Genomic DNA, 72089 nt, shown 5'->3' with positions numbered 1-72089 from the left:
AGTATTCAGTCAGGGTTTGAATACCTCCAAGGATGGAGACTCCTTAACCTATCTTGGCAACTTGTCCTAGAGTCAGATCACTGTGATCACTGTAAAAAAAAAAAAAAAAAGAAAAAAATTTCTTGTATTTCAATTTGAATCTACTGCCTCTTGTCCTTTGGCTGAGTGCTGATGAGAACAATTTGGCTTCATATTCTTTACTACCCCCATCAGACTGATCAGATCACCCTCAACCTTCCCTTTTCAGACTTAACACCTACTCTCTCACCTGCCCCTCATACACCAGACAATCCTCATGACGTGTTGCTCGGTTCACTCCACCACATCTATCTCATGCTGCCAAGTCAAGAGCTGGACCCAGCACACCATAGCTGAGCAGAGCAGGAGGATCACTGCCCTCAGCCTGCTGGTGTTGCTCTTGGTCTTTGCTGTGAAGGCACATTGCCGGCTCAGGTCAACACCAGAACCTCACCTGCTCTATTCCACAAAGCTGCTTTGTAGTCTAGCTGACAACCATGGATCACCACAAAATGATTCATTTTCTCTATATGTCCTTTTACTTCCCTCTCTTTTGTGTATCACCTGGGTTCTTGAGATGTCCACTCTGAAATAAAAAGCTGTCTATCTTCTTCTCACCAGTCCTTGCAGCCATGTGTCATTCCTGGTCAACTTCTAAGCAGGGCTGTAATTTGTAACAGAGTTAATTCTTTAGGTATTCATTTTCTCAAAATATTAATCACAATTCTTGCTTTGATATATTTTTGAGAAGACTGAGAACTCATTGCCAAATCCCCATCTTAAGAAGGCTGCTCATGCACCACTGCACACACTGCAGGGTTATATTGCATGATATATGACATGCTTTTAAAAAGAACATGGACATCTTGCCTTCTTTCCTTTCCCAGTCATAAAAACTCCAGTACATATTTTATGTACAGATGTTTTCCCACAAGCAATTATATCAAGAACTTCCACATCTAATAACATGGTACAGAATAGAAAGAAAATCCCTGGAAGCATAAAAAAATAACTACATTCTTAGCTGAAAACAAGCTTCCCCATCTTGGGGATTATTTTTTAACTGATCTGGGGACACTCATGATGATGGTGTACAGTTCAATTGTTCCCTCTTTGCTATGAGAACCTTTGGGATAATTCTATTACTATCCATTTTCCATTGACCCAGTATCTCATGGCTACAGTTTTTGGTTCCATGCTATCACCAGTATCTTCCAGGGAAGAAACCCACACATTTATAAATTTTTTCCAAAATCATGAAGAGCAATATCTATAAAAGGGTCTCAAGTCCATAGAAACGCAATATGCAGCCTGGAATTTGATTAATCACACAAAAAGGTGACTTTCTTGACATCATGGCAGTGTATCCCATAAATAAAACAAGGCTACATTATCATATGCATTATAGTCTGAAAAAAAAATCACTTATTAGACACTAGTAGCAGAAATGAAAAATAAGACTTCAGAAATTTCATTCTAGTGCAGGTGGCAGAATTATTTACTGCCCCTGGTTCATGTCAATCCTAGGTTCCTTAAATTCACATGGAGGGAATATTCCTTTCCAGAAGAGAAGAGAAAATTACTTCAAAGGAAATATGTAATAGATGGCTACAGGGTGTGAGGGTAGGTAAACAATTTGCCCACTACTCAAATGCAATGCAAATTGTGAGACAATTCCACAAGAAAAGCTTACATTTTACATGTTTTCTTAAATAATTTCATCTTTTATTTCTTTTAAAATGTTAAATAATTTGACCCCCCCTTTCAGAAAAACCTAATTTCCATTTAAGTTCTACAAATACTAATTTATTTTTCCTCAAAATTTGTCTCTGCACTCAATGCAGGATGATTTTCCTGTCTTCATGCTTGTTGCTAAATTCCCCATATTTTGCATGAGGTATTCAATACCAAGAATTCTGTGGCAAGTTTCTGCTGCAGAAATAAGAGGTTAAGGAACTTATGTAACCTTCAATCTTTTAAATGGATCCCCACATTTGTGGGGAAACAAAATCCAGCAGAAGTGCTTTGCAAACATTGCCTAAGCCAGGAAGCACACTTTATTGCTAAGTACAAAACATATAACACTAGCATGAGTCTAAAGGGTATCAACAACTTGAAACCAGCCCCTCAGAATTTAGCTCACAAAGTAATTTTCCACACAGTAAATTAGCCTACAAGTTCACCTAACAAAAATACAGAGAAAGATGATTTTCTGGAAGAGTCAGGTGCTTCTCTATTTGTGATATGGAAGTTCTGTTAATTTATGTTGTCTGTAGGAAGTTGAAGTTCAGACAGACAGAACAACTTTTCAGGGTATCTTTGACAGGAAAATTACTTTTCTAAGAAGTATCTATGCACAATTACCAGGTGGGAAAGAGTAAAATAGTCAACAATTTTTGATGACTATAAAAGTCTACAGAATGAACATCAATTTCACTGTAGTGAAAGAGACACCAAGGAATTGATGTCAGCCCTAGCTTCCCCTTTCATCCTAACTCAGAATTTTATATTGTTGTATAAAGATCCTTTTGTTGACAGCTGAACTGAAAATGAAGAGTCAAAGGAGTAACAAATGATGTCTATCTAGTTAGTTTAAAGTACTGGACTTCTTCAGGTACAAAGGAGAAATTTATGATGCAGGTCAGTATCCAAATTGCACTGTTGGCAGGGAGAGGATAGATTTGGATAAAGTCTTGGCTGCTTCATACTCAAAGCAGAATTACAGCAGGGACTAAAATAAACCTTCCCTCAGAGGTTACAGGACTTCAGTGCTGCAAATGTAATCAGCCCAAAACAGTACTCTGTCTTAATTTCTTAGTTTAAATATCTTCAACTTTGAAATGGAGGATGTTTTTTGTTTGCTTTTTTTTCTTTCAAGTGAAAAACCTTTTTAAGTTTGTGGTACTCAATGGTCTTTAGCAAAACACTTAATACGTATTTCATATAATTTCTATTTCTGTGGAAAATTCTTCTGGTCAACAGCTCTTCCTAAGATATCTTCAAATTATAAGTCTTTTGGGTCCTCATCTACTATTAATAAAAAGACAATTACACAGCTTTATATCTAAGATCTTATAAAAACATTTGTATCTAAGATTTGGGTCCCCCCTCTAAAAAGTAACTCTCCAAAGGGAATCACCAATGAGAGGGTGATGCCCACAGAAGGCACTAATAAGTCCATTAACATTTCATATTTTAATGAGGTATCTGTGGAGAATCATAAAGCCTCTAAAAATTTGTGTAGCATAAAGAGTGGTGAAACAGTAAGTAGCTATGATGAAAGGTCAGTCACAATATGAAATATGGTAAGAGTCACAGCACTCTGCAGGTCAGGTGGGAGCCCACATCTACACACCCAGTCCCTCATTAGGCTTCTGTAATTAGTGCTTGGGACATGCTGATGCAACTAAATTACATAGTGCAACCTCAGCTAGCACCAGCAGTAGCTAGTCAGTGTAGTATGCATTCTCAATAGTTCCAGTCTGTTAAAAAGGGATTTTATTGCTGACAAACATGAAGCAGCCCTTAGAAAAATTACACTGTGCCTGTACAATCAAAGGGCTGCCGTGGAGTGGAGGCTGTCACACAAAGATGTAAACCATTCATCATGGCAGAAGTCCCAGCCCAGTGCTATGATCAGGGAGCCCAAGAAATTTTGGGTTGTGTGAAGAGAAACATGGACAGCAAACGTAGGGAGGGAATTGTACTGCTGTCTGCAATGTTTGTGTGGGGTTTACATGTCAATGTTTGGATGTCACAGGGCTGCAAGGGAGAATATTCCAGGAGAATGGTGAATTCTGTGTCCTTCTGTATATGCACATAGGCTGAGATTGGTTTCTGATAAACATGCCTTAGGCATATCCGCCATATGCTTCAGTGAAACCAAAGCTATAAGGCCAAATATGAAGAAAGGTTTGTACTGCAGAGATCAATTTGAATGATATAACAGTCAATTTTGATCTTAAAATAAATTCTAAGAAATTTCAAAGTGGATTAATATTAGGCCAAGCAGAAGACCTGCAAAATGCCTTTCCTTGGCAAGATGGAGAAAACTCACAGAATTTCTATGACATCCAGAAATATATAAAAGAAATAATGCTACATTTAGTGTGAGCCTCAGCAGAGTAGGTATTAAAATGTAAAAATTCTGGGATTGCCAACTTCGTTTTCAGAAAAACATTAAAAATTACATTAATATTTCTCTCAAAGTTTATAAGTGAGGAAGAATGAATGCAGGAAGGAAATTACTCTCAGTGGGAGAAAATTATTTGAATTTTACTAGGTTGAAAGGAATCAGGAGTGCTGTATGAATTAAGCATAATATAATTCTACAGCCTGAAAGAAATACCCTAATAATAAATTTACAAGTTAAAAAGCCAGTTAAGGGTTAACAAGATCAAGACCTATGCTAGCAGTGGTAGTGAGATGTTTGTTCCAACCTGATCAACAAGCAAACCTGAAATCATCAGCAAAATTTCAAGGCTGCTTTTGAAGAAATCAAAGGGAATTCTGCTATGCTACTCAGCAAGATCTCTTTTTTTCTTTCTTCTTGAACACCCTCCCCAGTATTTTTCCATGTGTAATTCAAAGACTCAACTCACCACATTCCTGAACAACATTAATATCCCTGTAACTGAGGTTCTCCATTACATAATAGAAAAGCCTTCACCACAAGCCTTTTGCATACTGCTTACCTAATTTTTGACCTGTAACCTTGCAATTGTTTTAGTGGTGAACATGAGTTTAACCTGCATGCTAACCCAGTTGTGTGAAATGAAGAACTGGCATTGGGTGGCGTAACCCTGGATTGAAGTTTTCCAATTGTATACTTCAAACAGGAATTTAAACAAACAGGACTGTGTAGCTACATAAAACCACCTGTAGAGCTGAACAGATTTATTTTCCTACTATTAGTTCCATATACAGAAGGAATTCATTACAGAAAGAGTCAGGAAGAGATTGTGTCTTCTGGTGTTCCATACCAGCTATAACTACAGACATCCTAGGAGAACTGAAATGTTGCATTAATTCTGAAGGGGAGTAAGAAAGCATGAAAAGGTAGAGCATCTTAGAAATTTAAGGGAAAGTACAACCTGGTGTCTGTTGAAACCAGCTGCTCCTTTCTCAGCGTGTCCTTCAAATTTCTTTTTTTAATAAACTATTCACAAGGCAAAACAAGCATTGTTAGCCAAAACTCACTCCTATCCTCAAGTATTAGACAGTGCACAATAACTTTATGGATGCAAAGGCTGCACATAATCATGTTTATTTTTTAGGTGCCATTCAGCTGATACTTTTTTTCCCTATTGGGAATCCAAACCTGTTTAGAACCTGTTTACTGTTTAATCAACCCTCTTTCTCACTGGCCACATGCTGTCCTTTACATTTACATTTGGTTCTGGTAAAAACCTTCATCCCCACAAGACATTTGATCTTTAAGAAATGACTGGAGAGAGTATGACTTTCACAGAACCAAAATTCCCAAAAGCCTTTACATCAGAAAATATACAAGATGATGTTCTGGGTGTATGAATAATGAGCCTTGGGAGACACCATGATTATCTGATGTATAAACATTAGTTTGAAGACTTTTGCTATAAAGCAATACAGAAATGATTCTGTAGGAAGCAGTGCAAAAAAATCTTTTATTGAAACTATCAAGAGCAGGTAGGGGGTAGGAGAGGGAAAGAGAATTGCCACTCAGTACACTTTCTGTGCAACCTTTTCTCCCACAGTTGTAAAAGTGTTAGGCTGGGAGCCATGTGGTGTAGTAGAAAAGCTAGAAGAGCACTGGTGAACAACTGTTTTTAAAAAAAAAACAAACCTAAGAAAACAACCAAGAGCAGTTGTGGTTCAAACACATGACTTCTCCACTGATTGACAGTAACTCATGGGAAGAGTATAATAGCTGAGAATGAAGGAATTATGTGGCACTACTCATCTCTTTGCCCATTTATATGCACTCAAGGGAACAGAAGCACAAAACCGCAAAATTCTAACCTTTTAAAAAAATTGTATTTCTATAAAGAAGTATTTCCCACATTGGTATTGCTGCTGTCTTTTTCCAATATTATGTCTGATTCCCTTTTTTGCAACTGGGTTTTCAGTTCAGGCTTACCAGGTATGGATGCGCAAGCATTGCCTGCTAAAAACAAGAAGCACGAGGGCTGTCCCAGAATTTGGGAATTTTATTTGATCAATAGCTTTTGCTACTGGAGGATACACCCAACCCCTGTCTGAGTCAGATCTGTTTGGTGGCTGATAATGCCCTGAGGAAAGATGCGATAATCTAAAAAACACCGACTAAAAAATTTGATGGGGGGGGGGGGGGGGGGGAAGACAGTACTTACTAGGAAAATAAACTACCAGCAAAGTAATGGTTACCATTAAAATAAAAATTCTCTTGCATGAATTACGTTAGAGAAGACTGCTAGTACACTTACAAATGTACCTATGCTTACAAACATTGAGATCCATCTGCAGGCAAATGCCATTTTTATCCCTTGAAACTATTTCCATATTTATTGCAAGCTTTACTTTGTAAAAGAAAGTTGACAGATGTACTTTGTTGATAACTTCATTAAAGCACACCCAAACAGAATAATTAACAGCTTCTCTGGTCTCCTTCAACTGTATTAACAATCATGGTTGATAAAAGATCTGTTCCCATCAAAGAAAGAACAGATTTTCCCCTGAGAAGATTCCATTAATGCCCAGCAACTGTTGATTGTACTGTGAAGAATGATGTACTTGAGCAGTGTAAAAATACATCTGCTGTGGAAATCTTCTGATATTGTTAACAAAAAAGCTGTTTATAATAGTAAATATGCAATAAAACACTAAAAAGATGTTGCTGTGCTTTCTCCGTTTGCTTCAAATAAAGTTTTCAAGCAAACAGTAAACTGTATCTACTACAAACTACTCTTATACCTCTTGCCTCCTCTATTTCACAGAAAAATAGATAAAATATAGTTATAATTAATGTCTGCATAAAGTAGACTAGAAAACACATTTTTATACCAAAGCAAGTTAACTGCCTGTAGCCCACAAGCTAATGTGGGCTACTTTATTTTTTATTTACTAATAAAAAATAAAATTAAATACTACTGCAATTCATAAGAATTAAAATGTATGGTATTAAATCATATTTTATTGGTAGCTGAAGTGTTTTCCTCTGAAGCTTTTTAAATCTACCTGATTATAGAAAGTACTATGGAACTTTAGCCATTTAACATTTCTGCTACTAGACATATCTTAGAACAAGATGGCAGGAGGATGCTTATAAGAGAACTCGGTCCACAGGTGATCTTGGAGAAATAAAAAAAAAAAAAAAGGACTTTGTCTTCTCAAAGGAAACAAACAGTATAAACTTTGTAAGGATAACCTTGAGAATATAAAGAAAATCAAGCTTCATCTCAAAAACAGAGAGCAGTTTTAGTTCATCAGTTTTCAAAGGCATATCTGTATTTATATCAGATGAATCAGGACAGTAACTTCTTTGTACACATCAACTTACACTTCAAACCTGACCGTATAACTCAGGGTTTTTTTTTTGTCACCAGCACGTTCTGAGGAGGACAGCAGCGCTGATGAGCAGTGACAGCTGTACAACACATACTCCTCTAGTTTCTGGAGCCATGGCACAGGCTCCACAGGAAGTCCATTCTATATACTCACACAGGAGCACAGGGGAGCAGCTTCCTCAGCCTCTGTGCTGCCCTGTGCCTGTCTCCCCAGCTCCCAGGGAAAGGAGGCAGCCAAGCCCCTGCTATGGCAGGCACACAGGAGACTGGCTAATCCCCCTTGACAACAGGGGTTGGAAAATGAGCCCATGTCAAGAGGGGGCTAACAAGAGTTGAATCTGTCAAACCAACCCCTTCACCACAAACACCTGGAGAAACCCTGTCAAGATACTGGACTTCCTCAGTCTTGAGAAAATCTGCTTGTCCTGTGCTGGGGGCTGGTCATGCTCTGACCACAGAGCCTAGAGCCAGCCCTCTCCTGCCAACCAAAGCTTCTGCAAGGCCTGTGAGGCACAGGCACTGTGGCAAAGAGAAAGTCTCAGCTTCCAGAAATTAGTGTGAAATCACAGAGCCAAGAGATTTATGTTGAGAACTGGAAATTACATTTAAATTGGTGTATAAAAATAAGAAAAAGGAGTAGCTTTTGGAGAAGAAAGATAATTTTCTCTGTCTACTTTATTCAGGGAACACCAGTGTGAGTCAGTGATGGTGTTAAACAACTGCAAAACCCAGTATTTTATCCTGTTATTGCTATAGCAATACATAGGACATGCCACTGCCACAAGAGATAATAGCATTTAAATAGCATAGTAAGTGCTGTTATAAAATACTCTGAGTAAGTACAAGGTCATGTCAGTCCCTCAGAGAATACTTTCTTCATGTACCTTCCGCACTTCAGGAGAGTTTTAAATGTTTCAGACAAATCTACTTCCAACTCATTCTCTTTAACTATTCCTGACATACACTGATAATAGCTGTGATGGGTTTGCATTTGAAGACTTAAGAGCCCACCTTCTTTACTTACTGAAACTTGTGCTGAATTTGTAATGAGCCTAAATATCTTACACCAGTTTCCTCTGCAACTGAGGAGTGTCTCAAACATGCCATAACCAAACAGGGCAGAAGGAGAGGGTGGGTGAACAATACACATTTCCTTTTGTTGCAGAGGTGTTGTGTAAAAGCAGAGGAATGCAAAGCACGAGTATTGTGTGCTTTCCCCTCTCCTTTGCCAGACTACCATCAGTTGATCCCACAGTAATTATACCAGCAGTAAACATAAGGTATGAAATCATAACTGCATGATTAAGGTTGGCTAGGCCAGTCCAAGGCTCCATATCCTGAGCCAGATATGAAGATTTCTTCCTTTGTGAGCACGGCCTCAATTTTATCCTGCAGAAGCAATTCATCTCTTTAAACCTAAACGTTAAGAAACACTTCTGCTATTACAGACAAACTATTTGCATGTCAGTGATCTGCTGGAAGTATGTCTAGCCTTTAACCAAGAATTCTCTCTTCTCTTTAAGTGCAGAAGTCTAACAATAAGATATTATATGCACTCTGTTGTTTAAAGAGACAAGAACACATGCTCTGTTAATTAAGCTTGTTTTTGTCTCATTCTGAAGCATCCAAGAATGCCAAAAAAAACCATTTTTAATTATGACACACTTCAAGTCACCATTTGAATTTAGCATTTTGTTATCCTCCTGGAGGATTCAGCACTGCTATTGACCATACCTCTCAGCTGGCTTTGCCAAAACAGCTCTTTGGTGTCTCCATCTGTGCCTGCTAAAGGAGCTTGACATCACCCCTAAAGATACAACAAGCTTTAATTCAGAACACAAATGCTTCAATAAATGTATAGTTAGTTGAAAGCAAGCATGCATGAAAGGGGTGATTTTTTTAATATTCTACTTTAAAATTGAGATAAAGGCTTTTAAATATCGTGCCTCTGCCCCTTTGTTGGCAAAACAATACTTTAAACCAAGCCGCTACACATACACATGAACTTTTTCCTGTGCTTTCATTTAATCTTCTCTCTGCTGATCCCCACTGTAGCATGCTACAGAAATAATTTTTTTTATTTTTGCATCGCAAGTAATAAGGAAAAACCATTATTTTGGAGGATGCTTTTATGGGGTGGCAAGAGAGAAGCAAGCTCTCATTGAGCATCATTATAATGATATATATGCCCATTAACTTAGAATTAATTAGCCCAAAAAATTCCATGTCTAATTCATTGTTCTATTTTAAAACTTAAACACTACATTTGTTTTCACATCTTGTTTAAGACAAGAATCTGAGCATCTAAGTGCTCAGATCATAAAAAGGTTCAGAAAATTGTAGCTTTAATCACAAAAAATATTTACTATGGTAAACCTGCAACCTGACAACGTCATCAAAAAATGCAGAATGGTACACATAGTAAATTATGCAGAAATAATCTGAATTTCTAATAAGGTACATGGTTGGGAAATTTCTAGCTTTAACACAAAATATTCATGCACAGCAGAAGTTCTTTAACACCATACACCAAACCAGACAATAATGTGACTGGATATATAAATTAACAATATACTAAAATAGAGAAATTTAGGGGGGAATGTAGCAGCAAACAGCTTCAAAATTAATATTTTTCCTTCTCTTATGATTATTGAAATTCCTCATTTCATTGCTTTATACTCACAGAAGAGATTTTGAGGTTTCAATTCTTACTAGCTTTCTAGTCTCTTGTGATTTCCATCTTATTTATTTTCTGAGGTATGAACACATGACTGCAAAAATGATTTTTTTTTTCCTTGCTAGAAGGTCATAAAACATCCAGAGTTTTTATTTGTCTTTGAGCTAAGCAATTAAGCAGTGATGTGTGTCTAAAATCAAGATCCTGGACCTGTAGAGATGATACAATAGTTTGACAATTATAAAAAGCATTCTTGTGATAGTAACCTTATTTCACCTGAAGGGTAAGGGAGAGGAGAAAAAAGTTTTTTACCATGTTACTGTTCACAATTATGCTGGTTTTGCATTTCATCACAAGCATATTAACAAAAGAGAATAAAATAATCAAAGTCAAAACATCTGCCTGTAACCTTGATTTATAAACAGATATACTGTTTCCACTGCATACCTAGCTACATATTGCAGACAGATAAGAAGAATAAGTCATTAAGTCCAAAAAGGGTGAAAAAACATTATATTCTGATGAAAGGAACAGCATTGCTTGGATACACTGTATGATTTGGACAGAAAAAGTCACTTTTCAGAGTGTCATAAGGAGATGAAAGTCAAGATAAATGTTCCCAGCCTCCACTGGAATATTTTGTAGCAACACGAAGAACACCCAAAGTAGTTAGCAAGGCTCTCAACAGAATAAGAAATGTGAAAAAGAAAAATAAAAACCAATTTCAAGTTTGGAAGCTGACACTGTTCTATTTAGAGGATTACAACTGTTTGGTTTAGATGAGCACACATTAAGTGTTGTAAGAACAGAAGAAAACAAAGAAAGCTCACCCTTGAAAAGCAAGCTTTCTCTCTTTTTTTCCAACAGCAAAGGTAGATTTCTCTACTTGAGAAGCAAAGATGACCGAACCTTGGAGTTCAGTGTGTGTGTTTTTTGTTTGTGCTTTTGAGCTTTTTCAAGTCTGCTTAGAAACAGTGTTATTCACCTCAGAAAAGCAGGATTTAAGGTGAAATTAGTGAGCATGTCAAAATGGCTGAATTGAGGAACAATGAAAGGCTTTTGAAACCTTAAAATATTCAAAGTCACACTGAAATTTCCCCATGACACATGAACTTTGTGTAATATGCACATATGTTGTTGGAAAAAAAAAAAAATCACTTGCCACTAGATGACCAACAACAGTGTTTTGGCATGTGTTTCTCCTTGGAACAAACTTTCTCCAACAGCCAGTCAGACTTTGGTTCTTGCCCTGTCCTTCAGCCATCTCGTTTCTAACACCTAGTCCAAGAATAAAATTGTCATCTCAATATTTAATAGTTATGGGCCTGGTTGATCCAAGACTGGAAGCTTTAATAACGTCCATTACAAAAATAATGCCTAATGATATCATGCATAAAAGAAATATTAATTTCCCAGAGTTTAATACACCAAACACCATAGAACCAATAGGCTTCCTAGTTTTATGTGTCAATTCTGATTTGCTAAACCCAAGACAAAAGGAATACAACTATTTGCTAAAACAAAACCAGAATTTTTCCTGAAGTTTACCTGCAGCACATTTTGGCGTTTGCTGGAGGGAACAGTATTACTGCTACTCTGTGCTCTTCCCAAACCAAACAACATCATTCAGAGCTCCTAAATCATCAAAATACAGTGTAGCTCCTTTCATAGTCTCTGAAGATCACTGGATGTCTCAAGAGAAAATATTTTATTCTGAGAGTTTTAAGTCAGATCTCTTGATCAAAGAGATTGAGTTGCTAAAGCTCAAGTGAACTCCCAAACATTTTGATTTTCACATGTCAGTTTTCCTGGAAACACACAAACACCATCCTCTGTTTCATCAACAGCACAACAAAACTCAGACCAGTCCAATGGTTTGAACCTGCATTGTCCCGTCCATATAATTATTCCTTGTCAGGAGGTCTGAAGAAAACAAACCACAATACCAGCTGTGGAACTCATGAAAATTTTCTGAGTTTTCTATTGCTTTTATAGAAATGTCCAACTGAACAATATGGTAAGCCACAAAAACTTATTTATTAGTAATTATTATTCATAAATTTATTATCATTCATTCATTATTAATAATTATAAATCTATTATTAGCTGATGTAAGAAGAATCCAACTTCATTAGTTGGATGTACACTGTACATCCATGTACACTGGCTATTATGTGGCTGTCTGTGATCTGTTAATAACTGAATGTCTCATTCTAGGTCACAATAGGACAATAGCATGCCTAGCAATAGGACAAGGTACATGCCTAATTTAAAAAAAAATCTATTCCATTGTTCAAACTTGAGGCTGCACATGTGGCACGACTCTAAAACTGTGCATGCCAAACTAACATACGTGTTGGAGAGCAAAAAAGAAGGTAAAAGATGAAAAATACCTAAGAGAGGATTATTTTCTCTAAAACTGATGGAAAAACAGTTCTTATGATGAGCCAGCTTGAATGCTACTCTGTGAACTGCATCCTTTGTATTACACAATTCAGCATTACACAAAAGGTGACCTTTTCAGTATGCTTTATGTGAGCTTCAGTATTCTTTATGTGAGTTCCCTGGATGTTCAGACCCTTTCCCCCAAAGGTTAGTCTGGTTATAATCAGGAAAGAAAAAAGGCAGCAAAGCTATTCTACAAAAGTTAAAGTGTTCAGATCTATTCAGTGTCTTTTTAGTTATTCCCTAAGTTTCAGAACAAGGTCTGTTTCCAAGAAGGGGCAAATGCTCTGTTTTATTGGAAAAAGCTTTGCCTAGAAGAATTCACGTCAGACTGATATGCATTCAATTGTGTGCTTTGGAGAGCAAGAAATGAATTTTGCAACAGGTTGAGCAACCTTCTTCTGGGCACAGTCTGCCACAAGTTTCTGAGTAAAGTACTCAAGGAGCTCTGTAATCAGAAGAACTAAAAAACCATACTGTGCATGGTTGTGTCTCATGGATGACTAGACACCTAGCAAGGTACAAGTCTTCAATTCCTTTGGAGGCAACTGAGGAATTCTGTGATTTCTGAGAGCTAGGCACACGCTTCTTGTGTGTTTTTCCACACCAAAAACTAGGCCTGTTTTTGTTTTTTCCTTTTTATTGAAGCTCACCCATGGTTCATTTTGATTCTCTGCATGTTCCAGTTTCTTTCATCAGGATTTATATGCTTAACAGTTGAGCCTTCAGCTGTATATAATTTTAAAATTTCACAAATTGGCTTTTACTAGACCTTTTAGAGCCTCCCATTTCTAAAACATGAGCAATCCATAACACAATCTGGAGAAGGCACATCAAAGTGCTATAAACCTTTTTGTTTTTTAGTTCCTCCTTCCTTCTGGGTTGCCTCCCATCCCCAATGAAATATCTATTATTGTCACAGGTGTTTGTCAGCAACCAGAACACATCTATCAATTTAACACTTGAGAAATTCATATTTACCTTTCCCAGCAATTCTCAGCCTACAGTCTTTTCCAAACAATTGAACTGAATTTCTGAATAAATACAAAAAGAACACAAGGGGGGCTCATTTAATAATTTCTTTTCCAAAGGTGATCTTTATTTTCCTTCATCTCTCTGCTTTCACAGTTGTGCTTCTAAGTGAAGAGTACTTTGAACCCTCCCAATCAATTTCTTTTCAGACTTCAGATGCTACAAGTCCTGCTTAACATTCCTTATTTACTTAAGCATTATAGATAACCATCAATTCAGTCTAATTTTTACCTAATTTGTTTTTTTCCTCACAGCATAACAGGAAAATCATTACAAATCACATTTACTAACTCTAAAGCTGCAGACAAGGCACATGGTGTGACTCTTGGGGATGGCCTATGCAGAGCTAAGAATTGAGCTCAATGATCCTTCTGGGTCCCTTCAAACCCAAGAGATTCTTCAATTCTGTGAGCTTGTACTCTGTCTGCAGTTTTCCTTTTCCCAGTTTCTTCTACTTAGTAGTGTCTGGGTATAGTTTATGGCACAAAACTCAATTTACAACTTTGTTTCAAAACATGAATCAGCTAAAATGGTTGTTCACTCATAAAAATACAAGAACTGCCACTCATTCATATATTAAAAAAGAGATGAAGACCTCATTTTCCATACTCATTTTTAGAGCCTCACATTCCCAAGCTTTTTTCTCTCCCCCTACCCCACCTCATCCCAGAACTAGAAATGCATTAAAAAACCTGCATCTTCACTGGCCACCCAAGAAACCAAATAAAAAATTTCACAAGAGTAATGCACATTTTAAAAACCTAGAGCAAAGCACTACCATGAGGTGATCTCTTAAAATAAGACAAGCAACTGCTTTAATACATACCCACACAGATCCTTTGCTGCAGTACATCTCTGCATGCCCCTCATAGACAGTGGTGCTCTAGAGAGGGCTCTCAGCTGTCTCCTCTGCTTTTACCTCCTCTCTTTCAGGACTATTTGCAGTGAGAGCACTTATGAATGACATTAATTGCATCATTGCCCTGAGCTCAATCAACATTTAATAGCCCCACCTGACAATCTAGTCACCACAGGTGAATATTATTTGTATTACAAATATCTTGTGATCTCCAGCTGTGAGATCTCCATCTAAACAAAAACTGTTTTCCCATCTACTTCTAAAAGTCTTTTCAATATGACATGGTAACTGGTAGGAAGACTGAATATAAAGATTAATGTACAAAGCAGCATCCCATCTGTCTTACCCTTAAGACTTTAAGAGAGTAGATTCTCATGTGTTTCTAATGAATTGTTATCAAATTCAAATCTTCTTGCTTAGGCAAATAGCAAATATTAATTATGGTCACTTTCAGTGACCACTAGAGAGCCCCTACCTTGTAAATGCAGAAAAAACTTGGCCTGTTTAGCTGCAAATGGAAAGGTACTAGTAAACATAACCTGAAATAGCACAAAAAGGTCAAAAAGGAGAGAGGAGACTGCTATAAGTTCATAAAGGGTGATGCTGTCCACTGATGTCATTAAATCTTGGAATAGTAAAAAGCCTGTGTTTGTATAGCATATTATTTTGAGACTAATAAATAAATATTGTCTCTCTAAGCATGTTTTTTAGCTGTCCAGTGAAAACCACAGCAACAGGCAGATTAAACAGCAAATATAAGATATTGTTGAGGCAGAAAATGCTAAAGTTATCAAGAAGCAATTGATGAAGTATTGAATCAGAAAAAAAAAAATCCACCTATGGCAGTTAGACATAATGATGCAGATAAAATCTTTCATTTCAAAAGTCTTCTCCTAACAGGAAATGCTAAATTATCTCACCATATTCCTAGCTCATAGCTACTGTTCAGCAGTATATCAAGTTTGTTGCATTTCTGCTGCTTCTCAGTATTCCTCCTGGCCTGCTTCTTAGAGGCAAATCAATGAATTGTTTCCAAGAGAAAAAGGATCGCTTTCCCTCCCACAGGTACTTTACACACTTTATATCAGTGCAGCAAAAGACAGACTCAAGAGAAGTACAGGTTGGAGGAAATCTGTTTATCATCCCAAGAATGTTCCATATCTCAAGGACCAGAAGCAGAAACACAGTTAGACAGGAGCTAAATGAGGGAAGAAAAGCACACGCACAACAGCACAGCTCCTTTTACCTGTTTGCAATCCTGAGGATACGCTTAGACAGCAAGAAGTAACAATGGGAGACAATTAATTCCCTCTTCAGCTTCGGGAAAGAGCTGTCAATTACATTCAGCAATTAAACCTGGTTCTATATCACCTACTCTAGCATGAATGTGGAGGTAAATTAGCAGCTGTATTTGCATCATAATGTACTGTGCTACCGGACTGGCAGAATTTCAAACAGACATTTACTGAAATATTTTATCAGCTTTGTGTCTGAAATACTTACAGTAAAAGGGTAAAGCCTGCATGGTGAAAAACTACCATTTCAAACCAGCCCACTTTAGACCTAAGCTATCCAATATAGCCTGGAGGAGAATTAGGACTGAATGCCAACAACCTTTTGAAGATACCTGGGTATTTGTGAAAATTTAATAAAAAGGTGCTTCTTGTCTCTTCTTCTCTCTTTTTTTTTTTCCTTTTTCCTTTGAGCAATGAAATGAGGAAGACTACAGAGTTTAAATGAGCATACTCCACATATTGGAAGTCACAAGCTTCAGAATAAATATTCCTGGTGGGATTTCAGTTTATTAAGTTCTAAATTAGAAAAAGGGCAAGAAATAAGATTAACTGAGGCATGACAACATCACTACTGCCAGGAATCACTCAGCATTTTCTTGCTACCTTGCAATAAAGAAAAAGGTAGCCAAGAGAAAAGGGATTCTATACTACAGGAAATATTTAGGTACTTTTATAGTTATTACTGTTTATTTACACATTTTGCTCCATCACCCAAATTATTCATCACTACAGCATTTCTTTGTCAGTTCTGCATGTTCCTTCAAAGCCTGAGGTCACTTGTGGAGGAGTGTGAGGGATGGTGGTTTGTTTTGGAGGTTGGCAAACAATCCCTAAATACACTTAGCAATGTCTCTTTCATTGTTAAGGTGACATACTATATAGCTGTCACTTACAAGTTATTGTAGATTTACAGAAATATAAAACTTTTCATTGGAAAGAAACTTTTTTCATTGGAAAGAAAACAAATCTAAAATTATATTAGTTTGCACAGTTGAATAAGAAAAAAAAACAAAAACAAAAACAAAATCAACCAACCAAACAAACTAAAACCCCATAATATTTATTTAGATTTAGTTTACATCCTGTAATCTGGATTTAGTCCAGAGAGTTTAAATCTAGATTCCCAACTTCTCTCCTCACAGGTGAAGATTTCACAAGGCCTGCTTCCAGCTGAGGACCAAAAAGGGTTTAGAATTGGAAATGCAGAAAGATTGCAAGGCACTGGAATAGAACAAAGAGAAGGGTGCTGTGAGGAGAGTGCTGAAAGCAGCGCAACAGGAGATGAGCATTAGTCCTTTAGGGGTGCAATGTCAGTTGTCAGGCTTATTTCTACATTTCACTGCATCAAAGAAAAAAGTTTTGTACCCAGCTGAGTGGCAAATAAGATGGGAAACCACTATACAAACCATCCTGGACTTTTAAGGTGCAGTTGTGCTTTGAGCAAGGGAGAATAAGAGCAGCTTTTTCTTCCTCACTCAAGATCAAAACAAAGATTTTAATTGCTGAAGTTGATTATCAAATATTTTTGACCTTTATCACTGCCATCTAATCTGAAATAAATAACTCAAAGGACAGCTGGTGAAAGCATGCTGAAGTTCATGAACTTTAACACATACCCACTGATTTTTTTTCCCCTAGCAGTTGCTGGTTCTTTAATCAAGACATGATAGTAAGTGTCAGAAGTAAGCATGCTCATACCAATAACCACCCTACATGACTGTTTGGGGGTTTTGTTTGTTTGGGAGGCTTTTTTTTTGTTTTCTTTTCTCAATATAACCCACTGTTGCTGTGATTTTTCACTGAGTAAACAGGTACCCTCCAAGTTCTGATTTTCATTCAAATCCAGTCTCATGAACTGCTATGTATGATGATAATGGTTTGTGTCACTGTACTCAGCCTCTGGAACAGTGAGTCCTGCAGAGAAAAGCACACAGCAGCCATTCAGAGAAGAAAGTTTTTTAAAGATGAAAATGATTGAGTCTGTTTGAAAGGATATCTGCTAGTAGGGTTGGCAGGTGCTTGACAGGTGAAGGCAAGAAAAATCCTCCTCTATTATAAGGCAGAACATGACCAAGAAGAAAGAGTTGAGAAAGGATTGCAAGTATTAACAAAAAAATTTAAGAGAGTCAGAAAAAGTCAAAATCTAGGAAGTCTAGTTTTCATAATTACAGACATGAAAACAAAGCCAAACATCTCCAATTGCATCCATTCCAATGAGAGAAATACCAAATCTGCCTAGCTGATAGCACAATACTTGCATGCTGGATCACACTGCACGCATGTCACAACCCACACAGCTCCCTGAGACATGGGATTCCTTCAAGACACAGAGGCTGCAAGAAGCAGCACAGCTCAACTCACCCCAGCTGTCTGACACATTCAGTCACTCCAAATGGCTTGCATTGAACTCCTGGTGACCTGAAGCTCCTCGGGGTAGGAAATTTAAAGCCCAGATGAAGATAAAACCTACATGTAGAATTGTAGATGTTCTATATTAGGAATTTATTTTGCTATTTCTTTTGGTTTTGTTTGTTTATTTTTTGTTTTTTGGGGATTTTTATTCATTTCCTTTCTCAAGTCTTTGGGTGAGAAATTAGGGAAAATCAATTTCAGTTAAGCTATACTGATGCTTATGTATCAGAGGAAATTCCACTGTGCTTAGAGAGACCAAAAGAAAATCTTTTTCTTGCAAGTGAGAAAGACAGAGAAAAGTCCTCTCCTCTCTGCTCAGCTCCATTATGGGTACAAGCCCATTATGAGTTGTTACAATTTTGTTCTCCATTATGTGGAGAAAGACAGAAAACATAGAAAGAGATGACAGAATATGCACTGAGTTTTGATGATCCTAATAGGACATAACAAGAGAAACAAAACCTGCTCGAGATGTATAGAGCTGGAGCCCAGTTAATATGTGCTGCAAAGTTTTTTTTGTTCACAATTGGAAAAGGTCCCCCCAGATAAATGCAATCTTATACATGCTAAACTTAACTGTAGTTAATGCAGTTTTATCATCCTTAAAATGTGCAAGTCCCCAGATAAATAAAAAAAATCTGTTTGGTCTTTGGAAGATTTTTCAAACACCTACACAAGTTATATTAATGTATTTCTCCAGTAAATCTCCAGGGCAAACCTGAATACTTACTGAAACTCAAGAAGGATTGCACTTTACTGATAAAATTAAAAAATAGTTTAGACACCACATTCCTGCCCTCTAAGTTTTCACTCTGCCAGCTTGGAACATCAGGGAGATAAGAACAGGAAACAGGTTTCAAGAAAGAACTGTTGGCCTGGAAGTAAACACTTCAATACCACACATCTCATGAGAGATAGGAACTCCTTCAAATATTAGAAATATCATTAAATTTCAATGAAAGAAGAGCATTAGCTCCGTTTCTACACTGGCTAAATTCCCATTCTGATAATTACATTCTTAAAACTTCAATCTCCATTGCCATTTTTACTGACTGTAATGTATGTTATGTTCATATATTTTAGTATCATCCTACTACCTAAAGACCCAAAGTGTTTCTTTATGCCCTGTAACTTTTCCTGTGAAGACACAGGTCCTCCTTGGAGGCACTGGTTTTTGTCTTGCTCACTGGAATGGGATCTGGGAGAGGAACTCCAAGATATGGTACTTAGAGCTATTGTCATCATTTAAACAAGCTGTAATGATCATTCTGTGATAAGAGACATTGTAATTACAAGGTTAGGTAGATTTGGGACATACAGGCTCCTAAGTCTCTAAATCAGTTTGTGATTAAAGCTTCTACCTTCTTCATTAAGTGACAAAAGACAAAAACAACATGAAAATCTTTTTACCTTGTGTCAGCCTCAGCTTCACTGCTGCAACCAATACTTGCAATTTTTTGGGGGCATATATTATGGCTAAAAGATGTCTCAATTTGCATTAGGTCTGCATGGCCAGGTTTTGGTAGCAGGGGAGGCTACATGGGTGGGTTCTGTGTGAAGCTTCCAGAAGCTTCCTCCATGTCCATCAGAGCCAATGCCAGACAACTCCAAGATGGAGCTGGCACTGGCCAAGGCTGGGCCTATCGGAATGGTGGTAACATGGTGTGTTTATTCTAAAAGAGTGATGTAGGTTCAGAAGCAGCATCCTTGTGATCACACAGGGCTGCACTGGTGCTCATACAGCAATCATTTTTCTGCTCCAATATCACAGCATGCATCATTTCACTGCGCATTCTGAACCAAATGCTGAGGGTCATCATTAATTCAGAAATCAAGATTTGTTTTCTTTAGCTAGTCAGTTGTGAGCAATGAAAAAATGATTGCTTCTAGTCTCTGCAAAAGGTTTTGATTAGGGTTTGATTTTGTTTTCTTTCTGCACAGAGAAACAGACTGGAAAATTGCAAATAATAAATGACATTCAATTGTTATTGTGCTATTTTCCCATTCAACACAGTTTTGAGGTCCTCAGTGTAAGATATCAAGCTCATTTCAATCCTGATCTCATCAACTATTCACTGGTGCTTAAGAGTCCAGAGGTAAACTTATCCTGCTCTGCCTAGACATTTCTTGAATTGTTAAAATGAAGTGTGTCCATCAGAAAAGCTAATGGAGTTCTGATCAAAAATGCATCGGAATCACCATACTGGGAACAGCAGAAAATGCAGAAACCCGAGAATAAAATTATCTGACACAACTAGTAGAGGAGGAGAGCTTCTAATCCCACTCATTAGAGTTTGATTTGTGCCCCGAAGCACGATCACTGATCTTTCTTTTGAAAGGAGAGACTCTTTAAAAAAAAATATTTTATACAGATAACAATATGCAGAACTCCATAAAGCTGTATCTGTAATGATGTTATTACAGTGAGTTTTATGGTTTAATTATACACTGATGTAATGTAGTTCTTTTTAAACATAATGCCTTTTGGTTTCAGTGAATGTTTTCATGCTATTTTGTTATAAAAGTAATCTTTTTGACCCTTTCTCCCCACAAATCTTTGCTTGTGGAAGAAAAGGGGACCATCTGTGAGATTTTTTAGTTTTGAGTTTTTTTGAAATTATTATTTTGGTTTTTTTATTTTTATTTGGAGTCACACCCCAATGACTGCTTTAAATCAAGCAAGTTTTAATCTTTTCTTTACTATACCCTTCTTACATGGATGACACTCCCCATCTCTCATTTTCCTTATCTCTGTACAACTTTTATGGGCTGTTCTTCCCTCTTGGTTTATGGAAGTGGCAGAGGACTCTGACAGAACAAAAGTAGGTATTACTTTTTCATGTACTATTTGTATAGCAATTAATTCTAGCATTTCTTGTTTTCTAGAAGGATTCAGTTTAAAACCCACACATATATGTAGCTATAAGCTGGCATTGCTGTGTAGAAGACTGGCCAAGAACAGTTAAATTTCTATTATCATCTGTACTTCAAATGACAGCTGAAGATTTAAGTGGGCAGGAGGAACAAAAAAAAAGAAAGAGTAGAGAAGGGCGTGATTTCTGTTCTCCCTAGCTCACTGCTAGAACAGAACTAATGCAGTTTAAGAACTAAAAGCAGTATCTTGACAAAAACATCTTGTGGTAATATCTTACCAACAAAAGCTCAAGCCAAGCACAAAGACTACTCGTCCAACTTTGAAGTAAAATACTCCTTCACTTCTCCCCTTCAGAAAGAGTTCAGAAGTTCTGAGGAAAGTAATGTCCAAATGCAACTAAGTTACTTTCTATCACATACAAATAATTCAACCCTTCCCTTATTTTTATTCCTATTCTTAACTATGCAAGAAATAAGCTCTACTTTTTTCTTAAACTGAAAAATGTTATATAAATTGACTCTGATGAAGAAGGTGTCATAGAACCCTTAAGGATTAAGACATAGTGAATGAGTATTACGTATATTTCAGGGAGAAAAATAGACAGGACGTATGGGACCTCAGTTTCCCTCCAACCTCAAAATATGCCATTGCATAACAAGCTTGTTCTGGGACTAAAATCAATCTCAATTCTGTCTTTGAACAATCCCAACCAATTTAGAAGTGCAATATTTTTAAACAAAATTTAGTTCTCTGAGTACTATGTTTCTTTTCTAACTATTGTAGCCATACACAATATGTAAAACATGGAAATATTGAAGGGGACTTGTACCTAGGGAAATTGTTTCTTCTTGCCTGTAGACATGCATGGGTTGAGAGGTCCAAAATGCCCACTGTACAATAAATAGGGATCCACAGTAGCCATCTACTTGTTGTATAATACATGTACAGGATTTGTAATATGGTGTGGATGTAATACACCAAATCTGATAGTGAAGAAAATTATTTCCATCTCTACTGAGATAACATTAAGAAAATAGGAACAAATAGTCTTTAATTGATAGTTTACAGAGAAAAACAAAAGTAAATAAAGTAAAAATGTTCTTACTTTTCTAAATATTAAAAATGACCATTGGAGAGGTACTTTTTATAGTCTCATGTTTTATGTGTCATTTGAGCGATCTGGCTTGCAGTCAGAGCAACTAAACTGTCATTCCCTTTATCTCCACAAGAGAGGAATATAACCTGATTTTCCTACCATAATGTGTACTGATGGAACAAGACATAAAAGCTTTTACCTGGAACAGAGCCTGGGAAGACCCCAGTGACAGCTTTTATGGCATTTCAACTCAGTTTCTGAATGGGAGCAGTTGGCCAGCCCAGAGCTGGTGACAGCTCTTTGCTGCTTGTCACAGAAGAACCTGACAAGCAAGGGGAGATGAGAAGGTTCAGCTACAAGGTTTTTTACTGAACCAAAGCCAAGATTTCTGAACTGTGACATAATGCCTTATCTGGTCAGAATAGTCAGTTCAAGATTTCAACCTATACAACACTGCAGAATAAAATTCACATTCATCCTTCCTACTTTTCCATCAACAGGATTATTCTCCTATACAGATATCTGGGAAAGGTTATCCTCTCCTTTAGACACCCTTATAAGTAGGCAACAGTCTCTGACATGCTCATTCCTTAGGACTATGCTTTGATTTTTCCTATACAGAAAATATTTACCTGGAGAATACTGAGCAATATGTATTCTAAACAGTGAGGCTACCGTGTTTGCTTTATTGTTTTCTGCGTTGCACAGGCTCTCCTGCAAATATAATTTAACTCTTCAGATAATTTTCTTCCTTTCCTATTTTTTCCTGCCCATGAATTGCAGTTATAGGTTGTAGACACTGTGCAGTTATGTTCCAGAGTGGTGCTGAGCATCAGTGGGTTTATTTCAACCTCTGGGTTGTAATGCAGATAGATGTCTAAGAAAGGTGATCTATTGTAATCTTCAGGCCTTTGAGATGACATTTATGGGAATTATGAATCTCTGTCCAAACCATTTATTTCAGATCTGTAGGTGTTAGTGTAAAGATCACCACAGAAATATACACACTGAGGTTCTTCTATTCCGAATGGAAATCCTTACTGTGACAGAGATGAGAATTCAATTCCATCATCAGCACACATTGAACATTGTTTCTTGTGAACACAGACACCAAGTCAGAGCCAGGACTGAGGGAGAAGATCATGTTTCACAAAAGTGTGTCTCTGTTGACATGGATTCCAACGTGATGAGTGTAGAACTGTCTGTGATGAGCCTGCTAAATGATGTAAATAAAGAAAAGAGTCTTTCATTCCATGGCTAAAGGATATTACCTCTGCACTGAGCTGCTTTTCTACATATACCCCTTGCACTGTTGTACTAAACATCATCTGCTCAGCTCTGTTCTAGTCAGCAGCCAAATCTCTTTTTTCCCTTTAAGAGAGTGGTGGATCACAGGTATCTGCACACAGCAGCTTCCACTGCTGGTCTCATTTTGTGGCTGACTTACAGAAGGACAGCACCCTCATATTTATCCTTCACTCTTGCAGAGGGCTTCTTCAGCTTCAGACAGAGGAAGACAGAGCTGTCTCCAAAGCACCTCTCCACCAACAGTTGTGTCTAATTTTGAATATTCAGAAATTTAAAAACTATAGTAAATATCTTATACCACTGAATAGTTTAAATTTTCAAGTCCATTCTCAAAAAAACCCCCAAACCCTATCTCTGCCCATGCCATTGCAGCTCTCACAGGAAAAGGGATTTCCTATTCATTAGCCCCCATGCCCTCCTCCTGGAAGGTTCTAGTCATCAAAGCATTATTATCAACATTTCTTTTTAAGGAGGAACAAGAGGATGCAGAATGTAATCTCCTTTATTTGAAATTCTGCCATCTTATATACTGGCTACACAAAACCTGGTTTGAAAGGCAGCACTGGGAACAATTACTGGTGCTTGCAGGTGTGAAATCAAATATTTCAGTGATGAATACCGACACCACATGGGCAGTGTATGCTGACTTGCTGTATATGGAATTTGGTTTTCTTAATATATTCAGTATTGTGCATTTGCACCCTCAGCATCAAGGGTTTGTAAAAATCTTAGGAAAGCTTTAAATCAAAATGAGAGAATATTCACAGTCTAAATATGCAGCTTGCATAAGAAATGAATCTTCTTTCATTATTTCTTTCCTTTCTGTCTAAGGCCTTTACCCTGATATCTAAGATCTCTATTTCTGAGTCCTTAGGGTGCCTTCAGACTCCTTGCATCTTTGCTTCCCAGGTGCAATTAATTTTGAGCATTAATCCCCACATTGGTGGAGATTAATGAAAGAAAATGAACTATGAACGAACTGTCATCCAATCAATGAATGAATCAATCAAACAATATTTTGACAATAAGAATATTGTCAAAACCAAAAATATATTACTTTAATCCATATAAAATCTAATTAATAGGTGAACTAATAAGTTAACTATGCTAAACAAATATCAAATTTTCATAAAGAATGAAAGCCCAAAGTATATCCAAATATAAAGCCCAAAGTATATCCAAATAAGTGAACACTGTGGTGCTCAAGGTAATATTCTTTGAATGAGTTTGTCTGTCCATTTAGTAAGTCTAAAGAGTTGTTATTTTTGTCAGAGAAAAATCCCCAAAGTTTTCTTAAAGTAACCTCTCTATATTGCATGTTGTTATAGATTAACTTGAGTTATATGCCAATACAATAGTAACCCCTTAGCTACTATTCTTTACTAGTTTTTAGTCTGCTGTTGAACACCCATACTTTATTTGCAGAGTTTCTGCCATGATATGCTTTTTTTTGAATATTTGAAATGAAATTAATAACACAGAATGAAAGACTTACCTCACAGTTCTATTTCCATAGGCAAGTCCATTTAAAAACTCCAGTCTTGTCAAAGACATAGTGCTCTTAGAAGCTGAGTGACTGGAACACAACAGTTATCACCTCCATCACAACTCAACTACAGCTTTTATGGTGTTGTCCATTCAACCTCTTCATCAGTGTCAGTCTCCTCCAACAAAGAAAATTCCCATTCCTTTAGCATCAGAAATAATCAGGATCATCTTATAGTAAGACTCAGTAGTAATCACCACCTAGCCCAGGTCTGACTGTATGAACACCCAGCAGTCTTGGGCCCTTGATGCCCAGGGAGTTTTAAGACTTCTGCCATGTTGTAGCCTATCTTTATGGGAAAACCAAGAATATAATTTCTGTCTCCTGAATAATGTGACAGGCAACTGCATCCTCAGTTTCCCTCTGCCACTTCCTTAATCTGTCACACTGGCAGATTACAGAGTATTTTCTGAAGGATGTTTCTAAGTCGAGATGATTCACTTGTATTAGTGATGCTCAATAAGAAAACTTGCAAATGTTCTAGAATTTTATTAACTATTTCCTCACAGAATATACACTGTGTTTCCCAAGTAATTTCCATGGAATTTCTATGTTTTACTAAAATGCTCCTGCAAACACAATGCAATGTTCCTGTAAACAGAAAAGAAAGTAACAGGTACAATAGCTAGAAATTAGCAATAAGAAATTGTGCACCACATTGCTCTATAGACTCCAATATACCTTTTAACCTTCTTTTACTGGTAGGATTAACTGTTTCACTTTCAAAGAAAAAAGAAGCTGGTTTAACGGGCAGTTCTGAGACACTGGAATATTTCTTACAGTCGCATTAGCAACTCTAAAAAGAAAGACAAAGAAATCTTTTAAAACCTTGGGAACAAAGTTCATATCATCAAAACTTGGACTGTATTAAATGGGCAAATTTACAGAGGTAGTCTTAATCATTGAAGGCAAGGAATGTTCCTCAGAGGACTTAAAAAGACTTTAATTGGATTCTTCCCAATGCTGCCTACAGAGAGGAAAAATCAGAGCCTGTAAGAGATGCTCACTGAGGAGAAGACCTGAATCATTACAGCTATGAAAAGAAGAAAAATTATTGAAAAATAAATTTTTAAAAAGAAAAAAAATATGAGAAACAGAGAAAAAGAGTTAGCATTTAGATGTGGAAGGGGAAAGATAGCTTTGCTCACTGCTCAAAATATACAGAATTATGATTTCATTTAAATTCAGGTGGAAAACAATTCCCCAGATTTAAGACTCTTCATGTAAGCATGCAGAGCTACCAACAGTAGTGTCAGAGTCCTGAAGCCCACAGCATCATCACAGTCCTGAAGCCCACCTCTTGGAGGCAGCATGCCTGCTTAGCTGATCAGTACAGGACTCTGGAAGTAGGGCTAGCAAAAGAAACCACATTCCTGCCAGAAAAGATGATTTATTGCAGGAAACCTGTCTGGTACTCACTGAAGAGCTGAAATTGGAATCAAATAGTTTAATGGAAATTTTTCAAACAACTACAATTCGCTTTCCCCCCACTATTTCTAACCATGTTTCTGGCATTGTACTAAGAAAGAAATAATATTAATTAGCTATACAAATTTTCAACAGAAAAATTAATAAATATGAAGACTATAATATCCTAGTAACATATGGCTAGTATAGTGGAACATATCCATGACTCATGGGTTTCCTACTGCTGCACTATGGTCCCTCTAGGAACACCCAGACCACGTAAGAGAAATTATCCAACCAGTTTACAGAAATTCACTCCCTGGAAGGAACAGTGGGTACTTCTGGCTTGCAGCCTGTCTCCCTTGATCTCCTTGTTTTCCCTCTTGTTTGCAGTGTGCTGAAACCTAAGGGAAAGAGACATGGTGGTGAACAGCAAAGGATGATGGCAATGAGGCATTACCAGGCTTTACAGAGTTGCCAGTGACAACATATTTCTCTTCAGCCTGACTCTCCTTGCATTTCCTGTATCAGCAATGTAAAAATCCACATGGTGCAGAACTCGCCACATTAACTTTAGTGTTAAGAGTTTTTTAAGAAAGCAGAGGAGAATTTTCACAGCTCCTTCTGGCTGTGTGTATTTAATCTCTTTTGAGATCTTCCCAGGAACTCTTGAAGACTATTGTATGAAGAACTTTTTCGTATCTCTCAATTTCTTTAATAGACTATTCCTGAAGCCTCAAGCCTCTGGTTTATGTCTTACCCATTGAGAGAAAGACACAGTTGAATTGAGTACAGATCTTGCAGTCAGATATCTGGATCAGATATGTATTTTATCAATAGCCAGTACAGGACAGTAAGACTATTTTTAGAGAATCCCTTCCTACCCAGATATAACATTCCAGGTTCAGCACATAACACTGTTTGCTTTTACAGGAGTGAACTCCCTTTTTATGCCCATAGTTGGCAATTAACTCCCACTTTCCCCTTGTCATACTTCAAAAGCACATTGTTAGCTAGGATCAGAGGAAGAAAGACAGCAGACAACTCAGTAGGGACAGATGGACTCCAAAATGCAAAAAATTTTCTTGTCAGGGTGTGACAATTTAAGGCTTTGCTACAGTTTCCATGGTAGTGCAGCAGCCACTGGAGCAAGGCAGCCAAAAGGGCTGGGGCAAGCAGAGGCACAGCTCAAGTCCAGTGAGTGATGTGCCAGGAGACTGCTTCTCAAGGGGAGCCTGTATTGGGGATAAGCCATGAATGGGCAGTGCTTGGCTCCAGTCTGAATGAGAGCACCCTGGAGGGGAAACAGAAAAGGTGCTTCAGCTGTGATCCATCATGTTGCAGTCATCCTCCTTTCTTAGTGTCAGGGGAAACTTGTTCAGGCCCCTTTTGCTTTTTTCTTTCCACTGTCTTGTTCCCACATGCCAGCCCCATAATTGTAACCCAGCTGGCTCTGTGGGGACTGATGCCACCAGCAAAGAGCAGCCCTGTGTCCTGGGCTCACTCAGCACAGCCAGTATGGGTCTTACAAAGGTCAGGCACCAAGATTAGCAACCTTCCATTCATCATTGTGCAGGAGTCATTTTATTTATCCCATTTTGTTTGCATGTGGAGAGAAGAGAGACAAAGGGTAGGAATGAGCTGATCTTCTCTCTTCTGGCAAATTAAATGGTGTTTGAAAACAAAACCTAATTTGTGTCTTGTTATCAAAATCAAACAATCATTTCCTTGCCTGTCATAGATCCCGCAGCCTAACTGTATTTATCCCAGAATAAGAATATAGTTCCTGAACTAAGAAAATGGAAATTCAATAAAATATTATATGTTGAATTATGTGTGTCATCCCATGATTAGCAAAAAATGTCACCTTAACTTTATTTAAGATTAAGTTGTCCTGAACCAAAAAAATCTGTGTCATTGCCAAGGTAAGAATTTTGTGCTTTGATTTATTTGCAACCAGGCTACACAGAGGCAGGAGCTGATATGACAAGCCAAGTGAATAGCCAGGTGTATGGAAAAGCACAAGGACATGCCTAAAGACAAATGAGAAGTGAGAATCAGGGCACCTTCACTCATGCTTAAAATAAAATTTTGATGAAATTATGGTGAATAAGTAGAAAAAAAAAAATCTACCTGGAAAACACAGTCATTTGCAGTCACCTTCTCCCTGACCCAGTTAAAGCTCCCGAGGCATTTGCCTATCAGCATGAGATTTGTCTGGGCAGCCAGCTTCAATGCCTGAGCACAAGCAAACACATCAAGCTGTAAGGCATTATCTGCAGCATGCCTGACACAAAAGAACAGCCGGGTACGGAGGCACACGGAGTCAGTCCTGAAATGGTGCTGCTGTTTTCATTAAAGTAGTCAGACACAGGGTGGAAGTGCTCTGTTCAATTCCTGTCTTACCTTCAGGACATTCAAAACCCTATTCCACTTCCAACCACTGTCTTGTCTCTTCACTCTGTGCACTGAACCCCAGCTGCTTTGCAGGCAAGAAACAAAACACCCCTGCACAAGAAGGAGAGGAGGAAAGAGGAGGCTGCCTCTCTACCAAGCAGTACTTCTGTGATGAATTCAATCCATGGCTATCTAAAATAAAATTTATCTAAAAAAATCTTAGGTGGTAGCTGTTGAAACTTTTGAGTGACAAACATCTATTTTTCAGGAAAACAGCACTGGTGTGTGATGACCCAGTATCCTCTCCTTGATCTAGACCACCTGAAGTAGCAAACTGTAGAAAATACAGAAAGGATCATACTCATTCTTCTGGACACTGTTTATCCACCAGGTATGAAATATCACCAGCTTAGACCAGTCCCAAGTCAGGCTTAACGAGCAACCAAAATCTAGGTGGATACATATCATCTCTGCAGAGTAAAATAAAACTGACTTGCCAATCCTGATTATTTCTGTTTCAACAATAAAGGAAGAGAAAATACATTTCTCAGTAAAGTTTCCAAAGTATAATAAGGGTCTGAGTATCTGCCAGAATAACTTCTTGACAGCTAGTTATAGAATTTTTCCTGAGAAGTATCAGAGGGTGATGGACTATACAATTAAGTGTACATATTTACTTATCTACACTCAAACATTCCTGTTAGTGTACATGAATATTTATGTTTGAGTTATCTTTGAAATTATCTCTTGCCTGAAATTTCTTGCCACAGCTGTAATGGGGTACAAGCTTTCCTTCTTCAGAGTCTTGCATGTATAAACTCGGTGATACTTTTTTAAATGGTATGGTTTTCATACCATACTACATATGTATGTACTGCATATGCAATTTACATCTATCCATATGTATATCTTTATGGAATCAGGCAGCTGTCTCTGAAAAGCTTTTATGATACATTCAGCACCAGAACTCTGGCTTCTTAGTTATAAATAGACCTATGAATGTGTCTATGAATATCCTATCCATTGTTGGGTTTTTTAAAATTCTCAATTGATTTACTTAGTCACCAAAAGTTCATTATATGTTGTAGTCTAAATAATTTGTGGTTTTTTTGTGTTTTTTTTCCTCGTAGGTTTTGTCTCATAAAGAGAATTTGTGAATACAGGAAACCAGTTTTATGATCTTTTCCTCAGTCTTAAGGTGACCTTGCACTAGCCCTTGTTGAATTTCATGATGTTCATGTTGTCCAGTTCCTCAAGCCTGTCAAGGTCCCTCTGGATGACATCTTCAACTGCATCTCTCAGCTTGATGTTGTCTTCAGACCTGCTTCTCAATCCCACAGTCTATGTCATTAATAAAGATACTGGTCCCAGTACAGAACTCTGAGGGGCATCCCTTGTTACTGATCTTTATTGGGACATTAAGCGACTGACTGCAATGCTTTGGATGTTGCCATTCAGCCAATTCCTTTTTCATCTAACAGCCTATCCATCAAACCCATATCTCTCCAATTTAGAGACAAGGATGTTGTATGGGATTATGTCAAAGATTCAACAGAGGTCAAGGTAGATGAATGAATTTGCCACTACAAAAACAGAAAGAAAAGTCCTGAATTGTTTTTTCCTCCATTGGTTCATTGTTATTATGTATCTTTTTAGGTTTTTCTCTCAGTGTATTGAGCAACCTATGCTCAAAGCTGTAAGTAATGAGAAAACCCCTATGGAATATATGTTAGTATATAATCACAAAATGCTCCTGCTTACTAAGTGTGCACAAAGCAGAAACTTGACTGAGATGTAACAGTTCCACTACAAGTATCTCAGTTTACAGAAAGCAGGGCAGTTATGACTGAATTTGGTAGTACTGATTAGAGATGGTCCAGCTCTGGTTAACAGTTGACCAATTCATTCATGTCTCTGGCTAATGAATAAAACAGTCTAAAAAGGTTGCACTAAGCACTGATACTATTCTCACATTCACTTGCAGGTCTTACTTTTAACACTAGCATTTAATTAACTTATTGGTGAAATGTGTTTGCTTAAGCATGGTAATTCTCCTCTTCACACAGGCAGTTTTATTACCTTTACTGGGAGTGTTCAAATGCTGGGTTAAAACAGAAATATCTTACATTGTCTTGTATGCAGCCTGTGAATCTCAGAATTAAGAGCCTCAGTTCTTCTAAGCATGACAGAAATTTTGAATCAAAGCAAATACACTTCTCTGACAATGTTTCAATTACATGAATCCAATAAGACGCTATGAAGAACTGAGCATTAGAGTCAAATTTTCAGCTTGGAAATCACATTGTCACGATGATAGGACAGTTGATTTCTAAATGCCTGAGGTCGTCTTTCTGGAGAAAAAAAAAGGCACTTAGAGGCAGTATTATGAAATTTTTAATAATCCTTAAAAATCATGATGTGATTTGAAAGCCAAGTAAAAGTTTCTTGTTGTGCAGCAAACGGGAAGCTAAAATTGTAAAAAAACTAATAAAACCCTGCGTTGAGACATGAAAAGGGACACACACCTGGACTGAATTTCACTAGGTCAGGAACAATCTATCTTCTAAAATACATATCAAATTGCTGCTTTAATTGAAGTCACACAAAGCAGGTACTGTCTCAGTCATGAATTACTAGGGAACATTTTGGAATTATGTAGTTCATAAACTTAGTAAGATTGAAATGTTTAATAAAAATAACACTTGCTCTAAAATAACACAGATCTTTTATAATTCCTTGAATTTCCCTGTGTATTTTGTCTTTTTATAAAATAACCTAAAATTGTTTCACATTCACCAAAATCCTATAACTGATGAAAAATTGCCTCTTCTCCCTTATATAATGAGAATCCATGTTTTATTTATAGTATGAGTAAGAAGGCACAAGTAACAGGACTAAATTTTTGCCTTAAGGAAAATATGCAGAACTCTAAGAAAAAAAGGTTGTTTCTACACACTATTAAATAAACTGGTGTTGAATAAGTTAGCAGTTATTTAAAAAGTTATGAGTTTCAGTTATTAAAACAATACTAAATGTAAATTTTAAACCATCAAAACCTGTAAAAAAGAGATTGCTTTCAATATGAAAACTCTTCTGTGTTGCAAGTCAAGAATTAAGGTTTCAAAGGAAATCCTATCAGTAAGCCAGATCAGCATCTGAAGATCTTTCTTGCAAACATTCATCCATTAAAATAAGGGATACTGTGAATGCAAAAGAGAACTATAGGTTGGAGTGAGAAGTGCTCAAAACAAAATCAGGTCAAGAATGAAAAGTAAAGAGGCATCTCTTAGCTACCTCAGAACAGTCTGAACAAAAAAGTCTCACCTGTAGAAAATGAAAAAATAAAGTGTTATTTTGACCTGGTACTTGCTAACAATTCTATGTTCTAGCCAAAATTCCCAGGTGTTTGGGTTTCTCCTTGACACTACATTTTTCACAAGGGAAAGGTTTGAGTCTTTTGCTGGGAAGATAAATTTATTCTCCTGTTTACTTACCTTGCTTTAAAACTGATGTGTCTTCCTCAATGGTGATTCCATAAGTAAAGGGACTCTGAAGTCACTAGTCCTACTGGTGTATCAAAAAACTTAAGTCCTTCAAATTTTTCATTTTGAAATTGACAATGTATGAAGCAAAATCAGAAAATGGAACTTTATTCCATTTTTCTGTTGGAATAATGAAACAGAAAGAAAATATCTTGGGCATCACCTGATATCAACTTTGGATTTCCACGGAATGTTTTAACAGCCATAAAATCTTTATTAGAGTGACATAATGAAGAGTAGCGAGACAAGTGGCTATTAATTGTACAACAAAAGTGGTTCTTGTTTGTCATAGATAACCACCATGTAACATGGGACAATTATTACCATAGACCCTTTCCATAGGGTCTATGGAAAGACATTAAAATGTGAAGCCTCTAAGATATCTAATATCTTTCATTAGAGGAAGTTTACACATATGTCAAAGGTATTTCTGCCAACGTACTTGCATTTCTAACATGTAAAGGCATACTCTTGACATATGATAAACTTTTAGTGATGCTACACTGTCACATGCAAAGTAAGCCTAAGAAGTCTCCTTTTGTGAACTGGCTAAAAAGAGGCTTCTGGCGAAACACAGCCCAAGTCAGATCTCACGTACCCAAAATGGTCGTGGCAAATATCGTCAGGGGCCTAAGTCAGCCCATGAGTCTTCTGCCCATTTTGATTAGTCAATGCAGGGAAGCATGTTCATAAAAAAGGAAAATTCAAAGGAGAGGTCTAATGTAGAAGATCCCTCAGGTGACCCTTTCAAAGAGGTGAGCAACTTTCCATTGATTCTGAAGAGAATCACGGAAAACATGCCAGTTAACCTACATGGCTAAGTTCAGCTGTCAGGGGCATAAATATCTTCAAATTTCTCTTCATCCATTCTTACAGCTATAGTAGTTCTGCAAGTTAGGGTATGTTGTGGAGGACTTCCGGTCACTTGAAGTCTGATTCGCACTTCTGTTAATCTGCTTGGTGCCGAAAAGAGAAAACTTCCTCCCAGAGTCTCAGCCACACGAGCTCATTTGTTATCACAAGTAGCTTGAAATCAGTGGTAGCAGTGACAGAAAATTCTAGCTAAAGAAAATAACCTCTTTTTGTCTATTTCTTGAAATGGTTCACAGTCTTCACAGCTTTTTGTACATACTAGAGCACAGCTTAGATGTATTTCTTTCAAAGAACCATCAATCATTATCTAACTGGCTTATTAACTTATCTAATGTAATTAATAACCTCCTTCAGTTTCCTTATTTTATTTAAATATTTGGGCTATTCTAGCCTGCTGAGTAAAGCAAACAAAATGGCCAGGGTAGCTAGGTTCAGAAATCGAACTGCGATCATATTTTACAAAGTCAAGCTGGATTCAGCTGCGGTCAGTGATATCACATTTTTCCTGTTCACTGCTTGTGGCATTCACATTCTCTGAAAAATCCCTTCGCCCTGATGAAAAATTGCCCTTTTTTTTACAGGATTTTTCTCCTGGGAAGCTGAGAAGCCTCAGAGAAAAAGGAAAACAATAATTATCTCATTTTTTCTCCTGTGTTTTGCTCATCTGGAATGTGTTTGTAGATTGTTTACCCACACGTGATTGTTTGGTTTCTGGTGTGAATTTTTTTTACTCATTGGCCAGTCAGTGCCAAGCTGTGTTGGGACTCTGAAGAGAGTCACGAGTTTTGATTATTATCTTTTTAGCATTCTGTAAGTATCCTTTCTGAATTCTTTAGTACAGTTTAGTATAGCATTCTTTAATATAATATAGTATCATAAAATAAGAAATTAGCCTTCTGAGAACATGGAGCCAGATTCATCATTCCTTCCTTCATCTGGGGGGAACCAAATACAATAATTGCTGACTATTTTTTCTTTTTTAATAGGGTACAGTCTTTTTATAGTGCTACAAAGATCGAATGTTTAAGTATTTCATGATTGGACTATGTAGTTCCAGGTCACCAGTATCTTATTATTCTGTGGTGAGTGAGTAAAGAGAGTGTTTGGCACACTCTGTGCCTCTCATTACCATTTCTGACTGCCCAACACAGCCTGGAACAGCTGAGCAATACGATTCTGAGCCACACTGCCTTTTGATCACTGTTTGGACTCTCACTGTGTTCATTGTCTGAGCGTGACTATCTTTGCAAGAAGTGATTTATCACTGCTGCCCTCTCACACAGAGAGATGTGCAGCAGCCTGTGTAAGCCAGGCTTAAGCTGTTCTGAGAGATACTTTGAATCTGAAGAGATTCAAGAAATCTCTGATGTATTAGATGTGCAGGTTTTGTCCTTTTCTAAATTACACTAGATGTGGAAAAAGTTGGAAAAATAAAATGTCTGATCCAGGTGTGTCCCATTTCCATAGGAATTTTTACCGTTCTGTAGTATATACTGGCCAGCATTTTCAAGATTTACTCATGTATTGATTTTGCATATGAAAAATTTAAGTGGACATAAACCAGGGCAAAAGCCAAAACAAATCAAAACAAAAATCAGACCAGAATCTTGTTTTATTTGTGGCCAAAGGAGCTTTTGAAAATTTGTTTTCCTAAGAAATGTAGCTAATATGAAATTATATTCCTCAAAGTTCCTGCTTAGAAGAGCAGGATTTTCAGATGTATGGGTTTTTAATTTACACATTTTCATTGTAAAATTGTATTGTCCTTATGGATGCTGAAACTATTGTGTATTTGCAATGACCCATGGGATAGCAAGTTTATGCAGAAGTTGAAATATCCTTGTTATAAATAAAATAATAGGGAATCCCAGTGTTGTAAAAAACTGTACAGTCATTTAATATCAGATTGAAATTTAAAGCAACCTAATTATTCAGAATCAATTCTGAAAAATTCTCAGACTTGACCCTTTTTTGCACACAAGCAACAGCTTTCACTAACACCTTCAGGTAAAACCCATCATACCAATATACAGGAAATTCACCCAAGCTAACAGGGTTTGCATATACAAATCCTGAAGCACAAGCACACATTAGCTAAAAATCTTGAGCTAAAACATGCATGCACTCTTGAAAATTCTGACCTAAAGGTTTTTTCAGTTTGACAGGTGAAAATTAATGCTAAAGAGATATTTTTCATCTGTATTTAGGAAATATTTTGCATTTGGTTGAGGTGATGAAGAGAAGTCTGCTTTTCTCTGTGTAGTATTCATACCACTGACAACTCCAGTTTAGACATTTCTCTGAACAGTTAAGTTACCAGTATGGTCTCCCTCACAGCTGGCTCTTCATATTCCTAGCATTCAGGACACAGAAAAAACAGCAAAAAATAAGCTACCAGAGATGTTTCAGAGGCATGAGGTTTGAAGATTAAAACTATTATTATTATTAAATACAGAAATACATTGAACATACATTGAAGGGAGAATGATGTAGCATTTAAAAATATTTTTGCATTAAAAGCTGGCAACAAGTAACATGGAAGAATGGTTGGATATTCAACAGTGATAATATAATTATTAATGCTATTATTAATGTTTATTCCCTCTCTATACAGCATATAAAGCTAAATCCCTTACATATTTTTACTGAGTAAGTTACTAATAGAGTGGTTGCCCTTTGTAAATTATCTAAATTAAAACTACAAAATGTGTATACTTTGGATTATATTTTATTAGCTACTTGTTTAACCCCTTCAGAAAAAATTATAAACATACCTATAGTAAACTGCATTAAATGAAATCATATATCTTCTTCAAAGAAATCACGTAGAGAGTTGCAGTATGACTTTAGATTGCCCTGATATGCAAGGATGAAATAATATATATTTGTAGTGCCCTTATTTCACAAGTAAAAACATTCTCTCAATGGCAAATAAAATGACACTGGTTTAAGGTATTTATAATTTGATTGGAATATGAACTTTTCTGTGCCCTTTGTGGGAGTTCCTTAGAAAACATTTTGGTTTTCATATTTCAGAAGAAAAAAAAGCAAACAAAAAAAACAGGTTTACCTTTGTTAGCCTAAGAGATAATTTGAAATCTATTATTATTATTATATGCCAAGTTCCAAAATATGAGCATTTTTGTTGTCTGTGAAGTCAGTAATCTGACTTAATAACAGGCTGAATTCGCACAGATATGTAAACCGAGAATTATGTGGGAGGACTGCATTAAGTTGATTTTATTTTTAAATTGTTTATGTTCTGTTAAAGAGACATTAATTTGACAAATGCAATCAGTTCTTTAAATGCAGGCAATGTGCCTTGGCACTTGTTTTCTGCTATGAAATATTTACACTCAATTGCCATCTAAATATGTTTTATGTTGCACCTTATACACATTTCCAATAAACTGTCTGTTTGATTGTGTAGACTACACCCATCAGCATGGGATGTGAATGTTTAATGAGTTTCTAATGTCCACAAATCAACTGATCAAAGGAAAGAGCTAGAGAAGACAATATTTTAACTCAAAATATGGTGATTATATTAGATAAAATACAAAGCTATAAAATACAGAGCAGTACACTCAGTGCTTCAGCAGAGCAACATATAAGCGGACATAGAAAAATGACAACTCAAGTACAAATGAATATTTCATGGATTGCCTGGAAGTTGTCTCTTGAAGCCTAATGCTCCAGAGGGTGAAAATATCCTTTAGTGAAACCATTTTGCCTCAGTCTGTGTACATCCATATCTTGTTGGTTCTGATGTGTCAAACACCACAGCTAGCAAAAAGAAGTCAGTGATGACTAGCTTTGCACATAACTCCTGGCACCAGGAACAGAAAAGTTTAAGTATAGGCATCAGGGATTGAATGATGTGTCATAATGAGCTAGCTGGCATGTTTATCAACACTGTGGAAAGAATATTGTTACAGCATCTGAGGCTCTGGAGTCTAGAGCCTGAAACCACAGGGAGGCCATTACAGAAAAAAATGTAGCTACAATATCATTTAATGACTGGGTTTCTCAGGAAGGAGATAATAAAATAATTTACAAACTAGCTCATCAATGTGTTCCTCAAAAAAATTATCTTTTTTGCTTGTCAGAAGTACAGACCTGTAAGGTCTGACAGACATCATTAGCTCTTCAAAATCAGTCAGGCAAGGTGGTCAGATGGGCAAACAGTAAAGGCTGTTTGAAGAACTGATAAATGCCAGAAGCCAGGTACCAGCAGACAGCTACAAGAGGGCTGCAAGGCATTGATGAGAAATTCTCTTTGCTCTTTTATCAGTGGCAAAGTTAACACCGACATCTGACTAGAGTGTGTGCACTCAGAAGGAATAATTGCTCCATAAGCTCACCTTAAAGAAATCCAGTCAGGAACAGTACTAATGTGTAGTGAGTTCACCTTTAGGAGGTCATAAATACAGATCATAATGGTTTTGAATATTGACACTGACTCTTTCACAACAAAATAAGAAATGGCTTATTAGATATAGGGATCTGAAAACATAGCTGGGAGGAAAGGTTCAATATAAGAAACACCTTGTGGTTAATTTATGTCATTTTATACCTATTTGTTTCCTTCCCTTCAATCACAGGATTTGAATCTAAGTAATTTATGTTGATGCCTGCCTTTCACTTGGCAGAAGTCATTCTCGTCCCTTTCTTTCAGCTTAGGAAGCAAATATTCCTGAACAGCTGTATTTTTTGCTTTGACAAAATTAAAGGCCTTTTATTTGTGCCCCCAGAAGTCCTGGGACTGTAAAATTATTTGAGAACAGAAAGAGTGTATTTTAACCTGCAATATATGTATTACTAAACTCCTGAGTCTAAAAAACCTTCTTGAAATAGGACTGTGAATTCAGATTTTAAACTTCGCAAAGTGACCTTTTGATTAAACCAGGCAAAATTAAAACCATATATCAGATTGCCAAACTCCACATCTTGGTGTTTCTGAAGACTACATCTAAATGTCATGGTTTGAGGCCATGTCTTGTTTTCCTTTCATGGTATAATAGAGAGCAAATTGAATAAATCTAAATCATAACCCTTGGAGTTCACCTTCAGATGGGCAATCCCCACTTAAGACTTGCTAAAAATCAAATTGCAGTAGTGACCACACCAGTGACACTAAATCACCAGAAAATATGCCCAGTAGGTCATAAACAGAAATTTGATAGAAAAGACTCAAATAACTCAAAAGTTACATCAAAAAAATGAAATATAAAAGCCAAAGATATGCAAGTCCTCAATTATGTACCTTATGTAAAGTTATTTCAAAAAGCATTAATCACACATCTGATGCTCAAACAACTCAGCAGTGCCCTTAAAATACTTAATTGCTCTTTTTGTTTGTTTATTTAAATACAATATTTTTATTGTATATTTATTTCACTCAGACATTTCTTTCCAAGTTCTACATTGATTTCTACAATATTTAGTTTACCAAAATATGAGTAGGAGAACAATCTGCATGTTTTTTGTGAAATGAGACTCTTATAAACAGGCCAAATTTTATGCCGAATTTAATAATATAATACCAAAAGCATTTTAAGATTTTCTCTGGCTTCAAATCAAAACTATATTAATCTTTGGAGGCAGAGGTCCAGACTCCTATTATGCTGAACACGCAGCTGCATTTTAACAAACACATAATAAATGGCTTTTTTTCCCACCCAGCATAAACAAGGTCACTTCAAAATGAAATGTCTGAAGTAGATTTAACCACTACATAAAGTCATTCTGAAAAATATTTGCCTTTCTGTGACAGAAGGATAGCACTGCATTAAAGAAATTAAACCATAAAACATATACTCAATAGAATTAAGAGTGCAAGATAATTCAGGCTGCCCTTGAAGACTGTACACTAAATACAACTGAAGGTTTTGGCCTAATTGGGGCTGCAGTCAATCATTGTGAAGCTCAGAAATGGGTAGTGTGTCTCATCCTAGTCCTTAGGGATAAATTTACATTTGTCAATGACATACAGCTAATCAGGGTACAAAATCCTTGTTCTGACTAAAATTACTTCTGGAAAATTCAGCCTGTGACAATTGAAAATGGATGTGAAATGGCCATTGCCAGCAATCTAACAAGAACACTGGATTAAGGAAGGTAAACACAGGTGAGCCAAGTGCAGTGGATAAAGATGATCACAGAAGGATGGATTTAGGCTGCTAATTACAACTGGGAATTACAGCTCCAGTGCCCTTAATGTACCCCTGAGGACTATCCCAGTGAAATCATCCCAATCTAATAACTTCAAGCCCACAGCCCAGAGCACTCTGATATCCTGCACACCTGCCCTTCCCACTGATAGCCTTCCACTTCTGCACTGGTGTCGCTGCACCAGCATGTAAAGTCAAGCTCATTAGTAAACTCTGAAGTGTGAGTAGGAGCATGACCTCTATGAAGGCCTCAGGGAGTCTCAAGGAAAAGCACTGCAGGAGAATCAACTCTAAACAGGGGGCTCAGAGGTGTATCAATCTGCCTGCAACAGTAAGAGAACACAACTGCATTGTTGGAGGCAAACATTTGGTTTTGCCTTCTCAAACTCATTCTGAACATATATCATCAGCATTAGAAACTGCACTGCCCTCCAGAGGTTGAGGCCATGACTCTAGGTGTGAATGCTCTGTGCTTTTACAGGTCAAAGTAGTAGAATTAATAAAAATAAAAAACAGAAATTGTCCAAAGGGTGTTTTCTTCTGAATACAGTTTTTGATAAACAATAAAATCTTTTCATAACACAGTAATGTTTTCAAAATGCAATGCAGTATCTTTCAAAATGCAAGGAGCAGTATCTTATTGGACAAGAAGTTCATCAGTGGTTCTATATAGTTTAGCTTCTAGAATATTAAAGTATGTGTGCTATTCTTCAATCAACTCTGTCAAAATTCCATAACTATTAGGAAAATGTAGCAAATTCTGAGACCTAGTTTTTGGTAATTGTTTGGCTATTGTTTGCTAGGAGTTCAAAGCAATAATATAGCTGCTAGTAGAGAATGATATCAATAATGGAAACACCAGTGTTCATCACACTTCTCTAGAAAATAGACCTTGACAAACCAATTTGGTTCCTTTTTTTCCTGAGTATACAGGTTTAATAATAGTTTCCAAAGTGGTTATTCTTTAAGATATCCCAAAATTTTCTAGGAGGTTTCTCTTAACCTGAAAAGCAGCTTAACAATGTAAGATTGATAGAAGTGTTCATTGCTGAAGTAATTTCTGAGTTCTTCTGTGGACATGGGTTATTAAAAAGTGATGCTCAATCAACAGCAAATGGGCATTGTAGATATAAACTAGATATAAACTAGATTAAAACTTGATTGACAGATAGGTTTCCAGATGCAAGTATAAAGGGAAATCTTAGAGAGTGAACATCCCTCTGGGTTCTGCAAGGCTGAGTTCTTGGCTGCATTCTGTGCTGCATTTTTTTGTAACTTTTTGGGAGAAAACAGAAAATTCTAATTAATGTTGTTTGTAGATGCCACAAAAACTGTAAGAAATAGAAAAATCTTGAACAGTATTACAGGTGCATAATGAACATTATTTCAATTATTTCAACTATTTCAAAAGAAACAGTACATTCTTCTACTGCATGAATATAATAAATTATATCAGAAAGTTCATATTCCCTTTGCTCTTAGTAGCAAGATCAGATGAATTGCCTAGTAATGCACTTTTTTCTGGTGTCCACAGCCACAAAACCACATTGATAAATTAAAGGGCTCAGAGAAGATGTATGGAATAACTTAAATTTTGTGAAATAAACATAATAATAATTCTCTCCAAAAATTATTATTCAAAGGTGTTTAGCCTGATAAAAAAGAGGACCAAGGGTTATACCAGTAACTGCATGAAAAACAGGAAATATATAAGGGCTATTTAGTCAGATTGACAAATGCCTAAAATTCAACCACTACCTAAAATGGAAAAAAAATCAGTCTAAAAATATTATATAAAAGAATAGGATACATATTTCTAGCAGGAAGAGTTATCAGATCAAGCATCACTCAACCAAAAACTTTTGAATTTCTCTTGAACTAGCTGTTTTTCAGTTGAAAATTAAAAAAGAAATGTTTGTGTTCTTTCTCAAAGAAATTAATTCATCGGCAACCTGTAGCACATGAGTTAGAAAGTACAGATTGATCCCAGGGTTTCTCAGGTAGCTTAGTAGAAATCTGCAAAGTACAGGTACTATACAGGATAACTTACTATGCCCTCAATAGTTATGCACCACTTTTAAATATTGATGCAAATACATCAAAAACGAGGACCTTCAGCAGTTATTTTCAAGGAAAGAAAATGTGATCTGAATTAGCATCTCTAGGCAATTCACTTCAGTAGGGTGAAGAGAAAATTCTGCACTATTTTTACCATTCAGGCAATCCAAGTGCTGTTTAGCTGTTATAACACACAAAGCCATCTTTTCTAATACTTGGTGAAGAAAATTCCCTGGACCTAGAACAGAAAAAACTCACTAGATGTTTTTGACACCTTTTGGACTTCTAATGGTTTTGACATCTTTTCACTGTCTACCGAAGCAGTCAAATTGTTTTTTGATCTCAGTGGAATAAAATGTAGAATGTGAGGGGGAAAGCCTCTGCTGAAAATGAGCTCTGCAGTTGGTTTTATTTTCCTGTCTACAGGGCTCACTGTCTCACTTTTCAGGCTCACATCCTTTATTAACTGCCACTATATTCTTAGACCCCAGGTACTCATAATTCATAAAGATCACTGGAGAAATCAAAGATTTGTGACTGTTTCTGTACTTTTCACTAACATGTCAAAACAAAAGGGACTTTTAGATTGCTTTATCAGCTCTTCTGGAAATCAACTTGAAACTATTGAGTCATTTACTTAAAGGCCTGGTATAATCCCTTCAAGCACCACTGTCATAAGAACAGTATCTCTGTAAGATTGCTACTTGTAATTTTTGATTAATTTAAAAGAAAAATCAGGATTTTTAAAATTTAAAACAGAATAAGCATTTCAAGGAAGATTTTTTTCTGCTCATGAACTTCCTCAATAAATGAATATGCAGAGCACCATTTGAAATTTAGCTTTGATCACAGTTGAAGCATATTTATTGATTAGTATTTAACAATACAAAACCAAGTGTTGAAGGGTATATTTAGTCAGAAATTTATATAGCAGTGTCTCAGCCTCTGCATAGAAAAACACTGAAGAATGATAAAGTCAAACTATGAGACTGGTTAGGAGGAAGTCAAGCTTGAAAAGGTTATCATTAACATATTTTCAAACAGCTTAAATTTCTGACAAGGATTATATGAGTTTTTTCCAGTCAAAAAAAAAAAAAAAGTCAGCTTGGTGACCCTGAACCCTTCCTCTCTTCCTTGTGATATCTGGTGATTGTAGGGCAATTTTGCTATTCGATAAAGTAATCTGTTCCACTTCTCAGTTGTCAAGGACAGACTTACTAGAGCTAACAGAGGAAAGAAGTCATTAAGTGTTGTATTGCACTAAATTACAATTAAGTAGCTCAGTCTTTTCCTCATTCTTTGTTGCTATGTTTCCTTCTGCATATAGTAAGAGAAGAGGAATCTCCTTAGCCCTCCTTTTGTTATTATTGCTTTTATGGAAAAGTTTTTAATTGTCTTTTATATCAGTAGTCATATTAAGTTCTATTTGGGCTTTGTTTACACTAATTTTCTCCCTGCATAACCTCATGGCATCTTCCAAAGGTTGTAAGCTCTCTTTTTTTTCCTGAGTTTCACCCAAACCTCCTAGACTGTTTTCCTCTTTACTGTAATCTATTATCAGCAGTCATCTGGCAAGTTGAAGTCCTTCATGAAAACAGGAGCTGGTGATTTTGAGATTTCTCCCAGGTGTTACAGAAGATTTCATCTCCCTTGTCATCCTGGTTGAGAGGTCCAAAAGACTCCCACCTGCCTTGTTGGCCTTCCCCCCATAAACACTCAATTCTGCCATCACCATTGTTAATCTCTAGACAGCCAAAATGCTCCCTGACATACAGGGCTAACCCATGACCCCCTCCTTCCTTGTCTATCCTTCTGAAGAATTTATAGTCATCCATTGCAGCACTTCAGTTGTGCAGGTCATCCCACCAAGTTTCCATGATGGCAACATTATCCCACGTGCACAATGGCTTCCAGCTCTTCCTGTCTGTTGCCCATCCTGTGTGCATTGGTGTAAATTACTTCAGTAGGGCTGCTGAGCCTGCCACAGTTTTGGGAGGAGAAGCCCTGATTCCTATGTGACTGTGCTCATTTGCTTCTGTGGTTTCTAACAGACCAGTAACTCTCATGTCTTTGGTGTCCCTTTGGATCTTCATCCCTTACCTCCACTGAGACAGCAGACTGAAGGACCTTGCTTTCACACAGTCCCTAAAATACTGTCATGCTGCAAATCAATCTTATCTCTAGCAAGTCTGGCTTTACCCCTCTCCTCCTTCCAATCAAGTTTAGAGTTCTTTCCATGAGCCCTGCTGACTCCTGCACAAAGATCCTTTTCTGCCTTTGAGACAGGTGTTCCCTATCTGTCACCATCAGGTCTGTAGAGTAATTCATGATCAAAACCTTCAGTCTTCTGCTGGTGACACGAGGCTTGGAGTCAACTTTTCAATCTGATGAGCCTTTCTGTTTCTTCCTTCATTGTTCCCTGACACTGAAAGCACAGAGGAGAGCAACACACAAGCTCCTCTACAGATTGTGCCAACATGGAAGCTGCTCACCTCATCAGCTGAGCCACATAATGAATCAGTCAGTCACTGATGTTTCTGTTAATGGCAATACATTAGAAATAAATCCTCCAAGCCTTACATTATCTCACAGATCTCTGTGTCCTGTCAGTGCAGGGGGTCAATTAAGATCAATCATGAATCCATGGAAAGGTGCTCTTGTCATCTCATGACACTTCTCTGCTCAGAGCATGTCTGGCTAGATGAGAGGGCAGTTCTCATGTGATTTTTAAAAGTTTTCAGGACAGGAAATCTTGTAACCTCTCTGGGCAACCTGTTCCAGTGTTTGAACACAGCTACAATGTTTTTTTCCCTTCTATCAAGTCAAAGTTTCCCATATTTCAGTTAGTGCCTATTGTCTCTTGCCCTTTCATTGGAAACCCCTGTGAGAATCTCCCTCTGTGAGTCTTTCATTAGGTGATTCTAGACTATTATAAGATCTTTTTTTTTTTCTAGATGCAAGACTGCACTGCTAATCATGTATAATTTTTGTCAATCAGGAATGCTGGCCCTTTGTTGTAAAATCGCTTTTTAGCTGGAGTGTTTTTCTGCTCTGGATCCCAGGGGCAGAACTTTTCCTTGATAAATTTCCTGAGGTTCAATTCACTCCATCTTTTACAGCTTGATCAGTTCCTTTTGAATATAAGCTCTGTCCTGCAATCTGGTGACATCCTCAAATGTTCTGATCATCTGTCCCATCACCCATGCCATTAACACAGACATAAGGCAGGACTGACCCCTGAGAAGTGCCACTAGTCAATGGCTACCAGTTGGACTTCCATATTTTACATTTTAAGTATATTAACTATAATATCCAAGAATGCACCAGTAAGAATAAAATGTGGAACAAAATTTGTCTTAAAAGTGGAACAGCTGAAATCCCCAATGTCCTCTTCCTCTTTAATATTTACATTGCTGTCAAATTGATTTACCATTCCCATAGCTAAGAGCTGTCCCATCTCTTCCTGCATCCTCACCTTCCATGGGCTCTGCAACAGTATTACTAATTATTACAAAAGAGTGCTTGAAATTACCTTAGAAATCACAATGAAATTTTTGGTGGAGAAACACCAAAGCACTGGAGAGCAATTTGCAGAACTCTAGTTTGCAAATATTTTACGAATTTGCTAAGAAAATGATTTTTTTTATTTTTGCCACTGTGGGGTCTTTTTATTGCCTACTTAAAGGAATACTTTTCTGAAAGAGAGTCTTCATTTGTATTTGTTATTTTTTCTCATCATATTACTTGTACTCTGGGGTTCTTAACTTACTCCCTATTACAGTATAAGTTTCACTTTGCCTGATATATTATTTGAAGTGTTACTTTTTTGTACTTTAGAATAAAGAGGGGCTTAGTTTAATGGCAGTTTGACATCTTTTCCTCCAAGCAACAAACTAAATTTGATCAAATCTGCATTAAAACTTTTATCTGTGAATCATGTGGTATCCTATTGGGAATGCAGGTGGAATAAGTTATGCTATATGAAAAATGCTGCATTCATAACTAGATCATTCACATTAAATTTCCAGTTGGCTCCTTTTATCTGTTTGACTGCTTCACTGAGTTTAAAAGAGATGTCCAGGACATCTCCTGATCTCTGAAACCAGAAAAGTTTCAGATCAAAATCCTTTAAGTGCTTTGGCACAGTTGTGGTGTGTAGTCAAAACCCAAGTACTATGGATCAGCTACTCAACTAGTACTGCTAAGGCAGCACTAGTCAAGACCTGAATTTCTTGTTTGTAAAAGGAGGAGGATTTAAGCTGAAAATTGTATAGAAAAAACCTCAAAACATTAGAATGAGGTCTATTATTTGTTTGTTTAATTAAGCTGGGAATTGTATTAGTGTCTGTCATGGCATTGAAAAGTGGAAAAAAAGTTTTCTCTTTAAAATTATAACACCCGATTGATCCACTGCTTAGAATGACATTGACTAAGAGTCATCAAAGGACACATCAAATCATGTTCAGCAATGTATAATGCCAAAAAAAAGGATTTATTTATATTTTCTGATGCTGGTTGTAAATGCAAACACAGCAAATGATGGCAAGCCCCTTGAGTAGGGAAGTGATTCTAACAATGGTGAAGCGTTAACAGCCAAATATAAACTCTTTCCCTGAAGACTATTTGTTGTCATTCTAGGGCAAGGGTTGCATATTACTAGAGTTTCATACCTCCTTGATATTTCTTGTACGCAGCTCCTCTAGGCACTGACTCTTCCTTGTCCTCCCAGCAGCCAACTGACTCCAGCTCCCCTCAACTACCCAATCCACTCTTTTATAACACTCTTCTGATTGGCTACAGCTGTGGCCTGTTAAAATCAGGACGGCTCCTAATCCTTAATAATTGTCTGAGCTGCAACTCTTTAGGAGGTAAGATTACATTCTATGTTCTATCTGCCTGGAACTATCCAGGGGAATTAAAAGGTGTACTATAAATATTCACTCTAGATTAGTACCTATGCTCAGCAAGTAGTCTTGTTCTAGAAATCCACAGATATGTCTTTGCATAAAATGTCTTTGAAACCTGTGAAGTGTCATGTTAATAATTTGACATATTATCTATATTATCAGATTATTTCTTTACTTATCTGAATTTGAGACCTTCCTAATTTTTAGAGACTATGTTTTTTTCACAGTAGGAAATAAGAAAAAGTTTTATATTAACAAGCTGTAAATAATAAATTGCATTTATTTCTTGACAAATTAGTCCTTTTCTATAAGGTCCTCTGATATAGAATATGGTACTTCCATCTACAGATCTGACAGATGCACTTTCCTGATATTTAAATGAATTATTATTTCTCTTTCACTGTAGCAATGTGAACATCTACTTGACAGTTTAAACCTTATGGAGTACTTGATTTCAGACAGCTTTGATGATGACACTGTATTAGCTGTCAGGGTTTTCCAGAGGAAAGTATTGTTTTCCTGCTACCTCACTTATTTTTTTAATCTCTCTGAAACAGTAGTACTGGGGGAATATCATATTATGACAATTCTTATGCCTAATTCACTGTCTGCTGCAAGAAAGTTTCCTGCAATTGCAAACACAGTGTGCTGTGTAGATGTTGTGTAAATGTTCCTGTCTGCAACTACAGGAAGCTTGCCTTCCTCTGTATCCAGGCATTAAGAATATGCCACTTGATCATGTAAAAAAGGACTGTCTCCTTGAGTAGGTGAGGTGGAAAATTATTTACTTTACAAAATCCTTCTCAAAAGCTAGAAAGCAGAACAGAAAGCTGCTGGAAAATGATGAATGCTAGGGGAACTGAAGGAAAACATCTGCATTTAATCCAGTCTCTCTGGCTATTGGGTGCCTCTGCCACATGTGCTATCATTTTATGCCTAAATCCTTTTGTCCATTGCAAAGTTTTCTATACTTAGGATAATATAGGTCATTCTTTTCAAGGCAAGACTTAATTGCAGAGGAAATGGATGTTAGAAAAAAAATGTTTGGGATTTGTGGCATTTTCCAGGAGTTGACAAACCTAAGTGAGATACCTTTCATGACAGTGATGGAAAGTTTAGCAATAGTTGGGTGTTTATATCACGATTCTGAAATATGTTAGACTTGACTTTAAGTACAAGTGTGCTACTGCCAAATTGTGTACTCAAGGAAAACCTGTAACATATTGATCCTGCAGTAGGTCCTGTGTGGTTAAACAAAATCTGCATCTGATCTCAGCAGAAGTTTACACAGGAACAAGACTTCTTTTACCAGAGATTTGTGCTCTAAGTGTCATCTTCCAAGGTCTGTCACATACCAAAGGAGATTCCTTCTCCTGCATGCTTTATCTTCTTTGATTTTCCAGGATGTGCAGTCACGGCATGTCTCTCCTGGTTTTCCTGCCAGGCACCTATTAAGTTCATATTAAGCTGAGGTCTCCTGAGACTGGTGAAACATAAGATAAAGAATATCATGTAAGTGAAGGATAAATATAATACTCCCAGTCCTAATGTTCCTGGGGTTTTGGGGAGGGATTATGTGTGGGTCTTTTTTATAAGGTAGTTGTTTTGGGATACTTTTTGTTTGTTTGTTTTTGTTTTTTGATTGGTTGATTTTTATTTTTTTTTTAATACTTGAGAAGATAGAAATTTGGTGTTAGAAGCAACAGGCTAAGCCTGATTGGAACTTGGGATGGAAACAGACTACCTTATAACTTACTTATGCTGGTTTAATGCAAAATGTTTGCAGGTTTCCATGATATCTTATTTTATCTTCTGGTAGACTTTCTCATCTGAGTTTGCTTTTAAGGAAAAAAATGCAAATTGCAATAAATCTTACCCTTTTGTTCCCTACGTGATATGAAGATGATGCAGTTAAATTTAAATATACTACAACTCATCAAGTCAAATTTAAATCCAATTAAATATATGTTTCAGTAGATACCTAAATTCTTCCCCCCCAAAAAAGCCCCTAATAAACCAGAACACAAAAATACACCAAACCTAAAAACTAGACCTTCTTTAAGGACTTCTTGTGCTAAAATCTTAATAATTGCATTCTCTGATATGAAATAAATTAGTTCTATTCTTAAACCTTATGGAAGCATCTGCAGTAATTCTTTTTTTTTATCTCTTACTACTCAGTTTTACATCTGCAGATGAATTAAAAGCCTGAAAGCATGTTTATAAAAATACATGAAACAAGTTTGTATGTTAAATCCATAGAAATAAGCTTCACTTGGAGTTAGTAACATTTCTGAATTTTTCTGATGGGACATAAATTCTCCTTTATTGACGTGTTCTGATTCACATCAGTTCGGTTCCAGAGACTGCAAGGATATCAAGCAGTCAATCTGATTTAGCAATCACAAATCAAAATAAATAAGAAAGAACGTGAACATGAGGACTAGTGCATGTTCCAAGATTTCCAACAACAATATGATTATTGAATTTAGTGCTTGAAAATGTCTTAAGCGCATTACTGTTGCTCTTTTGACAGGTATTACTTCCTATAAAAATTAATCTCATCAGTGTACACTATAAACAATATAACACTGAGATGAAAGAATAAATTAGTTTTTCCTTGTACATTCCAAGAGACACGTGCACTCATTCAGTTTAGGATTTTAACTCCCCAGTTACCCATGAATCTCCAAAACCTTTGACATTAGGATCATATGGGTATTACATTTACCAATGGTTTTCTATTTACTAGGTTAATTTTTCCATCCCACATTCCCTTTTATACACCTTTACACTAGAAAAGGGTTTCGTTAAGTGTTCTTGGCTATTGTTTTCCTTTTTCTTACTCATACTACTGATGATAAGAAAACACAGGCCTGAAGAATTTGGGTATATCACAGGTATGTCAACTAAGCATGGGAGACAGGGTATTAAAAACACCTGCCACACAGACTTGTGTTCTTCAGTAAGTTTTAGCTGCACTCCTTGCCTTAAGTGAAAAAGTTGAGCTTGCCTCAATGAAGTGTCAAAAGGAACTTGACATAAAATAGAATGTGTCAGCAAGTAGAAGCAACTTGGCAAGGAACCATATGAAAACTAGAATGTGGTTATCTTTTTCAATTGGTCTCCCTCTCAAAACAGTGGGATATAAAAAGATAGAAAAGTATTCATGAGTCTGAAAGATACATTAAAAATGTAATATAAGAGAAACTAAAATTATTTTGATTCTAAGGATTTTGTTACTTAATAAAGAAAAATCTAATTTGACTTTATCAGATGAAGAAAAATTACACGGTAGAGCTTGAGATTTAAATTTTAGGGAAAGGTTAAGGACTTAAAAAGTTCATAGAAAAATATCTGAGCTGTCAGTTAAAATTACTACTGTGGCCTTTCACTATAGAAGTCATCTATAGATATGAAGAATATGTCCTTATGATTTGAGTGCTTTCACTAAAATATGATGCATTCTGAACAGATGAGCTGGATGCTGAATTCCCTGTTTGAAAACTGTCTGAACAATAGAAGTTTCAGCTGGATATGCAATTTTACTAAAACGTCCTCATATAACAAGGTTAAAAAAATTAGAATTCCACAGAATAGTTCATAATGGGGAGCACCTCAAAAGATCATCTTCCCCAAGCACCAGTCCAGTAAAGGACTAAATTCAATGCTAGGCAGGAGACATTATCTAAATAATTTGTGCATATCTCCAATCAGGGAGACTGCAAAACCACTTTGGATTACTGGTTGAATTATATTTCTCAATAATAAGTATTGCAAGATAACTTCTCAGGGGCAAGGTTATCAAGATTTTAAACTGCCTCTGAATTTATTTTGTCCACTCAAATTCTGCACATGGTATTTAAAGCAATATTGTTCAGCTGCCTGGAAAAAATTATAAGGAAAGTCAAAAGATTATTAAAAAAAAAAAAAGGTAGCAGCTTTTAAAAAATCTGCTCAGTTTTTTATAGCAGTGTAGTTTAAGAACTACAGGATAATCAAATCTAATTGCATATCAGGATTAAGAAACTTGTGATATATGGCTCCTTCATTGAAGAGGAATATACTGGCACTTTTCTCAGCAGAGAAAATGAAATTATGGTCAGTGGTCTGTCAAGAAATAGCATTACATTAGGAGAATGAGAAATGATTGTAAATACAGAAATCTAATAACCAGAGAAAGAAATTATCAGCCATTGGAACAAGATCGGCTCCTTGCCAAGTTTTATGTAACTTCAAACAAATTATTATACGAAGGTTGAATTTACATACAAGATACAGTCAAGATTTTTTTACCTTTATTTTACCCTTACTGACTTCCCTCCCATAAGTGGTTCCAGCAACATCTGGAGATAACCTGGTGGAAGAATGTACTCTTCTAGTATAAGCAATTTTACTAGAAAACTGGCTATTGGTGTACTAGCAGCAATAGTAAAATTTTCATTGTGTACACCATTACTAGTGAAGTATTTGTTGTGTATCACCTGTGGATAGTCTGAAGGCTGAGTCCAGCATGACTCGTTTGAACAGGAACTGTAGAAGATCTATGATGCAAATGACTTTTACTTTATTCTGTTCAGTTAAGAAACTGAAGGTTGCATCTGCAGTCTGAGAGACCAAATTCCCTTCTGATATGCAGAGCAGTCTTCCACAGGGAAACAAATTTCGCCTCCAAACCAGAGAAAATTTTGTTAAGACTCCTAAAAAGGATGCAGTCACAACACATAAAATTTGTATTTTAAAATTAGGAGCTTCAGAGCTTTGCAAGGCACAGACTGTGCATATATAATTTAAGTTATTAATCTGTGCCTCCCTCTAAATATAATGTCCTGAGTTACTGTTTTTATGTTTGGTTCTGTGTACATTACTTATTTCTATATGTTTCATAAATCATCTACTAGCATGGAAGAGAAAGAAAGAATTCTGAGTAGGTGCAGTAGATATGAAACATCCATACATATGGTGATGCTCTTGACTGGATAGGAAATAACCTTAACAGCATACATTATGTTGCTACCAATCATACAGATGGGCATTTTCAGGGGAGAATTAAAAAAAAAGACAAACAACACCATTTGAAGTCATTTGAAGACAATTTGAACCAGAAGTTTCTATCAGAGAGCAACTGCAAATAAATTTGATGAAGTGTGGTAAAAATACCGTAAACTCCAGCAGTTCATAAAAGTAGCAAAGATATCTTAGCTTTTTAGTCATGTATACCGGATCAATAATGATCACAAGCTATGATGCTGGTTTCAGTCAGAGATACAGTGTTAGATCCAGTGTTCAAAGCCAAAGTATGTGCAGCAAAAGCCTGGTACTTCACTGTAATGCTGGTTTATGGAAGTTTTAGTTCAGATATTTGGAAATAGCTAACAATAGAAACACAAATTCCAAGACAAGATTTAAATGCAATAATATAGTCATGATAGTGGAGCCCTGGAAAATGTTAAAGATAGACTTTGAAAATGTTAGGCTTTGTGTTTTCTCAGATCACTGCACCTGCGTAAGCAGTATGATAAATGATATAATTGTTAGATGTGATGATTGTTTAGTAACTAAATATAATTATTGTATAATCATAAGAAGAATAATGAGAAACTATATTAGAAATTTAAGGGGGAACCATGAGAAGCCATGCTTGACTGAAATCTATACAATAGAACAATATAAGTTTAATAATTAACATGAAAGTTATATAATGATAGAATATAAAAACATGTTCATCCCGAATGTATAGTTGGAGTCAGATTTGAGTTGAATACTCCTGACATCCAGAGCTCTTAATAAAAGCACCTGCATATAATCACTTATGTGATTATGTGTTTCTGAACGCTAACAGTCAGGCAAAATAAACTTGCACAGATTTGTCCTTCACTGCATTACACTTGTCTTCTGAAGTTTTTTGTTTTTTATCATGGTTCACAGGTATACTTATACACAAAAGGAAACACATTTTTTATCTTAACTAGAATTTGAGAATAAAATTCTGCCCAGAAAAGGCAGTACCATGGCTGCAATACAGATGCAGCGCTGATTGATCAGTAAGCCTAGAAATCAATATTAATTAACAATTATTAATAGGATTGTAAGTTTGATTAACTTTCTAAGAAAACTGCCCCTCACTAGCCAACACTGACTTTTGATGACTTACAAGACACAGCTCCATTATCTAAAATTCCTATATGTCATTAAATGGCAATAGCAGAGCATAAATGGACACATAAGAGGCAATATTGCTCTTCCTCTTTTGGGTATGGAATTGAGCCATTTATTTTCAGTCCAGGTTTAACGATCCCAACAGATTGATTTTCTATAGCTTTAGAATTACTTATAGCAACATTTTCCTTAAGTCAATAAGCTTTCAATCAAACCTAAGATCATTTTCTTTCCTCATTTTATTATTACTTCTTCAAAAAACAAGTTCTGATTTGTGTTTTCAGCTTCAGTGGTGGTTTCTCAGAGAATAAGAGAACCTTGGCCTTCTAAGACAGTCAGTTGTAAATATGTCATGAAGTAATTTTTTCACTGAAAATAATAAGATCAGATAATAATATAAGTGGCCAGCTGTTCTTTATTTCAGGAAAATACATGGCACAGCATAATTGCACACTACTCTCTATTTCCAGTCACATGTCATATCGAATATTTGGTAACACTTCATATTTTGAAAAACATCAAAGTAAATAGTTTGAAGATCTTCATATTACAGGGAGATACAGTTTTGTCTCAAAAAAGCCAAACTTCTGCAACTATGAGGAAACTGATCAAGAATTAATGAGCAGTTCACGTGATACAGAAGGTACACTTCTGGCAGTCTCATTTATTCAACAAACATTCAGCAGTAAATAAATACTGCTAATCTATGTTTTCAACCTCCTATTTGGAAGATTGAAGTAGTTGCATTTAGATAAACTCTGCAAATATTTTCAAAAGATTCTTTAATACAGTTCTGCTGTGGACTCTAGAAAAGACTTATTCAAGCAGAATATTCATAAGGCTTTTATTGACCTCTTCAAAGAACATAATTTTCACAACATAGTTGGTTGTGTGATATGGCAATGGCAGGGCAGATCTGTACCTCCTCTCTTCTGTTATTTCTTAATCCTTATTGCTTTTACGTCCAGCCCTTATGTATTTTTAGAGACAGTTCTGTAGTTTGTGATCATGCAACATGAAACCTGCAGTAAATGCAGTTATCTCAACAAACTAGTGTCAAAGGATTTCTTGAATCAGACAGGATATTTTTTAGCATGACTCTGAGTTGTTGAGTCTTAAGTTTTATTTATTTATGTATTTATTTATTTATCTGGGCCAAAGAGATGGATTTGGCATTGCCACAATGATCACAGCTCAGCTATGGTCCAGTTGCCCTGTGGTAGCTGATGGAGACCTCGAGCTGCTACTCTTTATTATGGCTGAACAAACTAGTATAATGACTAGTAGTGTCAATTCACTGAAATACAAAATTATAATCAAGTGAAATACAGATAAAAGTTTTCAAGAAAATATGGGGGAAAGAGTCATATGTGGGGAGATATTGCAACCTCAGGCTAGTCTAGGATGAAGAAACAAGTATATATGTTAGCTGAAAGCTCCTGATCACTGAACTGGTTTAAAAGTTCAAGTCATTCTCTACTTAATTAACATTTAACAACACATTTTAGCATAATGATGGGCTTGCAAAGTACCTTCTAGTCAAAAGGAGTATTAGATAAGAGCAGAGGAAATGAACAAGTCCCACTAGAAAACCTAGCAATGTCCTTTTCACCACTTGTGTGTGCTTTGTGCTCCGTAGACTCTGGCTAAGAATTAGGCTGGATGTCCACAATGAGTGTGAGAAATTATGGGCTCACTATGTTGTTCATAGCATGTCACCAGTGTGGAAATTTTCCTTCTGCATTACAGGCAGGAGAAACATTGATCATTTCTCACACAGCATCATAAGCCATTACAATGTGCACTATTACTGTGATTTAACCCCCGTAGGCTTTTAAGGGACATAACATTTAATATCATCTCCCTGAGCTAAACCATGCTTTGTATTATTTTTGTGCTCAATTACAAAACGAGGATGAGGATTTTTTGTTTGCTTTAATATTACACTCTGCAATGTGATGAAGTATCCCAGACAGAAATAGACCTTGGGTGTCTGAGTAACTCAGTATGGCAAAGCAGCATTGACCAAATTCAGGAATGCCCCTCGTCTTATTCTGAAGAGCCATGAGTGAGCTGCATGTCACCATAAATTCCCAAATAATTCAAAGAAAATCATTAAATTCTATTAAATCATAATTTAATTTTTTCAAGAATTTATTATTGTTACCATTTTAAGGAGATTATTTCAAGATTAAAAAGGTCACCCTACCCCCTTTTCTGAAAGACAATATTTTCCCCATTTCTCTAACAAATTCCTCATGACTGAAGACTCAAAATTTTTTTGTGTATGTGTGCTTCATTCTGCCTATACGTTCTCTTCAATTTTTAACCTGTTACCTAATTTGTTTTAGTTAATAAACATAATTACAAATAATAAATAATTATAATAAATAGTTTTATTAATAATTAATAATTCATAATTAATTTAAAAGTTATCTTTTAACTGTATTATAATAACTAATTATTATAAAAGTAATAATTTATTTTAAAGATTCATGGAAACTTGTGGGCAGGAAGGTGGCTCTATAAACATCCTTGCTGAGGAAAGAGCTGATAAATGAGTTCAAACCTTTTTAAACTACACGGCATCTCCCTAGGAGATGAAGACCTTTCAAATTGAAAAAATATAAATCATGGAACATGATGAAGGGGAGGTACTGAAAATACAATATAGAGAACTGAGTGACTATATTAAGTAGAACTAATGAAAAAGTGTCTGGAGACAAAAGTCAGTCAGTTGGACAAAATAATTAGTTCATGTGGAAATAGAGTGCCTATACAGAATTCCCTTGGCTTTTCAAGAAGTCTAAAGACATAGCACAGCTTCAAATAAATCCTCTTTGCCTTCTTACTCTGTGGGGAGCAGAAGAGAGAATGGAGAATTGGGGAGTTCCTCAAATCTATTATTGAAGCAGCTGTTCCTTAACAGCTTGGGGTAAGAGAATTCACCCATCTTGCCACAGAAGCGCTGCTGAGGCGTTTGAGCAGCACATGGTTTTTAAGAAAAGAAAGCTGTTGCAGATTTCTTGCTGCTAAAATATTTGGATTATCCATGCTGGTTTCAAAAGCCCTGTGACACTCTGAAAAGACATGGGTCATTGTGTCAATCTTCATCTTCAGAAAAGTACTTCTCCCCAAATGCACATTGTTGCTTTAGAGAGCAGGATCTTTGGGATTAAATTCAAAGCATAATGCGTTGCACTGGAGGCAAAAAAAAAAAAAAAAAAAAAAAAAAAAAAAAAAAAAAAAAGTACAAAATCTGGGTGTACCAAAAGGCTTTTAATGTTTGTAATTTTCTTTTCATGCTGGGAAGAAACCAGTAGAGACAGCACTTTTAAAATACATGAGACAGCTGTTGTTTCAGTCTGTAGACAGGCTGTACTAGCTCAAGGCATTCCAAATTATATTTTTTGCAATGCCTTTAAAGATACTCAGACAGAGACACATTACAAAGCACCATGGCATCAACCACAGGCAGTCTCTTATCCAGACTCTTAGAAAAGCAGTAACAAGGGAAGCTGATTGCTGAGCTGCATTTAGGGAGTTGCACCCAGTTGTGCTGGAGATGCTTCCTGCACTGTATGTGCCTCATAGCTTTTGTATACATCAAATCTCATGCAATGTTTTTTAAAGATAAAACATATGAATGAATCTGAATGCTTCAAAAGCCTTAGTACAAATGTAAATAACTTGTTAAATACCTTTAGCTGGTATCCAGAATAATTTGCTTTGGAAATGGATTTTTATTTATCTGTGCAGTTAAGTGGAGGATAAAGTTGTAAATTGTTCTAGGACAGCTGTTTCCATTTTGGCTGTTGTAAATGGATAATCATGCAAGCTTGTGTACACTGACAGGTGGAACCATTAAATGCCTCCGTTCTCCCTTCCAATGCCTTCACTGCTCCCCATGAATATAGCCACTAAAATCTCTACCAAACTTTCCTAATGAAATCTCGGGGAAAGTGCTGGTCCATTTGGGATTTCAACACTAATTAAATGAGGAAGTTCTCAGTCATGATTGGGCCCAGCTTCTCTGCACAAACTGTTATAGAAGCTGAAGATAAGAGTAAACCCACTTCCAAGCAAAAGTGGGAAAGTTCTAGGAGGGGATGAGATTAGCCATTAGTGATAGCATTGACAACATTTTATATGATACATTTTTATCTTATTAGTGACTTCATTATGCCAAGGTGATGGTAGTGGAATGGACCCGAATCCTTTCTGGGCAGTCCTTGCAAAACCAAGTACCTCTATTCCATTTTGGTTTCAGGTTTAGTTTTCCTCTGGGGTCCAAAACCAATGAAATTGACTATCAGGGCATGTTGAAGGCAGTACAGGTGCAGATCAGCTTCTGGAGAGTCCAGCTGTTTACTTATAAATGTATGCTTCGCGTAAAGACAGCTGAAACAATCAACTTCCATTGACTAAGAATATCATGCCTCAATGCTGTTTTCCAACAGCTTTGGAAAACCAACTGCATTTTCAGTGGGAACACTTTATTATTGTGACAGTGAAGTCTTATTAAAATTTGCAATCAAACTGAAGTACACAAAATACACACAGAGTGTTAAAACTCACCTGATGTATTCAGTCAGCTAATACAGAAAGTAAGAGATAGCTCAGGTGGTTTTAAAAGTGTCTTCATATTCACCATGGCACTCCTTTGTGTCCTGGGACATAACATAATAAGCTCCATGGGTTGTGGTTTCTTACCAGTAAGAAAAACATGGTCAGATGTTTGCCTATTTACAATAGAAAAAGCCCCTCCAAAATGCCAGGGCAGATGTGAAAATATTTAATCAGGTACATCCCCTGAACTCATGTTTTCTTCACAAGGGAATGAATTTTAGAAAGATGAGAATGACTTGTATGCTAGCACAATGCTGACTCAGTTGGAAGTTGATAGATTCATATAGAATAGAGGCACCAAGTTTCATCTGCTGAGGTTTGTGGCAGGTTTTGCTGCTCACAATTTATTTTCTAGGTAGTTATTAAAGTGTGTATACATCCCAGTGTTCAAGACAAATGATGATTTTCCTTTAATTTTTACTATTTACTATTTGACCGTTTTAAAATGCTGAAATGCAATGATAGATCAAACCCAAAATTGAGGCAGTTATCTGCATAACCTAGGGGGAACCTTTTGCTTATTAATTCATACATTATCATTCTCTGTGGCTGGCATAATGTCAGCTTGACAATTAAACTCTTTAATACAATTAATAAATTAGCTAAAAGGCTTCATCTGTTGTTATGGTGCTTATTTATGGCAACTTTTCAAAACCAAGTCTGTAAAAATCAAGGATCTGAAATTATATGTATTGAATCTTCCTTGTGATTTTGTATAATAGTAAACCATTTATTTTTAAACTAATCATAACACATAAGAGCTCCTAAGGCCTTGATAAATGAAGCTGGTGAGAACGAAATAATGAAGAATTAATAATTAAAGATATCAATGAGGAAAACACAAGGAAAGCAGGACTTAAAATAATGGAAACTATGAGTAATTGAGTCCCAAAACCAAGTAACAGATGTAGAACTTGGAAAAATTTTTAACAAATAGAGTCAGAGAATCATATGTACCATTACCATCAGCCTGGTAAGTAAGTGAAAATAATTTCTATGGGCTCATAGAATAGAACATAGTATGGGAACCACTGCCATAAAATAGAGTAAATTATTACACGAAGTCTCAGTAGGAGTAAGACTAGAAAAACTATACATATATATATATATATACCCTCAAAAAAGGAGATATGTGTGTGTATATGTGTGTGTTATATGTATTTCTAGATGTACTTTTGTCTCTGTGTCCTCCAAATGTCTGATTTTTTTCATTTTGTTGGATAAGCTTACTCATTTATTTTAGAAATTACCAGGCAATTACAATAGACATACAGGTTAAAGCAGTTAAAGAAAGAATTACTGAATCTGAATGAGCTAAGCACTTATCTAACCTATATAATCAGGTACTCATAATTGCTAATCCTGTCTGTGTCTTGTTCTGTATTCTTGCTGGTTCAAGGAAGTCTCTTTGCACCTCTGCCTCCCACTAATGTCAGTGAAAGATCTCATTTAAATTAAAAGTATGTCAGTAGCTGAGTCAGCAGGTGGTCAGAAAATAAAGAAAATTATGTAAGTCATAAAAATGAAAGCTAAGAGGAATGAAGGGGAGAGATAGGGTAGATTGTAGCAGTTCTTCAGTAAACTTCAAATTCACATTTGATTAATATTTAAATTTGTGTTGAATTAACTTTTTTCTTTCATAAACCTGAAACATTTAAAACATAGAACCTAAGTGAAGAACAAATACCAATCTGTTTAATGTCAATGAGCTTGAACTCCCTATGCCTAATTTTTAAAGCAATATTTTTAGGAGTAAAGTAAGGTGATGAAGTAGCATAATAGAGAAATAAAAGGCTGGATTCAGGGAATCTCTATGATATTCAGCAATTATGCTTTTAGCCCACAGAGCCCAGCAGAGGAAGCTGGGTATTAAAAAAGAAATAGTACTATTTTCAAATTATGGATTCACTAATATAATGATAAATTTTGCATCATAATACAGTGATAAAGTTTACCAGTTATTCTGGCTGCATCCCAGCTGGAAGACATTCCCTTCATCACAGCATGGCACATAAAAACTCATTTAAGTGTCTATGCATAATTTGCCATCTGAAAGTTTCAACCAGCTGCTCATAGATACACTTATATTCCCTTATTTCAGTAATGCAAATAGAATTTCTTCAGCTTTTTTGGCAGCTACAATTAGGGAAATTATGTCTGTTTTCCCCCTCTGATGTGATGGTATTAGTGTGAAAATGGCCATTAAATCTTTCATTCAAAATACCCTCAGATATTTAAAGCAGAGTTCTTTTAGGATGCTTTATCTCCAGCAGATGCGTTACTGTAGACCTTTATCCTTCCAATCCACAGGCATTCAGGATGTCATTTCAACCAAATTGCAGAACCAGTCATTCACTCTGCAGTCCAGTTAATTGTTACATAGGTGTGGGGTGAGTTTTTCCCCATTTAAAAATAGAGTGTTTTTGAAAGAACATTAATAAAATTGAAGATGTAACATCTATTGTTACTTCAATTAATTTGTAATGCTGGTTTTGGCAGTTTTTAGCTGAGAAGCAAAGTTCCTTAAGCCATCACCTGATTTACTCTCTTCTCTGTGCCCTAGAATTTTTATTTAGAGACAGTGATGGAAGCCCAAGAAATGCCAGAGCTATGAAAAAAGAGGAAGTACTGAGGCTATACATAACTTTGGATCAGGAAGGAGTACAAGGGAACATTTTTCTCCTGCCCCAAAGTCATCTAGGGTTTTAACATTTATATTATGCTTCAGCATGTAAATTAACATGTAAAAATGGGTTGCTTGTCTAAGGTGCTCCATCAAGAGTAATTTCTCTTGAAGCCTTGCCCCTGCAAAATATTCTGCAATCTGATTTCTTTTCGGCCATAGATCAAAACCTGCCACCATCTGACAAGTATGCTTTATAATCTGTATATTGATGGAATACAGCATTCAGAACAGGCTTTCTACCCAAGGGTCTGAAAAGTGCCTTGACAGCAGTAACTCAGCAAGCCTCCTAATTTGTGTTAGCTGGGAGAGTGTTTTGCCCCAGCTGGGAAAGAAACTGGGAGTAGCTCCATTGCTACTGTAAACTAGCAAACTACAATGGTGTCATAATCAGGATCTCTGAATACCAGTCCTTGAGTCCAAATGACCACTTTCCTGGTGCTTCTGAGCAGCTTTTCATGTCATACAGATTACATGGTTTGCTTAATGTCTTGTGGTGCAGAGGTGGATGGTCACTGGGGTAGGAAATATTTGTTTGCAAAATAACTCAGAGCTTCAGTGTTGGTGAACAAAAGGCATGATTTGGACTATGCAAGATATTATTTCAAACACACTAATACTTCACCACGAACTGTGCTTAAATTTTATCTGGATTCTTTGGGGTGGTTTTTATGCCTTCATTTTGTTTTTCTTCAGTATGCTCTACAGCCCAGTTATATTGAAGGCCAAGGAAGTCCAAATTCCCTCTCAACCTTTCTTGGGAAAAACATGTGTCTTCAATAGATTTTTTGTTTCCTTCCTTTAATTTTTTTAGAAGGACTTGACTTTTTTTTAATGGTTCTGTTGAGAAATTGAGAACTTGCTCACAAAACACTCTGATCAAACATACTAGTTTTATAAGTCAGTAAAATGTGAATCCATCAGCAGCTCTCAGATTACAATTCTGATTCTTATCCTTCATTTTTTATGGGAAATTACCTAAGGCTCATGACAAATCTGGATTTTAAATTAATATATATTTGAATCTAATTCTGGTATCCCTGGAGGCTGCAAAAAAAACAACTCTTCATGGCAATAGAACAGTCTGAACAACTCTGGGTCTGAACTTTTGCCATTGCCATAAGTAGTTTTTAGGGATTTTTAGGGATATGTTTAGCTAAGCAACCCCAATAAGGTCTCTTCTAAAACTAAGCAGTTATTTTATCAAACTTTAATGTCAAATACATGCAGGATTCTGTTAAAATCACTTATAAATCAGACATTTTTTATACTGCAACCTTGCTTAAAGCTAGAGACCATTTTTGAATACCTGAAAGCAGAAATACCACCTAAGAGGGGCTTTCATGGGGAGTTCAGCATCTAGTAAATTTAGAAAGTTCTACCTAAGACTTGTTTTCTTCTTTATCTGTGCTTAATTGTTTTGAAATACATACCCTTAATGCATTTCTTTAGAACTCATGCTCCTGACATGTCAAGCTTCATATATTAAAAAGCTGAAAAAGTAAGCCGAAAGCCAAACCAGACATTTGGGGGAGTAGAGAGGATGGAAGCTGATAAATGCATGTATTTTATACTGAAAAGTGCCTATAGGTAAAAAAAAAAATTGCATTGTCTATGCTACCTAATTACATGAAGGCTATTTTAGAAATAGCACAAAATAATCTTTTTATGGTCTTTGTGGAGCAATGGATAATCTGTATGCATTACTCCATCTTTTCCTTCTACCCCTGTACAGCTCCAGTACATGGATATGCTTATGTTGCCAAGCTGGCTCAGGGTTTAGACTCCCATGACAGCTCAAACAAGGCCCAGTGCATGCCCTGTGTAAACATTAGAGCCAGCCAGATACATCTTCAACCTCTGGAACTCAAACAGGAGGGAGAATAATGTGTGAAATGGTCTGGACTCCCACGATTTCAAAGTCACACAGTATTATCAGCTCCAGCCTTCCTAGGACACAATTACAAAGATAGAAGTTAGTCTTATGTCTGTGAGTTGTCAACACGTCAAATTTCCTTCTAGCATTTCCTTCTCAGTCCATCAGGGGACTCAGGGAAGGATTTTTCTTGTCATATGTTTAATATGTTTAATATATTTTCCTGTGTGATTTGTCATATTCCTCATGACTATCAAAAATGTGAAATTACAGAGTATAGAGAACCCTCTCAGGCTGCCTGACGTGTCTTGGTCACAAAACTTTGCTGATTGCTGGATTTGACGTATGGAGAAATTTTCTCTCTGAGGAGATTGACAAGGTTCCCAAATAGACTGGTACTATGTCTGATTTCCCCTGCCACATACATACAGCAAAACTTACCTAATTAATTGTCTTCAAAATACTGCAAGGTAGTCTGATGCTGCAAAATATTGGTCTGTCTGGTCTTTCCTCTTCCTTATCTTATACAATGAACTTATTTTGAACTAATGTAAGCAGGCCCTTTTGGCCTTACTTCCTAAACTGTCTGAACCCTTTCAAATACAAGTAGCATGTCCTCTATAACATGTGTCAGAGGAACTGGAGACAGAATTCCCTTAACACACAGGAAATCGGTGCATTCTTCAAAGAGGCAGAAAAATTATAAAATAATTCAACCAAATGTAGATGAGCAAACAGTCTTCTTGGAAAGAGACAATAGTACACAACACAAGTTTGTTCTCTATTCCTTCATCCTACAAAACTGTGTTGCTGTTGTGTTCTTATTATGAGTAATCTAAATCTATAAAACTGGACTTCTGTGGATAGAATATCATGGGTGCTCAGTTTTTTTTCCCTTTGGACATTAAACCTGCTCCCACAAGACGAACTTGTCCTAGTTCAGATTCTTGATTATCAGCATTGTTAATTTCATCTAACCACAAGAAAACCTCCCTTTACTGTGAGAGTGGTTGAATAGTAGAACAGGTTGGCCAGAAAAGTCATGGAATCTCCAACTGTGGACATGTTCAAAGGCTGTATACTGTCCCAGGCAACCTGCTGCAGCTGACCCTGCTTAAACACACCTTGGAATAGTTTCTCATGATGTCAAGAATTTTTTATCTTACTCTAGAAAGCTCTTATTTTCCTCTTCATCTGTCCCTCATTCTTGTAGTACCCAAAAAAACTGTGAGAAGATACCTTCAACCTCTCTAATACGTTATTCTTCTACAACCTTTTGGTTGATTACCTTGTAAGAGATAGAAAATATACACTGGATAGTTGGTTTTTTGGGTTTTGTTTTGTTTTTCACTTTCCTTTATACAATAAACTGTATCTTGTCATCTTTAAATCTGTAAGATTTTCTTTAATTTTTTGCAACAATGCATATTCAATAATATAATGACTGTTTCCATTCCTACTCAACTAAATAGGTTTTTATTGGTTCTCATGTGTCATCTCTCCACATCTGTTTATTTTTATCTGCTCTCAAGCCTGATCTGAAAGTGGTTTTCATAAAAAAATCATAGTCACACTGTATACCTTTGATAGATTACAGATTTTTGTTTAATCTGCCATTTTAAGTGAAGGCCCAGTTTAGTGAGGGTTTTTAGAGTTGTTATCGTACATAATAGTAGATTGTCCTTTAAACTATTTACAATCTGGTCCAATTTCTGAACTACTCTTCTTACACTGATACTTGTCAGCACTGAAATGACTTCATATCAAGAGATACTAAAACCCCCTCTTCTCACTGAAGTTAAAAAATCCTGTGGTAGCCTTTCTCTGACAAATTCCCTAGTAGACCACCTCAAGCCAAAGCATTGAAGCAGTTTGTCTCCTATTCCAGTCTGTAGGTGATTCAGAAGTCTTGATAAAATGGAAGTATTCCTAAAGGCATCATCAATGAATCTGAGTAAAATATATAATCACAACTCCCAATGCAGTGTGTTTTTTTTTTGCTGTCCTCCTTTGCCACTGCTGTCCTTCATTCCTATTATTCTTTGGAAGAAATGTAAACAAGACTGATCTCCTTTTGCTCTGGGCTAGCCCCATGCCTAAAATATCCATATATGTCCATTTTTTTGTCACATTGGCTTCTTATTCAATCATTTGTTCCTAAATAATTTTTAAAAGAGTTTATACATTCTGACAGAATGCATCTGAAATATGAAACTAATATAAAGGGAAAAGAAAGGTGGATGAAAGAATCAAATGAATAAATGCAAGTCATAAATCCATTGCACAGAGAAGCTGAATGGATTTTTAAAATGGCAAGAAATGTTTTTGAACTCATACTTTAAAGTCTCTGCTATGACTACATGCAGTTTTATATTGGTAAAATTATTTCAATGGATGATGTTAGAAAACTATGAACCTTAGTGTACATCTGGTCATCTTTGGATAGAAATGTTCAGTGTGCAGAGTATAAATATGTATGTAAAATTTACATGGGTAGATCTTCTACTCTCAGGTATGAGTAAATATATAAATATTTCTATAGAAATGGCATACAATGTCATTTAACTGTTCTAGACTAATTAAACTGCTATTTTTCTGTGACTAAAAAAGTTCTGGTTGAGTATAATTTGTTCTAAGTTTGTGATATTCTTTTGTATCTAAAATAATAACAGTTAATTTTAAATTTACATTGTTTAAAAAGTGTTTGCAGTAAAGACAGCTGCAATTTTTTCTTCTTCTTTTTAAGCTCTTGTGTCCATCCTCTCATCCTTCTTGAGCAACAACTTGGCTGAATATTAGAACAGTGCAATTTTTTTTTTCCAGAGAAAGTTAATTTGATGACAGTTCTGTATAATTCTAGAACAGAGCTGAGAACTTTAGTTTCATAGGTCTGAGTGTGGATACTTTATGGATAACTCGTAATAAATTTAACCACACAGAACTCTGTGCTGTTAAATGGTTTTGGTCCCATTGCCAGTTAGCTGTGGTTGATGCTCTAAGGGGCCTCTGGTAGTTGTCTGAAACATAATTCAGTTCTGACAAATTGAAAGGAAACTTTAACAGTTTTCTCAATATACAACATTGAAATTAAAATAATTTACTGGATCATGAATGGAGGTCCTTTGTCCAAAAGGCCATTGTGTTTTCATAATGAGGAAAGAGCTGGGAGGGAGAGGAGAAGAGAGAATGAAGTGAGGAAATGCCTGGTCTGATTGTCAGGAATCTGTGATGCCTGCTGCTCTCATTGAGTACAGCAGAATCTGTACATGCTTTACACTTCATAAAAATCAGGCCATTTGGCTATTAAAAGCCAAAAGACTCCAGGCACTTTCCCATTTTGCCTATACTAATCAAAATGACCTTTCAAAGCAGACCTGGAGGGTCAGGCTTATCACATTTACAGGCTTGAATAAAATTTCCCTATTTGACAGGACAATTTGCTGAAAAATGCTGTCTTAAGAATTATTTTAATTCACCTTTCTATGTACAGTTTACAGGGCTTAATCAGAGGTGATATCTGAGGGCAGCAGCTCATCACCCATTACATTTATTAAAGCAAACCCCCTAAAACTTGTTCATTCATTGCTCTCTTCTAAAATGTATTTGGGTGGGAAAAAACCTCACATTTTTTACATTAGATAAGTGTTTCAAGAAATTTAAAAAAAGCTTTAGTGCCTATATGCCTGAGGGTAAGGGAAGACGTAGTAACATTTCTTCTGCTTTGCAGGGATAATTTTCTCTTTAGGGCCTTCTGCCTCTTAGAATTTTGATTAAGAAAGTAAGCTGAAATTGATGGTATATGAAGTCCAAGAATTTGTACAGCATTAAGGCAACACCATCATGAAGAAATAACGTAGGCATGGGCAATTCCATCACATTCTCTTTTGCACTAGAAATCACATTATTTGGATATATCTCCAGAAATTTACAGAGCTGAACAATAGATTACAATTCAAACAGTGAAAAAAGCATCCTGACATAAGAGATAGGTATGGGAAACGGGAAACCACAGAAGAAACCATAAATGTATTGTTTCTGAGAGCTGAAACACATGAACACCATCATCTAAATGTAATATAAATTTCTTCCTCAGAATAACCCTGTCTTCCTAAAATATTTCCATATATTTCTTGAACTTCAAGTGGGACTTTTCAAGGTGCAAATATTAAAAAACCAAAGTTACTTACAGAACAGATTGGTTCAACCTTGATGATTCTTAATATGATTATGATATATTGAAATGAAAGCAGGAAACGTGAATAAAATTCAAGTGCTTCCTGGTCCTAGATATTTCAATTTCTAAAACAACATTCACAACTTCAGATCTTGTAGGTGGAGAAATAGAGGCAAAAAATAAATTCTTTTGTGGACAAAGCATAAAGTTACAATTTTGTGAAAGTTAGATTTTATACATCTGTCTTGCAGTGGACTAAGAGAAAGATGTCACTAAGAGAAAGTTCCATGAGGAGTAACAGTGCAAGACTTTAGTACAATTTACCACCTGCTTCTGGGGACAAGGAGAGATGATGTCCAAAATTGATTTCTTAGAATATGTTGAAGGCTAAAGCTTGAATGCAAAATTCCATAATATTCAGTTTAGGTGTGGATTTTGGGGTCTCACAGGAGTCTGGTGGATAGGAGACCTTTCTGATCCCAAAAGGCAAATGGACATATATAGTAAAATTGGGTGACCCCAAATTGGGAATGATTGGCATCTGACTCCAAGGCTTCAGAATGCTGAACGTTCACTTTATTAAAACCATACTATACTATACTATACTATACTATACTATACTATACTATACTATACTATACTATACTATACTATACTAATCAGACTTACTACTAAGAATACTAAATAATACTAAAGAAAACTTGTGACTGTCTCCCGACAGTCAGGACACAGCTTTGAGTGATTGGCCAAGGAAACAAAACAATCCTCAGCAGAATCCAATTACCAAATTCCTTCAGGTAAATAATCTTCCAACACATTCCACATGTGCAAAACAACAGGAGCAGCAAATGGGACAAGAATTGTTTTGACCATTCTTTTCTCTGCTTCTCTTACAGCTTCTCTCTGTTCAGAGGGCATGTGGATACCACAGACATACAGCATGGCTGAGCACAAGCACTATGAGCCTGAAGTGTTACAGTGTCCATGAACTTCTCCCAATGGGCTTGACCTAGGGCAGAGCAATGGCTCAGAGAATGCCACACTTGTGCTCAGAGAGCAAGGAGCAGATTGGGAAAGTTTGATGTCTGCTCCCTCACATCACAGAGCTGGTGTGTCTACAGGAATGGACTCTATTCTCACAAAATAGGCTACAGCTCATGGGCCAGCACTGACATCTTGTTTTCAGGTGACTTATTTACTGGAAATTCCATTTATGCAGATGGCTGGTAGCCTGGTCTAACCTATAACACATTGGAAACACAGCCTGCAAGTGTTAGCAGAGGCAGCAGGTAAGTATTCTTCTGCTTTAGAACACCTCAAAGATGAAAAGCAGAACATTTGTGCTAAAAATATGTACAAATACTTACCTTTAATTAATACTACAGCAGCAGATAAATATTGTACTCAAGTTATCATGCTAGGTGCTCAGAGAGTATCTAATGATCACAGAATAAGCTGAGTTTGAAGGGACTCAGAAGGATCACTGACTCCAGCTCCCCATCCTGCACTGCACCATCCCCAACAGTCACACTGTGTTCCTGAGAGCATTGTCCAAATGCTTCCTTGAATTCTGTCAGGCTTGGTGCTGCAACCATTTCACTGGGGATCTTGTCCTCATGCCCAGCCAGCCTCTGGGTGAAGAAACTTTTCCTAATATCCAATCTAAACCTTCTCTGACACAGCTTCAGGCTATTCCCTTGGGTCCTGTCACTGCTTACCACAGAAAAGAGATCAGTGCCTTCCCCTCCTCTTTCTCTCACAAACAAGTTGTAGACTGCAATGAAGCCTCCCTTCTCCAGACTGAACAGGTCAAGTGACTTCAGCCTCCCTCCTCATACCGGAGGACCCTCTGGACCCTTCCCCATCTTTGTTGCCCTCCTTTGGACACTCTTATGGCTTAATGTCTCTTTTATGTTGTTGCACCCAGAACTGCCCCCAGCACTCGAGGTGAGCCCAACCAAGCGCAGAGCAGGACAATCCCCTCCCTTGCCCAGCTGGTGATGCTGTCCCTGATGTCCCCCAGGACAAGGTTGGCCCTCCTGGATGCCAGGGCACTGCTGACTCATGTTCCACTTGCCACCGACCAGGATCCCCAGGTCCCTTTCTGTGGCATTGCTTTCCGCCTCTCATTCCCCAGTCTATATGTATGTGCAGGGTTGCCCTATCCCAGATGCAGAAATATGTAAAATATATAATACAGAATATATAATTTATAACATATAATACATGAATGTCTAGGTGATGCATCCTTTTCCACAGATTTTATAAAACAGTCTCCATGAACTAAATTATTTGCTTGGTTTTGTTAGCTGTAATCCTTCTAGAATAAAGCCTTGCCTTTCATTTTATCACAATTCCACACCTTTATTGCCTTATTTGTATCAAAACTGACAGTACCCTTTCTGTATGGAAAAAAAAAAAGTCCTGGAGAGAGCAGTTATGACTTGCTGTATGGAAATGTAAGGAAAAAAACCAACTCAAAAAAACCCAATTTTATATGAAAATAAGGAGATTAGATATTAGGGAATGGTTTGTATTTCTAAAGTTTGTGAAAGGTTGCAAAGGTCTTCTGTATAGACTAATGGATCTCTTGTGTGTTGTATCACCAAAGCAGACTAGTTAACATCTGCCAACAATAGCTTAATTATGGTAATTACTACTCAGTATGAGGACACTGGATGGGAAATCAGTTAGATGACCTCTTGTCAAAAAAAATTAAATAAAGAAAATTAAAAAAAAAAGAAAAAGTCTTCCAATGCAGGAAAGAAAGTCAAGTCTTCATTCATCCTGAATCAGATATTAAAATAGCCAAAGAGAAAGAGGGTAGATAAGATTTTCATAAGTTCCATACATTTTTCACTACCACTTTGGAACACTGTGTTTGCAGTGAACAAATGCCAAGCTGATGGGATTTTGTCTCTCGAGCATAAATTGCAGCAAAGTGTTGAAAGAATAGTGATGGAAGAAGAAAGTTTACCAAAGAGAAATTATCTACTTAAATATTATCTCAGATGTTTAGGGAATGATGAGAGAGTTTTTATTTCTTTTAGTGTGTTTTCAAGAAATAAACACTTGCTAAATCAGCAAACTTAAAGCTAAATGAAGTAATATCCTTAAAAATTATCTGGACAATTTTTTTTAACATATCTTCCTTGGAAATTTGTATTTCCTGAGTGATGGGAATAGTCAGATGTAAATTTACTACAGTATCTTCTTAGGACAACTACTTAAATACAGTCTAATAAAATCACTCAGTTCTGGAGACCAAGTACAGACATAAAACTACTTATACAACAATATAAAACTTTATATGAAAGAAAAACATACATCAAATACTTTACTTGTAGTGAAGACTGTGAGTTTATAGAAATATTGTAAGGAAGAAAAAGGATATTTGTCTTTATGTTCTTGGGTTTTTACCACTTCATTTATCTTTCTCTTGGAAATCCAATTTGCAACACTTTGAAAATTGCCCATGTTTTCTCTGAGGATCAGAGCTTCCTGAAGCAATTCTAAACAAAATACAGGGTTATGTTTTTGTCAGACTTGATGAATGTAGGTTGAATTTTGTAGCAGGAAGTTTCCTAAGATCAGCTTCATGAACAATATCCTAGAAGTGCAGGTGACACCATTTAAAAATTTGATTTTATTATGGTTTAAGTCAGCTTGTCACAGCATTTCTAGGAATTTTAATTTCAAATAATTTAAAAGTGAAGATGGTTCCCCCCGTTTGTAAGGTGTGTTTTAAAAGGTCCAATAAGAAGGATATGGATCTTGAGAGGAAGAAAGTCATGCTTGCAAAACTAATAGAATGAATGGACTTAATGGAATGAATGGAAGAGGGTGCTCAAATGCATGAAGATTATGAAGGGTTAAATGGGAAATAGCAGGGGAAGAGGATAGGAAAGGTCAGAGAGGGGAGAAATAAGAAGAGCCGCAAATAAGGTAAAAGTTAGGGAGGTGATAACGTGTAACGAAGGAGACTGTGCAAAAAACAAACCAAAATCTTTATTAGATGTATAATGCATTTGTGGAAGGCAGGTGCCAGAAGGTAAGAGAATACAAATAGCAACACCATAAAAGACAGGGAAGTGGCTTTTTGTTTTTTCTTTATCAACAGTGGACTGAACTTGATGGCCTGTCATAGAATCTTAGAAGCATAGAATGGTTTGGGTTGAAAGGTATCTTAAATATAATTTAGTTCCAACCTCTCTGCCACGGACAGGGACACCTTCCACTACATCAGGGTGCTCAGGGTCCTGTACAACCTGCCCTTGAACACTTCCAGGGATGGGGTATCCACAACATCCACAGTGTCCCACCATCTTCACATTAAACAATTTTTTTCTAATATCTAATCCAAAGCCACCCTCTTTAAGTTTGAAGATACTCTGCTTAGTCCTGTCACTTCCTGTCCTTCTAAAAAGTCCCTCTCCAGCTCTCTGTAGGTCCCTTTTAGGTATGGAAAGGCTGCTACAGGGTCTCTCAGAGCCTTCTCTTTTCCAGGCTGAATAACCCAAATTCTCTTAGTCTGTCTTCATAGGAGTTCTCCAGCCCTCTGATCATCGTCATGGCTCTCCTCTGGACTTGTTTCACCAGGTTCACATCCCTCCTATGCTGGGGTCCCCAGAGCTGGACACAGCATCTCATGAGTGGAGAAGAGGAAGTGCCCTGCTGGCCATGCTGCTTTTGATGCAGCCCAGGCCACATTTGTCTTTCTGGTCTGCAAGGGCACATTGACAATTCATGTTGAGCTTCTTCTCAACCAGTACTCCTATGTTTTTCTCCTCAAAGCTGCTCTTGATCCACTCACTGCTCAGCTTGTGCTCAAAGCTGCTCTTGATCCACTCACTGCTCAGCCTATGCTTGTGCTATGCACCAAGCCAGGTGCAGGGCCTGCTCTTGGTTTTGTTGAACTGCATGAGGTTTGCCCAGTCCCACCTCTCAAGCCTGTCAAGATCCCTCAGGATGTCACCCCTTCCCTTCTCTCCAGCGAGTCGACTGCGCCACAGGGCTTGGTGTTGTCAGCAAACTCACTGAGGGTGCAAGAAATCCCACTGTCCACGTCACTAGCAAATATGGTAAACAGCGCTGGTCCCAACCCTGACCCCTGAGGAACACACAGGAACCCACTACAACCCCTGGGCAAAGCGTGAAAAACATGGTGTCTGAGGCACTCCAGCCATCTGCCATCTCCTGCCAGAGGACCTCCATGAGTTCTAGCTCTTGATCCAGAGAATACCTGCTGCCTTTCTCCATGGAGCTCCAGCTGCCAGACAGATAATGAAACAGGGGACAGGGAAGGCTGACACTTCATTTTATCTTTCAAGCCATGTGCTCCTCTATGAAACCCCATCTTGTGTGTGGAAAGGGTTGCTAAGCCATTTTGGGTCTCTTTTTCTCTGTGTTTGTGAGATTTAGCAATTTTGTATCTAATGACTATATATTGTTTTTTTTGCCCATTGCTCTTTCGCTTGTTAGTGAACTCTTATTTTTTCACTTATGTCTACTTGTATTTGTTCCTTATTTGGGGAAAGGGATTAGTTGAAACGAAGGGAGGTAACTCATTTTAGAATTTCCACCTCTTAAATGGTCTGAAACTCAGACAACCTCCAGCCCTTGTTGTTTATAACCAGTGACTGAATAAGTTAGAACTCAGGAGGTCAGGTTTCTGACACAGCCTCTTGTTTAGGGAGCCATGATTTTCCCACCACCTGAGGCCTAATTTTCAAATTTCCTTATTTTAAAATACATTATAAAATAAAATAAAATAAATAATATGGAAATGTTACTTCTAGCCTTTATTGTTTTGGGTAAAGCAGACCTAATAATCAGTGAGAAAGGTAGAACCAGAAAGATTACTTTTGTTTATAAGCACATTTCTCAGAAGAGAAATTGGACTCAGAACATAAGCAAAGTAATTAATGCTAAATTAAAATAAATAACTGTTTTACCTAAGAAAGGGGGATATAAAGCATAAGCAACTTGTTTCTGCCAGCAAATTTTTCTTGAGGGATTCTTAGTACAGATTTTGCATAATTAAGAATGCTTTATATGTAGTGTAATGAGAGCTCAGAAGGCAACTGATGATGATGTTCTTTGGTTGTTGTTTTGCCTCAGACACA

This window comes from Agelaius phoeniceus, chromosome 3, assembly GCF_051311805.1.
Source record: "Agelaius phoeniceus isolate bAgePho1 chromosome 3, bAgePho1.hap1, whole genome shotgun sequence".
Taxonomy (NCBI): Eukaryota; Metazoa; Chordata; class Aves; order Passeriformes; family Icteridae; genus Agelaius; species Agelaius phoeniceus.
Note: the sequence above shows the minus strand (reverse complement) of the source record.